The sequence below is a fragment of the Hibiscus syriacus genome, unplaced genomic scaffold, assembly GCF_006381635.1.
Source record: "Hibiscus syriacus cultivar Baekdansim isolate YM2019G1 unplaced genomic scaffold, ASM638163v2 tig00112407_pilon, whole genome shotgun sequence".
NCBI lineage: Eukaryota > Viridiplantae > Streptophyta > Magnoliopsida > Malvales > Malvaceae > Hibiscus > Hibiscus syriacus.
The window spans coordinates 591,303-663,391 of record NW_024063324.1 but is presented as its reverse complement, the minus strand read 5'-3'; the positions used below and the strand labels follow the sequence as shown (position 1 = coordinate 663,391).

Sequence of the window (72,089 nt, the reverse complement as noted above, 5' to 3'; positions counted from 1 at the left end):
AATTCTAAAGCTTATCGAGTATTTAATAAAAGAACTTTGGTTGTAGAAGAGTATATACATGTTGTTTTCGATGATAATCTCATTCCAAGGAAGGATTCTTGTTTGAATGATGATGTAGGTATTATAAATACAAATGACGTTAGACATGACGTTGGAGAATCATCATCAAAGGAAGAAACGAAAGATGAGGAAACTCATGATCCTCTCGAGAATCAAACCATTGAAGAAAGGGAAGTATCTTATCCAAGAGAGTACAACTATGTTAAGGATGGTGAGATTATAGGTGATCCATCCAAAGGGGTAACAACTCGATCTTCTCTTAGAAATATTTGTAATTATGTTGCATTTATCTTATGCATAGTGCCTAAGAATATTAAAGAAGCATTAAATGATGAACATTTGATTATGGCTATGCAAGAAGAGTTAAATCAATTTGAGAGAGGTAAAGTATGGACATTAATTGAAAGGCCTAGTAATAAATCTACTGTAGGTACTAGATGGGTATTTAGGAATAAGCTTGATGAGAGTGATAATATAGTGAGAAACAAGGCTAGACTTGTTGCTCAAGGGTATACTCAAGAATAGGGCATATACTATGATGAAACATATGCTCCCGTAGCTAGGATGGAAGCAATTAGAATGTTATTAGCATTTGCATGTTTTCATGAATTTAAATTATATCAAATGGATGTTAAAAGTGCATTTTTAAATGGTTTTATAAAAGAATAAGTGTATGTGGAACAACCTCCAGGTTTTGGAGATTCAAAATTTCTGGATCATGATCTTAAATTGACAAAAGTACTTTATGGTTTAAAACAAGCTCCTAGAGCTTGGTATGAAAGATTGTCAAACTTTTTAATTGAAAATGGTTTTTCAAAAGGGAAGGTTGACACTACATTGTTTTTAAAGCATAAAGGTAAAGATTTATTAGTAGTTCAAATTTATGTTGATGATATAATATTTGGTTCTACTAATGATGTTCTTTGCCAAGAATTTTCTAAGCTAATGCAAAACGAATTCAAAATGAGCATGATGGGGGAGCTCTAATTTTTCTTGGGACTCCAAATCAAGCAAAGAAAAGATGGAATCTTCATCAATCAAGCTAAGTACGTCAAAGATATGCTCAAGAAATTTGGACTGGAAAATGGCAAGCCTCATGACACTCCAATGAGCTCTTCAACAAAGCTTGACTTAGATAAAGGAGGTAAATGTGTAGATGTTAAATTATATAGGTCAATGATTGGATCTTTACTTTATCTAACTACAAGTAGACCGGACATTATGTTTAGTGTTTGCTTATGTGCTAGATTTCAATCATGCCATAAGGAATCACATTTACTAGCTGTTAAGAGAATCTTTAGATACCTTAAAGACACTCCTAGTTTAGGACTTTGGTATCCTAGAGACTCTAGCTTTAGCTTGCATGCCTTTTCTGATGCGGATTATGGAGGATGCAAATTAAATAGGAAAAGCACCTCTGGTACTTGCCAATTCCTTGGAAATATGTTAATTTCTTGCTTTTCAAAGAAACCAAATTGTGTTGCATTATCTACCACTGAAGCTGAATACATTTCAGCTGGTAGTTGTCGTGCACAAGTTTTATGGATGAAACAACAACTTTTTGATTATGGAATTGATGTAAGTACTATTCCTATCAAGTGTGACAATACTAGTGCTATTTGTCTCACTAAAAATCCCATCCAACACTCTAGAACTAAGCACATTGAAATTAGACATCACTTCATTAGAGACAATGTAACTAAGGAAGATGTAGTTCTAGAATTTGTTGATACTTTGAACCAATTAGCGGATATCTTTACAAAACCTTTAGACAAAGAAAGATTTTGGACACTTAGGAGAGAATTAGTTTTAACTGACCTATCTTCTCTTAGTGTTTAAATCAATTGTAGCACTTTTAGAATAAATGGAAAATGCTTATAATAATAATAATTTTTTATTGCATTCTTTGCTATTAGTTAGGGGGAGTTTATGATTCTTAGTTAAAATTAATTTTATGTTCAAATGTAGTTTAAGGATAAATTGTTTGATTGAACATAATTAATTTTTCTATATATGAGATGCCAATACCACTAGAGCAAATTAATTTAGCATTTGTGAAGGTTTAAAATACAGATTTTTGAATTATAGGGCAGAGGGAATCGATACCCCCATGAAGGGGAACCGATTCCCCCTTTGAATGGGAACTGATTCCCCTTAGGGAATCGATACCCCCAAGGGTTCTGGATATACTCGGCCAGAAATCCTTTTTCCTCTTTTATCTCTCTTTCTCTTCTTTACCGCCTCTCACTCTCTCCTTCACTCAAAATCTCCACTTTGCTTCAAACATCGATTTTTATTCGGAATCTCTTCATCTTTCACTTCCTAAACCTGTTGGAATCATCAAACTAGTGCAAAAATCATCATATTCTCACAAAATCCGAAAATCTTCAAGGTGTTTTTCTAAAACTTCTATTTTTGTCAATATTTGAACATAGGACTATATTTACTTAGTTCTAGATTGAAATAATGATTGGGCATTGATTGTTTAGTGTTTAGAAACTATATTTTACAACCAATTTCATCAAAATGTCACAACTTTTCAAATAATTTTTGAATTTTCGAAATATTTAAAAAAATTTGTGTTTTGATTTAATTGTGTTATTTACATGTTAACTATACATACTATAGTTTTTCAAACATTATTTTCAATATTTTTCGAAACTTTGCCCATTAGATTTGTTTTAGAGAACCTTGAAATATTGAGGACTCAATTGAGTTTTGGGATTGATTGAATTCCATGCATGTGTTTTTTTAAATTGCAGGTTATCCATTCTATTCTGATTTCTTAAACCATGTTAAAACGAGCTAGGTCTAGTCGTTCAAATCGTCAATCAAACCCTCCTCCAAATCCTCCTCCTATCCCACTAAATCCTATTCCTAATCCCATTGATCCTAATTTAACTATCCAAAACTCGTGCTTCAATAACCTGGTCCTAGAAATCATCATTTTTGGTATTATCAGTATTTTGACTCGTATAAAATTAGAGAAGAACGTATCCCATCTCTTCAAGCTATGATTGATATCAATTTTAAATATCTCCCTATCTTACGAGAATGGAAATTTGATAAACTCTGTGATCTTGAACCTAAGGTTTACCATCAGCTTGTTCGTATCTTTTATTCTAATGTTGTTTGTATTAAAAACCGAAATCAATCCAAAACCATAGGAGTATGTTCCTACCTTCTAGGACAATACTTCTATCTTGACCCGGCTTACATAGCCAATGCATTAGGATTAGATAATGATGGTTTATCTAATGAAAAATAGTTATTAGGTTCTCGATATAAAAGAAGGGATAGTGCAAGTGTCTTAGATCTTCATGAGCGTTTTCTTCATCTAATGATCACTTGGTGGTTTCGACCATCCGGAGGTCGTTACTCTACTCTTAGAGCTTTGGATCTTTGGTGGTTACATTGTTTTGAAAACAATATTAAAATAAATCTTCCTAAGATTATTTTTGCTAAAATTGTTGAAACCGTAAACTTAGTTCCAAATAAGAAACTTTGTTCTTCTCTAGTTTATGGTTGCATTCTGAGTAATCTTTTTTCTAAATCCGAGCTTAGAGTTGGTCTAGATGCCTCCTTTCCTCTTAAAAAACAAATCAATATTCTTTCCTTAACGAGATCGGGATGAACCAAGGATAAAGAAATCGGTGTATGGGTTCGATCTGCTGAACTTACTCTGGGAGCTAGTTCACAAGCACCATCCAAAGGGGTAACAAATCGATCTTCTCTTAGAAATATTTGTAATTATGTTGCATTTATCTTATGCATAGTGCCTAAGAATATTAAAGAAGCATTAAATGATGAACATTTGATTATGGCTATGCAAGAAGAGTTAAATCAATTTGAGAGAGGTAAAGTATGGACATTAATTGAAAGGCCTAGTAATAAATCTACTGTATGTACTAGATGGGTATTTAGGAATAAGCTTGATGAGAGTGATAATATAGTGAGAAACAAGGCTAGACTTGTTGCTCAAGGGTATACTCAAGAATAGGGCATATACTATGATGAAACATATGCTCCCGTAGCTAGGATGGAAGCAATTAGAATGTTATTAGCATTTGCATATTTTCATGAATTTAAATTATATCAAATGGATGTTAAAAGTGCATTTTTAAATGGTTTTATAAAAGAATAAGTGTATGTGGAACAACCTCCAGGTTTTGGAGATTCAAAATTTCTGGATCATGATCTTAAATTGACAAAAGTACTTTATGGTTTAAAACAAGCTCCTAGAGCTTGGTATGAAAGATTGTCAAACTTTTTAATTGAAAATGGTTTTTCAAAAGGGAAGGTTGACACTACATTGTTTTTAAAGCATAAAGGTAAAGATTTATTAGTAGTTCAAATTTATGTTGATGATATAATATTTGGTTCTACTAATGATGTTCTTTGCCAAGAATTTTCTAAGCTAATGCAAAATGAATTCAAAATGAGCATGATGGGGGAGCTCTCATTTTTCTTGGGACTCCAAATCAAGCAAAGAAAAGATGGAATCTTCATCAATCAAGCTAAGTACGTCAAAGATATGCTCAAGAAATTTGGACTGGAAAATGGCAAGCCTCATGACACTCCAATGAGCTCTTCAACAAAGCTTGACTTAGATAAAGGAGGTAAATGTGTAGATGTTAAATTATATAGGTCAATGATTGGATCTTTACTTTATCTAACTACAAGTAGACCGGACATTATGTTTAGTGTTTGCTTATGTGCTAGATTTCAATCATGCCATAAGGAATCACATTTACTAGCTGTTAAGAGAATCTTTAGATACCTTAAAGACACTCCTAGTTTAGGACTTTGGTATCCTAGAGACTCTAGCTTTAGCTTGCATGCCTTTTCTGATGCGGATTATGGAGGATGCAAATTAAATAGGAAAAGCACCTCTGGTACTTGCCAATTCCTTGGAAATATGTTAATTTCTTGCTTTTCAAAGAAACCAAATTGTGTTGCATTATCTACCACTGAAGCTGAATACATTTCAGCTGGTAGTTGTCGTGCACAAGTTTTATGGATGAAACAACAACTTTTTGATTATGGAATTGATGTAAGTACTATTCCTATCAAGTGTGACAATACTAGTGCTATTTGTCTCACTAAAATCCCATCCAACACTCTAGAACTAAGCACATTGAAATTAGACATCACTTCATTAGAGACAATGTCACTAAGGAAGATGTAGTTCTAGAATTTGTTAATACTTTGAACCAATTAGCGGATATCTTTACAAAACCTTTAGACAAAGAAAGATTTTGGACACTTAGGAGAGAATTAGTTTTAACTGACCTATCTTCTCTTAGTGTTTAAATCAATTGTAGCACTTTTAGAATAAATGGAAAATGCTTATAATAATAATAATTTTTTATTGCATTCTTTGCTATTAGTTAGGGGGAGTTTATGATTCTTAGTTAAAATTAATTTTATGTTCAAATGTAGTTTAAGGATAAATTGTTTGATTGAACATAATTAATTTTTCTATATATGAGATGCCAATACCACTAGAGCAAATTAATTTAGCATTTGTGAAGGTTTAAAATACAGATTTTTGAATTATAGGGCAGAGGGAATCGATACCCCCATGAAGGGGAACCGATTCCCCCTTTGAATGGGAACTGATTCCCCTTAGGGAATCGATACCCCCAAGGGTTCTGGATATACTCGGCCAGAAATCCTTTTTCCTCTTTTATCTCTCTTTCTCTTCTTTACCGCCTCTCACTCTCTCCTTCACTCAAAATCTCCACTTTGCTTCAAACATCGATTTTTATTCGGAATCTCTTCATCTTTCACTTCCTAAACCTGTTGGAATCATCAAACTAGTGCAAAAATCATCATATTCTCACAAAATCCGAAAATCTTCAAGGTGTTTTTCTAAAACTTCTATTTTTGTCAATATTTGAACATAGGACTATATTTACTTAGTTCTAGATTGAAATAATGATTGGGCATTGATTGTTTAGTGTTTAGAAACTATATTTTACAACCAATTTCATCAAAATGTCACAACTTTTCAAATAATTTTTGAATTTTCGAAATATTTAAAAAAATTTGTGTTTTGATTTAATTGTGTTATTTACATGTTAACTATACATACTATAGTTTTTCAAACATTATTTTCAATATTTTTCGAAACTTTGCCCATTAGATTTGTTTTAGAGAACCTTGAAATATTGAGGACTCAATTGAGTTTTGGGATTGATTGAATTCCATGCATGTGTTTTTTTAAATTGCAGGTTATCCATTCTATTCTGATTTCTTAAACCATGTTAAAACGAGCTAGGTCTAGTCGTTCAAATCGTCAATCAAACCCTCCTCCAAATCCTCCTCCTATCCCACTAAATCCTATTCCTAATCCCATTGATCCTAATTTAACTATCCAAAACTCGTGCTTCAATAACCTGGTCCTAGAAATCATCATTTTTGGTATTATCAGTATTTTGACTCGTATAAAATTAGAGAAGAACGTATCCCATCTCTTCAAGCTATGATTGATATCAATTTTAAATATCTCCCTATCTTACGAGAATGGAAATTTGATAAACTCTGTGATCTTGAACCTAAGGTTTACCATCAGCTTGTTCGTATCTTTTATTCTAATGTTGTTTGTATTAAAAACCGAAATCAATCCAAAACCATAGGAGTATGTTCCTACCTTCTAGGACAATACTTCTATCTTGACCCGGCTTACATAGCCAATGCATTAGGATTAGATAATGATGGTTTATCTAATGAAAAACAGTTATTAGGTTCTCGATATAAAAGAAGGGATAGTGCAAGTGTCTTAGATCTTCATGAGCGTTTTCTTCATCTAATGATCACTTGGTGGTTTCGACCATCCGGAGGTCGTTACTCTACTCTTAGAGCTTTGGATCTTTGGTGGTTACATTGTTTTGAAAACAATATTAAAATAAATCTTCCTAAGATTATTTTTGCTAAAATTGTTGAAACCGTAAACTTAGTTCCAAATAAGAAACTTTGTTCTTCTCTAGTTTATGGTTGCATTCTGAGTAATCTTTTTTCTAAATCCGAGCTTAGAGTTGGTCTAGATGCCTCCTTTCCTCTTAAAAAACAAATCAATATTCTTTCCTTAACGAGATCGGGATGAACCAAGGATAAAGAAATCGGTGTATGGGTTCGATCTGCTGAACTTACTCTGGGAGCTAGTTCTTCACAAGCACCACCAGTAGTTGATGACGATTCTGACGAACCAGATCAGCCCGCGGAGCTAGCACAACAAGCGGATAAAATGCCTCCCTATTTTCAATCTTTTATGGAGACATTTAACTTACATTATGCATCTATAGAATCATGCTTTTCTTTCATTGAGTCCCAGCTCACTTCCTTGGGGGCTCAACAATGGGAGATGAACGATCGTTTGGATGGACTCTCTCTTGAGATGAGAGCTCGATATCCTTCTATGTTTTTTTCCTCCTCCCGATCCTTCTATGGATGAATAGATCTTGCTTTGTTTTAGTTTGTTTTGTTTGAATTTAAAACTTAACATTGTTAAAACATTTTTGATTGCTTTTGGATTGTTTATTTTTGGTTATTCAAACTTATGTTTAATACGTTTGAGTTGGATTTCGTGTTTATTTTGCATCTTTAGACATATATGACCAATTATCCATTAGATGTTTATGAATATTGATTTTGAAACTAATGGCTAACGTTTCTCTTGATTGTGATCTTCGTAGCTTAAGCTATTTATCTATATATAATCAGTTGGCTGAATGATTTCAAAACCTTGTTTAAAATATTTTAAAAGTCTTTTTGATTTGACAAAAAGGGGGAGAAATGTTAAAAGTTTTTTAAAGGGGAGAAGTGTTAGAGTAAGGGGGAGTAATTTCAAACTTGATTTCAAAATAAAATCTTAAAATTACTAAAATGTTTTGTTTTATCAAAAGGGGGGAGATTGTTGAAAATATTTTGATATTTCGATATAACAAATTAAGTTAAATGAATTTTAAGATTTTCCAAAAAGATTTTCTAAGTATATTCGATATAATTATTCGAATATCAAAATATTACTCCAAATCTTTCAAATGTCATTTTTAATCCTTACTCAAGTGTAAAATTAAGTTTTAATCTTAAAATAATTTCAAAATAATTTTACAAAATATTTCGAACCATTTCAAAGCCAAAAATTCCAGATTGCTCAGAGGGAACCGATTCCCCCCAAAAGGGTACCGATTCCCCCCCAAGGGGGTACCGATTCCCCCCTGAATGGTTTGGCTCCGAGAAAAACAGAATGCTCGGAGGGAACCGATTCCCCCTGTTTATCAGTCAAAATATTTAAATTTTACACTTAGGGAACCGATTCCACATGAGGGAGTACTGATTCCCCCCACGCTCCATGCAGAAATATTAATTGTTTTCACACTTAAACGGCTCCAATAACTTCATTAATGATCCCCAACGTTCAGAAGTGATTCAAGGTGTATTTAAACAAGCTTAGAAGCCATTGATCAATAATAAGAAACATCAAGCAACTAGAATCAGGAGAGAATCAAAGAGAAAGCATCAAGCCTCAAGTTTGAGCATTTCAAGCCTATTTTTCATTCAATATTCATTTTGCTTTCAAGAACACTTATTGTGCTCAATTATATTTATTCTTGAGTGTTCTTTCTTTGTTCTAGAATTGTGCAAACATCTTACCTTGTGAAGTTTTATTGTAAGTTTGCGAAATTTGTAATCTTCTCTTTGAGAAAGAGTGTTCTAAAGAATTAGGGTATAATTCTTGAGGGAGTTGTAAGGTTATCTCTTTGGTCTCAAAAGAAAGAACAAATTAGTGAATTTGTTGGAAAATCCTTAGTGTGGATAGCTAAGGTAGTGGACGTAGACTTTGTTGAGAAAGTCGAACCACTATAAATCGCTGTGCAATTACTTTCAATTTTCTGCAAAAGCTTCCACCAAATTTTTAATTGCCAATTCACCCCCCTCTTGGTCGATTCCATCGATCGATTAACTCAACAAAAATTGACTGGGCTCAATTGGAAAAAAAGGTTTCCTCAACTATGGAAACCTTTGAGTGTGTAGTCATGTTTTGCCCCATAGCTAATCATTACACCTGTAAGGGTTAAAAACCACCAAGCAAGCTTGTCTACCCCTAAGACTCAAGTAGCCATAATAAATCCTCAGTATAACCCCATTAATTATAGTATATATAATTCTGATCAAATGAAGAATGATGGGAATGTGATCCTTGAGAATTAAAAGATTGGTGTAATGAATACTTCAAAGGAATAAAATGATAGACCTCTCAAGATAAAGTGGATGTATGTGAGTTAGCCTTGGTTCCCAACTTGGTGCTCCTGCCTAAATTCAAAATACCTTATTTTGAAAAATACAATGGAACCATTTACCCTATTGTCCATTTGACGATGATTGCATACACCAAAAATAATCAAATGTTAATCCACTATTTTCAAGACAGTTTGATCAGACCCCTTCTAAGTGGTACAATCAACTAAGTCGTACTCAAATCCGCTCATGGAAGGATTTAACTCATGCCTTGTTGGGTCAGTAGAAGAACATGACAAATATGGCCCCTAATCGAACAAATTTGCAAAACATGAAGATGAAGTGTAATGAGAGCTTCTGACAATATGTACAATGATGGAGGGACGTTTCATCCTAAGTGCATCCATCAATGACCGAAAGGGAGTTCATCACCATGTTCGTTGATACACTGAAATCTCCCTATATTAATTATATGATAGGGGTTGCCAAAAAGAAATTCTTCTATATTGTCATGTATGGAGAGATGATTGAAAGAGCTATCAAGAATGCTAAGCTAATGAGCACAAGTAGTACATACACAGATAAAAGAGTTGAAATCAATATGGTACGTTTCTATCCAACTGAACACAAGACCAAGCCTCTTAAGGTGACTCGAGAAAAGACCCATGTTAACCCAATTTCAGTCACATATAAGGAATTACTTCCAAAGTTGATTAAGAGAAACCTTGTGACTCCAATTTAATCCAAGCCAAAGAAGCCACTGTTCTTTGAAGGCTATGATGTTAACGCCATATGTAGATACCACATAGGAAGCTCAGGGCATTCTACTGAGAAATATGGGGCACTGAAATGTAAGGTCATAAAATATGATTGATTCAGGGGCATAGAAATTCGAAACATTATGGGGAATTCTGATGCAAGTCAAGAAGAAGTCATCGCATCCACCGTGAAGATTTACTGCAATTGGATGAAAAAACAAATCATCTTGTTTGAACTTGTTTTTCTTTCTCCCCTTGTCTAAAAAGTTTGTAAGTCATTTGAACTTCGAAAACATTAAATAAAATGCTACCTTATAAGGTTATGAGCAATTAAACAAGTTTTAATCTTGAAGTTCTTTAAATATAAGTTGAATTAAATTCTCTATTGATAATCAAATGTATAACCTCTTTGGCAAGTGACAAGATTGAACCCTTGTAAAACAAGGACCCGTGATCCTACTCTAGAATATACACCTAAATATCACACCCTTTTCTATAGGGATCAAGATATCATTCTCCTTCCACGAATAGATGATCAAAGGGTTTGGCATTCAGGTATGTATAAGAGTGGATAAAATGGGATGCCTTTTGTGCATGATTTTACAAAGATGATTGTGTTATGTTTCTATTGAAGATGTTCGATAATGATCATTATCTTCACAGATGGAATATTGGAGTAAAGATTTTAGTTTAGGTTAGTTGTTTGGGAATTAAACTCTGATGATAGAATTTTTTGACTCTTAGCGACACCCAAACTATAACAGGTTCTTCTTAATGAGATTAAGAAATCGAATCCATATACCTAAGAAATTAATAAATTATTATTATAATCTATGTGTAATAAAATTGAGTTATTTCACTAAAGTAATTGGTTATGTAGGTAACTCAAAAGTCTTAGTTTTATGAATAGTTTTCTCCACTATGGTTGTCAAGTCAAAGACTTTATGATGAGATGAATCCTTCAGCTAAGCCAAAATAAGGTCAAATAGTATCAAAATTAATTAAATACAAACTGTAAAATCCGAGGTTTAAATGAATAAGGAGTTTCAGTGGACATGAACCAAGGGAGTTGAGAAACACTTGTTAAAGTTAACTTCACACAAGCACTTATAAATTCTATCTTTAGGTTGATATTTTTACACTATCTTTGCTAAAGGAGTCTACGAAGCTTAAATAAAAGTAAGATTCTGGAGAATATAGATAAAAATGTTCTAAAAGGTGTAGCAGTTGATTATGTTAGTTGTACCATTTTGATCGCATCCGATTTAAAATGTCAAATTGAGAAGGAGGGACATGTCACAATATTCACATGGATAGAGAATGGAATAATAACTTGATGACGAAAACCATAGAAAATTTAGGAATCCAACCTAAAATCAACCCTCTTAATCTTGACATTTTTCAAAGAGCTATAATTTTGAAGGATTAAAAGAGCAATTGATTCTTTGATATCCAACGAACTCTTGTTTTATAATTTGTCTTAATAGTGAACCCAAAATAAGGGGCATCATTTTTCAAAAAAAATCCATCAAACTTCTTCACCTTTTGAAAAGGAGAAAAACATATTCAAACAAGATGATCTCTTGGAGTAGATCTCGAAAACTGGAATATATCTCTTTGACATAGAAGCTCATTATTAGAAATGGGGCAAGAAAAGATGACAATTTTTGGTCAAAATTTACTAGAGCAAGAAGAACAAGTTGACATAAGTCAAGAATTACAAAGGTACACTCTAGTGTGAAAAAGAATGAAAACGAACAAATCAAGAAGAGAAAGAAGATTACTCGTGCAACCATTCTTAGCTGCTTATGAAGAAACATGCATTCACATATACACACATGTTACATGAATTTGCATCTTTGCATAAAAAATTCATCATCATATGCAACATAACAAACTTAGACTTCCTTTTCACATCGATACCTTTAAAATTTCTCTTCAAATTTTCACCTTTCATGAGGAAAATTTTGAAAGCTCATTTCCAAAGAGATAAAAAAACATCAAATGAATTTCATCTTGGCATTCATGAAAACATTGAAAACATTTACATTCATACAAGCACAACTTTTTACAAGCCTTTCAAGAAAGAAATAATTGGTGAAAACCAGAACTCCTCAACCAGAAAGGGGTAATATCGTATTCGACAAGCAAGTTATCTAAAGGTATTTAGATCCCCTTAACAAGAAGGAGAAACATTGTCTTCAAATCTGACTTCTACAAGTGAATAAACAAATTACCCAAATATGACTAGACGTTCATATCACAAAGGAACAATGTCTTCCACTAGTTAGACCTTCTCAATTCGAATGAAGCTCACTTGAACAACCGAATAAGTTTTCCAAGAGGGGTTGAATTGGTTTTTGAGATTAGGGAGTAAAGAGTATAAAAAGATAGACAAATTGCAAAATGATTTATAGCGATTTGACTTCTCAATTAAGTCTACATCCACTACCTTAGCTCCTCACTAAGGATTTTCCAACAAATTCACTAATTGTTCTTTTTTTTACAGAATCAAAAGATAACATTTACAACTCCCTAGTTTTTCACTTGACTAAACTAGAACCAATCCCTTTTACAAAGGTAAAGAAGTAAACAAGAAAAATCTCTCAAAAGGAAGGGTGTTTACAAGATTTAAGCTCACAAAAACAAAATCTAAGGATATACAATTAAGCTCAAACACAAATATTTACAAGACAAAGGAGTTTGTCAACCTTCTTCAAGTGTCTTGAACTTGTTTTTATATATTGGAATGAGTTTGTGGTCATTTTTAGTCGTTGGGGATGATTTGGAGCCATTGGAAATTTTTTTCTATAAAATAAAACTGCCTAAGACAGGGATTATTGGTACTCCTTTAATGAGTATCGGTACTACCTTTATAATTTTTAAATCAACTAGCAGTTACTAGCTGTTAGGCTTGATCAGTATCGATACTATGCTCATGGTATCGATACTACTGTCTAAAGTATTATCGATACTCCTTTGAAATCATTTTTGTGTTTTTAAATTTAAGACATAATCAAAATCAACACATTCGATCCATCATTAACACATCTTATCTCAAATTCACACGCTGAGACTATTTTATAAATTTCTAGAAGTCTAAAGACCTATATGTAAATATAAGAAGTCATATGTTTATGAACTTACCACCTCAAACTTAACTGGATAACTTAAAAGTATGATTAGCATTATAAAGAATTAGATCATTACCCTTGTTAAATATTAGAAATTCATAACTTAACTTCACATTGTAGAAGTCATCTTGAATTTATCTAAAATTCAGGAATATATATATAATTATCATTAATTACAAGGATAATTACTTGAACATACACTATATATATTCAACTCATAATTAGATTACCTTAATCATTAATCATTATTAAAGTAACATCCTACTTAAGGATCAAACTGAAACGTTTCAAAAGTTTAAGGATCTTACTATAAATAATCATAAATAAAAAAATTACAATTTTAAGCACATAAAATATATTTCAAGATTATAATTAGCCAAATATAACTTAAAACATGCAAATTACTACTCGTATAACACGTGATATCCAATATTAAATCATTAGGGAATTCCTCAAAAATTAACTTAAAATTGGAACTTATAACCAAAATCATACTACAAAATATATAATAAAGTTATTCTTATACATAATTAATCTTATTAATCCATTAATATCTCTAAAAAAAGTATAGGGACTAATGTGTAATATTTTAAAAGTTAAGGGATTAAATTGGTAATTATTTAAAAATTGAGTCTTTATCTTACAAATCAATTTACACTTCTTATTCTCTTCACTAAACGGATAATTCATACATTAAACATATTATTTCTATTGTATAAGACCTTAAAATTTATTTGTATTACTTAATAGTCATGAATAAGGACCAATTAACAAATTATCATCAATCTAGGGGATATAAAGCAATTTTTAAGCTTTTAATCATGGAATTTCGAAACTAGGGTGAAAGTTTCGAAATTCACCCCTATATTTTCAAAACATCCATATAAGTTCCTAAACTCCAAAAGTTTCTATAATTTAAAGTTTGGAAACTTTTTGAGAATTTTCCCTGAAAGATTGGAGACTTTCCTAGAAGTTTCAAAACTTTTGATATGGAGACTCAAAATTTCATATTTTTACACCCTAATCACCATCATTTAATTACCTAATCAATAAGAAACCTTACCTATCAATTCAAAGTACATAATAATTGAATTAACTTGTTTTAATCAACCAACCTATAATCAAGAACATGCCTCTATATGTTCATATCAAATTGATCACCAACATATAAATAAGAACATGATTTCATACCAAAAAACCTATTTTACACAATAAATTTATATTCCTCACTTGACTTTAATCATATTCAACACTCAAATCACATGAAAACATTTCACCTATATCTTATTAGACCTTGTAATTCAAACATCCATAAAAATAATCTTACTCATACACATAACATGCTATTAATCTTTCATACAACTTAATTTATCAAAAAGACATAAATCATACAATATAAAATAATTGCACATACCCGAGGGCTTCATGTCATGCTTGAAATAACTTATCCTTCAATAACAAGTACTTGAAGGACTCCATCATAACCAATACTAAGACATACAACTAAAACAACACTCTCAAAATTAAACTAATTAACATACAATCTTAGATAATTATTAATTACACAACATGACATATGCCACCATCTAGAAGTTTAGGTAAACATGAAATTACACTTAATTACTTTAGAGGTGACTTGCAACATGCTAAATACAATCTCGTTCGATCTATAAATACCAAAATCTGCAGTCATTTAATGCACGAAATATGTATAGAACTTAGTGAGGTAGTTAAACATTATACATATTAAGAATGATATGTCATCAACATGAAATATGCAAGAACCTGATACTATAATGGACAAAGGCCTCTAACCACATATTTTTCTTACTTACAAAACTAAATATACCAAACAATCATATCGAAATATGTATAAACTTTGCTTTACACATTACGTTTATCATAATTATTTCTTTCTTAGCCCATTGGAGTAAGTAAATATGGATACGTAAATCCCTGACCAAACTGTTGCCAATTAACTTTCCTCCATACTGTCACCAATGACCAACAATAACATCCCTTCTAATGTCGACAAATAAGGATCGTAATCCAAACAATAACATGAACTTAATGGACTCTATGTCATGTCAATTGTATCCAAACTAACTTAACATCCAAGGGCGTATTCATTTTAACTTGTCACATATGAAACTTATCTTGGCTTACCAAGTAACATAGTTGAGCCATAACTCCTTATAAAGTCATAACATACTTTCATATTGCAATATGACTTACAAATATTATTATTTGGACTTTAGCATATTAGATAACGTAAATGATTCACAGTTCAAAGGAACTCACTGTAATACCCCAAACATCAGGTCAGTGACTAAAATGTAAGAATTTAAAATTTAGTGGTTTAATTGGAATAAGTTGAAAAGTTTAAGGACTAATTTTAGAAATTTATGTTTAGGACATATTAGAAAAGATGGAAGAATGGAAGGACAAAGAGGTCTTTTAGAAGGAAATGAATTTAAAATTCATTTTTAAGAGATATTTAGCTTATGAGGATAAGAGAAAGGGAGAAAAATCTAGAATCTTGGTTTTCTTCACTTCATCCATCTTGAACTCCATTGTTAAGGTAAGTTGATTTCAATCTGGTTGTTTCTTCAAATTGTTGGTTTGGTTTTGAAGCCTTGAGTGGTATAGAAGCTCAAGGAAAGCTTAAACTAAATAAAACCAAGAGTGTGGTGCATTAATGATAAATTGGTAAAATGGGTTTTTAAGGGATTTGATGAGATGGATTAGTATTTGGATTTCTAATGATATATTTGACTTGTCAATGATTTAATTAAGAAGTTAGAAGTATTATAAAGAAGTAGGAGTATGTTTGAAGATTTGGTATGATTATTAGTCTTAAGTGTTCCATAGAGGAATTTGGATGTTCAAAGGTAATTAATGGATATAAATTGGTTGTGATACATGTTAGCAAGTTTAAGTTTTTGATTGGAACTAATAGTTTAATATTTTGGTGAGGTGTGTATAAAATTCGAAGGGAACGAGGAAATATCTGGGTAAGGGTATCGGTACTATATAGTATCGATACTATAAGGTTAGAATTGAAAGAAATAGTATGAATCGGATGAACATATCGGTACGGATTGAAGTAATATCGATACTGATATGGAGGTATCGATACTAAGAGGAAGGTATCGATACTGTTATCGAAAATGGAATTCCATAATGCTAAAATGGTATCGATACTGAAGTGGGTATCGGTACCATAAAAGAGAAGTATCAGTACAGTACGAGGGGTACCGATACTATTCAGACTGAAATTTAAAATAGGAGTTGTTGTTCCATTTATGTAACTTCTAATTGGTTACCCATTAATGGAAATTATTTATTGATATTGGACATCTATGTGTAGATTTGGATCGGAAGCGTACCGAGCAAAGCGATATAGAAAGAGATTTATCGAAAGTTAAAAAAGGATTCGTTTAGAACTTACGTGAGGCAAAGGTGAGTGCAAATTATATTTTTATATTAGATGTGAGGACGGCTTTTGATAAGCAAAGTTTTTGATCGAAAACGATTTATTTATTTTATGCAATTATTTTTATTATATTTTAGATAAAGTGTATTTTCAAATTGTTTTTATTTTATGTGTATATGATTTCATTTTATATGAAATGTTCTATGTTAAAATGTGCTAAGCGAAAACGATCTACGTGAAAGTGCCCTATGTGAATGTACTATATGAGAATAAGACAAACTTTAAATAATAAAATGAGAAATGATTATGTGGTTAAAGCCCAAGGTATATGTACAAGAATTAGGGGTATAGTTGGCATGCCAAGAGTCGAGGGTTCTATGTGGTCCTTCGAGACAAACCTATGTGGTCATTCGGAACAAACCTATGTGGTCCTTCGGGACATATTCTATGTGGGACTTCGGTGAAAATTATGTGAGCAGTGGTGACTGCATTAGTGAACAACCTTAATGTACTCAAATACATAAAGTACTCAGTACTATGCATTGGGCTATTAAAACAAAAAAGATATAAAGAGAACAATGTGTAAGAATATATATTCTTTTCATAAAATGTAAAATGAGTTTAGTATGAAATGTTTTCTATGAGATGATTCATTAATTATTTTAAAATATTTTGTTATACCAGTATTTGCCTCACTAAGTCAGCGACTTAGCGTGTGATGGTTTCACACGTAGGTTCAAAGAAAACAGAGGGTTAAAGTTAGGAGAGGACAATATACTCCCGAAAAGGAACATATCAGAACAATTAAATGTAGGTTTCTTATTTTGTATTTTTGTTGGCATGTATTATAGTATTAAATTGTAATGCTCTAATCTGTTTTGTAATCATACTATTTTATATTTATGTAAATTATTATGTATTTACTTTCAATGTGAGTTTGAATTTTCAATAGTAAATTTGATTTAAAGGTTTCACCACTTGAATATAAACAAAAGTTTAAAATTTTCAACAAGTTTTCATCAAGTTAAAGTTTTAAAAAGTCAATGTGACACATTGGATTCGTATCCGGGTCGGGTACAGGTTGGGGGTGTCACATTTATTGGTATCAAAGCTAAGGTTTATTTGATTTTAAGTTCGAAATAAAGCAATTTTTGTTTTAAAAAGTGTACATGCCAACTAAAAAGTGTGCATGCCAACTAAAAGTTAAAAATCTCTGATCTGATCAAGTAATTTGTATGATTCTTTACCAATAGAATAGTGATCTTATCTTAATAGATGTCGGACTAAGAGGGCTCCTGAAGTGAAGTGGGAGATGGTCAAGAGTGATGTAGCAATTCACCTGCCCCAGTTAGGGAAGGTGAGGAACATGCGACTCAATGAGAGCCTGTACAAGATCAATGGATGTTTTCTAAGACTTTGGACGCGATTCTGACGGGTTTCCAACCGTCTACTCCCTCATCTCCTAAGTTGAATGTGGAAAATGAGCTTAATAGCCTAGGAGCACTAGAATTTAGAGGAGAAGCGAAGGAAGGTCTTGTTTCTGCGGACCTTTGTTAAACGATGTGAAGATAATGCTAGAGGGTCTCCATTGTTCTAAAATGGAGAAAATGGATGGAGTAATCTCATTACTACGAGGACAAACACAAATATTATGGATCAATGTGATAATGAGAGCATCTAGAGATCAAGTGACATAGTTGTTCCTTTTGGAAGAGTTCAAGAATAAGCATATCAGTGATCAGTTCATCTGCCAAATTAAATAAGAGTTCATAACTTTGAAGCAAGGGAATCATATTGTTTATGAGTATGAGTGCGAATTTAATAAGTTAAGCAGATTTGCAGTGGAGTTGGTTACTACAGAGAAAGATTCATATGACTAGTTCGTAGAGGGTTTACGCCCCATATTAAAGGAGCTATTATTAGCATTGAATCTGTCCATATTTCAAGAGGTGATGAATCGAGCTAAAGCCTTAGAGCGAGCTCAAAATGAAAGATATTGGGAGCAGAAGACCCAGTTGAACAAGAGAGTGGGTGCATCGCAATCGAAGAAAAGTTGAGGTTCCAATTTTTGACCACATACTAGATTGGAGTCAGCTACATGATCCAATCCTGTGATAGTTAAGCACACTCAATTAGTTAAATCAGGAGCAAAAAGGTTAACTCAATGTCAGTATTGTGGCAAACAACATAGTGGCATATGTTGAAGAGTCTTAGAAGCATGCTTTAAATGTAGGGAGACATAATATTTTATCTGAGATTGCCCATTGATGACCGGAGAACCTGCAAAAATAGAGAGATCTGCTATTATACCTTAGAGAGGTAGAGGATGAAGCTGAAGAAGGAATTAGTCTGAGTCAATTACTCAACCTGAAATGCACCCAACTGCTCAAGTGTACAACCTTAAGACTAATGAAGATCGCGATGATCCTGAGATCATTACAGGTACCTTCCAATTGTTTGATAAATCTATTTTTGTTTTAATTGACTCAGGATCAACTTATTCTTATGTTAGTAATAAACTGGTGAAAGATTTGAGAATTCAGTTAGAATCTATTAGTAGTGAGGTGATTGTGACTAACCAATTAGGGCATAGTACTCGGGTGAAATAAATTTATCGAGGGTATCCCATAAGGATTCAAGGAATTAAATTCCCTGCTAATATAATGGAATTACCCTTTTACGAGTCCAAAATCATTCTAGGAATAGATTGGTTATATTGTTATAATGACAATGTTGATTGTCGATTGAAGCGAGTTTTTTGAGAAGTTCTGATGGATTAGAAGTAATTATGGATAGTGAAAGATTTAATCCATTAGTTAATGTGATTTTAGTAATGTTAGCCATGAAGCTAATGTTACAAGGATGTCCAGCTTTCATCACCAATGTGATCAATACTCATGTTAAGTAGAAAGGACTATAAGAGATTCAGACAGTTAGAGAATTTCAAGATGTATTTCCAGCTGAGTTGTCTGGATTACCTCCAGATAGGGAGGTCAAGTTTCAAATTGAGGTTATGCTGGGAACATCACCAATTTCTATGGCTCCTTACCGAATGGCCCCGAAGAAACTGAGTGAGTTAAAGACTCAGTTACAAGAGCTATTGGATAAAGGATTTATCAGACCCATTATATCACCTTAGGGTATTTGTAAAGAAGATAGATAGCTTGATTCGTCTCTGTATTGATTATCGACAGCTTAACAAGGTGACAATAAAAAAAAGTATACTCTCCCAAGAATTGATGATTTATTTGATCAACTCAAGGGAGCTTCAGTATTATCCAAGATTGACTTGTGCTCTGGTTATCATCGGTTGAAGATTCAAGAAAATGACATTTCAAAAAAACTTTTTAGGAATCGGTATGACCATTATGAATTCGTAGTTATGTCATTTGGATTGACCAATGCACCAGTTGTGTTTATGGACCTTATGAATAGAGTGTTTCAACCCTATCTCATTAGTTTTTGGTCATCTTCATTAATGATATTTTATTTTATTCAAAGACAAATGAGGAGCATAATGTACATCTAAGGGTGATTCTTTAAACATTGCGAGACAAGAATCTTTATGTTAAGCTGTCTAAGTGCGAGTTTTGGTTATCTAAAGTGACATTTCAAGGACACATGGTTTTTGCAGAGGGGATTCAGGTAGATTCTCAGAAGATAAAAGCTATATTAGATTGGGAAGTCCCAAGAAATATTTCTTAAGTACATAGTTTCTTAGGTTTAGCTGGATATTATTTAAGGTTCGTAAATGACTTTTCAATGATTTTGTCCCCTTTGACCAGGTTGTTAAAGAAAGATATGCCTTTTTATATGGATGGATAAATGTCAAGAGAGTTTTGAATCATTAAAGAAGGTACTAACAGAAGCTCCAGTGGTAGTACAACCAGAATCGGGCAATGACTACATGATTTATAGTGACGCTTCCCATAATGGTTTGGGATGTGTTTTAATGCAAGATGGAAAGGTAGTGGCTTATTCTTCAAGATAACTTAAGCCACATGAAAAGAATTATACGACACATGATCTTGAGTTAGCAACGATGGTGTTTGCACTAATGATTTGATGCCACTATTTATATGGTGAGCGTTGTTATATCTATACGAATCACAAAAGTTTAAAGTATTTATTGACTCAAAAAGAGATAAACCTGAGACAAACAAGATGGATCGAGCTACTTAAAGACTATGATACAATCATAGATTATTACCTCGGGAAAACCAACGTAGTAGCGGATGCACTTAGCCGAAAGACTTTTGTAACTCTATGTATGTTAGAAGCCCAACTTGCATTAAAGGACAATGGTGCTCTAATGGCTGAATTGAAGCTAAAACCTTTACTATTGGATTGAATAAAGAAATTGAAAAGGAAATATGATAAGTGTTTAATAAAACTAGAACAAGTGGAAAAAGGTGAAATTAAAGACTTTGAAGTAAAGTCAAATGGATACTTATATTACAAAGACAGAGTTTGTATTCTAAATGATGAAGAGTTGAAGAGAGATACTCATTTAGAAGGGCATTGTAGTCCATTAACCATGCATCCATGAGGTAACAAGATGTATCAAGATCTGAAAGGGCGTTTCTGGTGGCCAAGCATAAAAAGAGAAATATCAGAGTTTGTTGCAAAGTGTCTTACTTGTCAACAAATGAAAGTTGTACATCAAGTGCCTTCAAGACTTTTACAACCAATCTTCATTCCTTGGTGTAAGTGGGATAGAATTATGATGGATTTCATAACGGGATTACCTTTGACAACGAATAAAAAGGATTTAGTCTGGGTTATAGTGGATCGATTGACAAAGACCGTATTTCATTCATGTTCGAATGGATTATTCAATGGATAAATATGTTGAATTATACCTCAATGAGATAGTTCGACTGCATGGAGTACTAGTTTCCATAGTTTCTGACAGAGATCCAAATTTCACTTCCAGATTTTGGAAATCTTTACATGGAGCATTGGGTACTCGATTGAACTTTAGCACAACTTTTCACCCACAGACAGATCGTCAATCGGAACGGATGATTCAGGTTCTGGAAGATATGTTAAGAGCATATGTGATTGAATTTCATGGATCATGGGAAAAGTATCTGCCGCTTGCATAGTTTGCTGATAACAATAGTTATCAATCGAGTATTAAGATGGCACCTATGAAGCTTTGTATAGAAGAAAACGTCAAACACCATTAAATTGGTTTAAATTGAAAGATAAAGACTTAGTGGGGCCAGAGCTGATCAAAGAAGTCGAAGACAAAGTGAATATTATTCAAGATAATCTTAATATAGTTGTTGATCAACAAAAGTCCTACGCGGATTTGAAGAGAAAAGAAATTGAATTCCAAGAAGGCGACAAAGTATTTCTCAAAGTATCGCCTTGGAAGAAGATTCTTTGTTTTAGACGCAGAGGAAAACTCAGTCCTAGATTGATTGGACCCTAAGAGATCTTAAAAAGAGTTAGACCAGTGGCATATCAGTTAGTATTGCCACCGGAAATGGAAAAAATCCACAATGTCTTTAACGTATCTATGCTCAAGAGATATCGATCATATCCTTCGCAGATCATAGCACCAGAAGAAATAGAAGTTCAGCCTGACCTGAGCTACTAGGAAGAACCAGTGCATATTTTGGCTATAAAGTCAAACAATTAACGAACAAGACGATTCCATTAGTTAAAGTTCTCTGGAGAAATCACAAAGTAGAAGAGGAGACATGGGAACGTGAAGAGGACATGAGACGACAGTTTCTTCATCTCTTTATACCGTGAAAATTTGAGGACGAGTTCTCTTTAGGGGAGAATTGTAATATCCCAAACATCGGGTCAGTGACTAAAATGTAATAATTTAAAATTTAGTGGTTTAATTAGATTAAGTTGAAAAGTTCAAGGACTAATTTTAGAAATTTATGTTTAGGACTTATTAGAAAAGATGGAAGAATGGAAGGGTAAAGAGGTCTTTTAGCAGGAAATGAATTTAAAATTCATTTTTAAGAGATATTTAACATATGAGGATAAGAGAAAGGGAAAAATTTTGGAAGCTTGGTTTTCTTCACTTCCTCCACCGTGAACTCCATTGTTAAGGTAAGTTAATTTCAAGCTGGTTGTTTATTCAAATTTTTGTTTGGTTTTGAAGCCTTGAGTGGTATAGAAGCTCAAAGAAAGCTTAAGGATAAATAAAACTAAGAGTGTGTTGAATTAATGATAAATTGGTAAAATGGGTTTTTAAGGGATTTGATGAGATGGATTAGTATTTGGATTTCTAATGATATATTTGACTTGTCAATGATTTAATTAAGAAGTTAGAAGTATTAGAAATGAGTAAGAGCATGTTTGAAGATTTGGTATGATTATTAGTCTTAAGTGTTCTAAAGAGGAATTTGGATGTTCAAAAGTAATTAATGGATATAAATTGGTTGTGATATATGTTAGCAAGTTTAAGGTTTTGAATGGAACTAATAGTTTAAGATTTTGGTGAGGTGTGCGTAAAATTCGAATGGAAATAGGTAAAATCTGGGTAAGGGTATCGGTACTGGAAGAACATTATCGATACTATAAGTTTAAAATTAAAAGAAATGATATGAATCAGATGAGAAGTATCGATAACGATTGAAGTAGTATCGATACTGATATGGAGGTATAGATACCAAGAGGAAGGTATCGATACTGTAATCGAAAATGGAATTCCAGAATGCTATCAATACTGAAGTGGGTATCGGTACCATAGAATGAAGTATTGGTACTATATGAGTGGTACGATACTATTCAGTCTGAAATTTAAAATAGGAGTTGTTGTTCCATTTATGTAAGTTCTAATTGGTTACCCATTAATGGAAATTATTATTGATATTGGAAACATCTATGTGTAGATTTGGATCGGAAGCGTATCGAGCAAAGCAATATAGCAAAGAGATTTATCGAAAGTTAAAAATGATTCATTTAGAACTTACGTGAGGCAAAGGTGAGTGTAAATTATATTTTTATATTAGATATGAGGATAGTTTGCTATAAGACAACCACAAAGTTTTTGATCAAAAACGGTTTATTTATTTTATGCAATTATTTTTATTATGTTTTAGAAAAAGTGTATTTTTAAAATATTGTTTTGATTTTATATGTATATGATTTCATTTTATATGAAATGTTCTATGTTAAAATGTGCTAAGCGAAAACGATCTACATAAAAATGTCCTATGTGAATGTACTATATGAGAATAATTCACACTTTAAATAATAAAATGAGAAATGATTATGTGGTTAAAGCCCAAGGTATATGTACGATAATTAGAGGTATAGTTGGCATGCCAAGAGTCGAGGGTTCTATGTAGTCCTTTGAGACAAACCTATGTAGTCCTTTGAGACAAACCTATGTGGTCCTTCGGGACAAATTCTATGTGGGACTTCGGTGCAAATTATGTGAGCAGTGGTGATTGCATTAGTTCACAACCTATACCTAGAGTTCTCAGTACTATGCATTGGGCTATTAAAACAAAATGATATAAAGTGAACAATGTGTAAAAGTATATATTATTTTCATAAAATGTAAAATGAGTTTAGTATGAAATGTTTTCTATGAGATCATTCATCAATTATTTTAAAATATTTTGTTATACTAGTATTTTCCTCACTAAGTCAACGACTTAGCGTGTGATTGTTTCACACGTAGGTTCAAAGAAAGCAGAGGGTTAAAGCTAGGAGAGGACAATATACTCCCGAAAAGGATCAGATCAGAACAATTGAATGTAGGTTTCTTATTTAGTGATTTTTGTTGGCGTGTATTATAAAGTTTTAAATTGTAATGATCTGATCCGTTTTGTAATCATACTATTTTATATTTATGTAAATTATTAAGTATTTACTTTCAATGTGAGTTTAAATTTTCAATAGTAAATTTGATTTAAGGGTTTCACCACTTGAATATAAACAAAAGTTTAAAATTTTCAACAAGTTTTTATCTAGTCAAAGTTTTAAAAAAGTCAATGTGACACCTCATATTTGTATCTGAGTCGGATACGGGTTGGCGGTGTTACACTTACCTTAACGTTGGTCCTTTTCTTCCATTTTTCTAATTGAGTTCAATAAAAAAACATGAATGCACATGTAATCATAGAAATTTATCAAGATTTCATATCAATATTAATCATACACTAAACTCACCAAACCTTTGAATCACTATACAAATCTTACAAGCTTGATTCTCCTCTTCTATTAGGAGTTCCACAATCGAATACATATCTAACATAGAATCAAATGTAAAATAATAAATCAGACATTGGTAACACGATATATCAATTTACAAATAAACATGAAAATATTAATCTTTAAGGTATTAGGCTTTAATGTTTCAATACCATAAAAATCATAGAAAAAACTCCATGAAACTTATAATCAATTTTATAACAACTTAGGATCTCTAATTACATAAACCTTTTAAGTTAGGGTTTATGGACCAATAATACATGTGTTCAAAACTTAAAGAAATTAGTACCAAAAGAAAACTAAGATTAAAATATTAATCTTTAAGATACTAGGCTTTAATGTTTCAAAGCCTAAAATCATATAAAAAACTCTATGAAACTTAAAATCAATTTTATAACAACTTAGGATCTCTAATTACATAAGCCTTTTAAGTTAGGGTTTATGGACCAAGAATACATGTGTTCAAAACTTAAAGAAGTTAGTACCAAAAGAAATTTAAGATTATGGTCTTACCAAATAAGTACTTGGATTTGAAAATCAATTGATAGATTATAAGAAATTTAATTTGAAATATAAGAATGCTAGAAGATGGTTTGGAAATGGTGAAAAGGAAATACGTTAAGATGGGTTTCATATTTCTCTCGCCCATTTTGCAGTGAACTATACATTGATTTGGCTCAAAATTTTTATTTTTAATTAAAAAAATAACTCAAAATCATAATTAGAGGACACATGAATAGTGATTCGCCATTAAAGGAAATTTGGGTAAATTAATATCTTAGTCCTTAATCTTTTACATGCAAAAGAAAGGGCTTCCAAACTTTACTTACATATAAAACTACTAATTTCACATCTTTTTCATTTGGTGAAAAAATATTTTTTCAATCATTGAAAGTCAAAAAATTAATAGACCGATTTTAGGGGTGTTACATTCATGTCCTTTTTCAATGTATCAAGGTGGTTGCTCGATATAAACTTTTTCTTCTAAGTAGTCATTAAGAAATGCTTACTTCACATTCATCTGATAATTCTTTCATTTATTTTAAGTTGCTACTGTTGTGAGAAGTCTGATGGTATAGATCTTTGCTACTGGAGCAAATACTTCATTTTAATCTACCCCTTGTCTTTGTTTGTATCCTTTGGTAAGTAATCTTGCTTTGTATTTCTTTACTTTTCCTTCTTTGTTAGTTTTTGTCTTATACACCCATTTGACTTCAATTGGGTTGTGACCTTATGGTTAATTTGTTAGCTCCTATGTATCATTTCTTTTTATCAATGTAATTTCTTCATCCATAGCATTCTTCCACTCGTCATCTTCAACTGCTTTTCCATGCTCTATTGGATCACTATTTACTAAGAAGAAAAGTGAATTTATGTGGGAGGTACTTCAGGGTTTTTTGTTATGTTGCTACTACTTTTATTGTTGCTTGATGATGGTGATACAACAAAATTTTGTTAAGGATCTTGATAATCATCTTATTCATCTTGATTAATAAGAATGCCATTATCTTTATCTTCATTAAAACATAGCCCTTCAACTTTGTTTTCTTCTTTGCTCCATCTTCAGTATTCTACCTCATCGAACTCTCCATCTCTTGAAATTATTACCTTCTTGGTAAAAAGATCATAAAGCATGTATGACTTGCTTCTTTCATCATAACCAATAAAGATATATTTATCTCCTCTGTCATCAAGCTTTTTTTTTTTGTTTACTTAGGAGCACGAGCATATGCGGTGCACCCAAAATCTTGAGTTATCCAACTCCTAATTTTTTATCATTCCATGCTTTAGTTGGTGCCATATACTTCATACTCTTTGTTGGACATCATTTCAGTAGGTAAACTGCACATTGAACTGCTTCAGCCCAAAAATTTCTTAGTATATGCTTACCTTTTATCATGCTCCTTGCCATGTCAAGGATTGTACGATTCTTCCTTTCTGCAACTCCATTTTGTTAAGGTGTGTATATAACTGTCAGTTGATGGATGATTCCAATTTCTCTACAGAAGTCTTCAAATAAGTTTGATGTATATTTGTCTCCTCTGTTAGATCTAAGTATCTTTAATATTGGTCGCTTTGCTTTTTCGCCATTTCTTTGAATTCTTTCAATTTCTCAAGTGCTTTTGATTTTTATTTCAAAATATAAACCCTACTTTTCTAGTAAAATCATCAATAAGAATTAAATAGTAAGTATGAGTTTGAAAAATTTAATTTCAAGAATGAAAAAAATGGGAGCTTTAATATTTTCCAAACATTTCTCTTTTTCATTAAATATTTTATTAAGGGGGAGTTTTGCCAAAACAATTTTTCAAATGTTTTGTTATATCAAAAAGGGGAGATTGTTTAACCATGTTTTATAATATTTTAATATAACAAACTAAGGAAAAATGTTTTTGGACTTGATTGAATTTGTTCAAAGTTTTCAAAAATAATTTAAAGTCCATTAAACTAGAATTTGAGCACAAAACAGTTTTATGGGTACGTAGTACCAATATTATTCTTACAGTATCGATAGTACATGAACAGTACTGATAGTGTTCATGTGGTACCAATACCAAAGGTAAGAGAAGTATCGATACTCTCTAGGTAGTATCGATACTACCCGTTGTTTTCCTAATTGCTCAAATTCCATAATGCATAATAGGTATTGATACTCAAGGAGTATCGATACTACTTTACATAGTGGTATCAATAGCATGAAGCATAGTATCAATATTGGTTAAGCCCAACGGTCTTTAACGGCTAGTTTATTTAAATATTACAAAGGTAGTACGATACTCATTAAGAGAGTACCAATACTCCATGCTCTGGGCAACTTTATTTAACGGCTCCAAATCACCCCCAATGGCTAGAAATGTCCATAAACTCATTCCAACATATAAAAATAAGTTGAGAACACATGAACAAAGAAATAACACAAATCCAAGCAATCAAACACAAGAGAAGAGCTTTTCATTCTTTATTTTCTTTCTCTTGTAAATATTAGTTTTTTGTGAGCTTAATTTTGTAAACACCTACCTTGTGAGGTTTTCTTCTTTACATCTTTTATTCCTTTTATAAAAGGGGAATGGTTCTATCTTAGCCATTGAAAAGATATGGATGTTTAAAGGTTATCTCTTTGTCCTGCAAAAAGAAAGAACAAATTAGTGAATTTGTTAGAAAATCCTTGGTGACGAGCTAAGGTGGTGGATGTAGACTTGGTTTAGAAGTCGAATCACTATAAATCTTTGTACATCAATCTTCTCATTCTTAAATCTCCTTAATCCCTAAATTTTTCTCAAATACACTTCAACCCGTCTTGGCAAATATTTTTCGGTTGATCATTTGAGCTTCATCGAATCCCAACATAGTACATATTACCTCCAAGTGATGGTATGCCGAAAAGACCAGCTATGTCAGTGTGTACTATCTTTAATGTCTTTCGGGCTCTCCATGATCTTCTAATTTCATAGCTTTGTTTGTCTTGCTTTCCTTTGATGCAAGCCTCACATAATTGATTTGAAGGGTTGATCTCTGGCAATTCATTCACCATATGTGCCTATGATAACAGCTTTAAACGTAAAAATCCAAGATGTTCATATCTTAAATTTCATAACCATGAATCATATTTAATTGTCGCCTTCATGTACTTGACTTCTCCTAACTCGATGTCAATGGTAAAAAGATAATTTTTTAGTCATGTCGACTTTGACAATTAATTCTCCTTCTTTATTTTTTATGGTGAAAGAATGGTTCCTCGCCTGAACTTTATATCATTTTTCCAATAGTTAACCAAGGCTGGTGATATTGTTTTTCAAAGTCGATACGTATTAAAAATCTGAGATGCACTTCTTTTCATAATTCTTTTATGTTATCATAACTTGGCCTTTGCCTTTGACTTCTACGCTCGAGTCGTCTCCAAATGTTACTCGACCATGAACAATTTTATCTAACTTCTCAAACAGCTCCTTTCAGCCACACATATGGTTGGCAACACAATTATCGAGATACCAAATATTTTTCTTGAATTCTCCATTTTCTTAGTAAGTTAGGAAATATGGGATTTTCAACATTTTCTTCTTCTTCAACTACTACATTATTTTTTCTTCTTGTCTAGGAGTTGACTACACTCGTAACTATAGTAACCGTATTTATTGCAGTTATAACATTGTATTTGAGATTTATTCCCTTGTTGATATATGCCTTGACCTTGGCCTCTAAATCCTCATCCAATTTCTGATGTTTGGTTTCTTTCACTGGTTTGAGTGGTGTCATGTGAATGACCACCACGTCCTTGTATTCCTCGTCCACCTCTTTATCTTCTATGATAACCATCTCGATTTCCTTGATCTAGTGTGTAGTTGTTGTTGGCTTCACCTTCGTTGACGTTCAACTTGCTTTGTTGAGCTTGCTCAAAATTTTTAGAATTTTCAATTTGTTTCATCTTCTACTCATGGGCTTGAAGTGAACCTACAAGCTCATCAATCGATAATAAATCTTTCAATTCTTTTATTGCGACAACCATGTATTCAAATTTTCGCGTCAACAACTATAAAATCTTTTTCATCACCCTGACTTCATCGAGTGGTTCATAATTTCTTTTATTTCATTTACCATTGCTTTAACACGACTAACATAATCATCGATACTTTTGTATTTTTCATTTTCGACATTTCAAACTCAACCCTTAGATATTGTAATCGTACCTTTTTTTTTACTTTTTTGGCACATTAATTTTTTTTTTTTGTAAAATTTCTCTCGCTTGTTTTGCGGCCTTTGCATCAGATATTTTTTCAAAGTTGACTCATCTACTCTTTGAAAAATAAAAAACAATGCCCTCTTGTCTTTCTTGCGAGATTCTTTTAGTGTCATTTTCTCCATTTGACAAAGCTGCTTCTGCTGTTGCATATTCGAGCTCGACATAGCCTTCCTCGATGATAACGCAACAATCTTGGGAACCAAGTAATGCCTTCATTTGGATACTCCAGTTGCCATAATTCACTTTGTCAACCTTGAGATTTGTAGTTGAATCAAGTTGGTCATTTTCACCGTTGCCTATACTCGAATCAAACTCAAACAAACTCTAGATACCACTTGTTGGGAGTGTAAATGGACAACTAATAAATTTGATAACTCATACAATATTATTGATACAAACTAAACTACGATACAAACACATTAACTTCGGCTAATTTACAAACTCACAAACAAACAAAGCTTTGCTAAGCTATATCTCCATCTCTCGTTTTTTCTTTTCTTTTTTAAGCTCACTCACATTCATTCGTCTTTCACTCACACACACATAATTAAAGCTAATGGCACATATATATAGATGTAATGAACTGCCTCTTTTGTTGTTATTAATTATTGTTTTTTCTTCAATTTTGACATGTTTGCTGCTTCCAACACATACGGTTTACCGCCTTTCTTTGTGGTTTAAGCTGCTGCCTTCCCTTATGTTACCTTATTATACACTAAGGATTTTAAAGTCTGCTGCCTTGTCATTAATTTGCTGTTGCTGCCTCAACTTAGGTTTTAAATTGCTCCACTTCATTCCATAACCTTACCACCTTAATTAAATGTTTGATGATTACAAGTGATATATATATTTTAGAAACTCCTAATCGTTTGACAATGAACGTTTAAATACCCTACCATCGTTGGTACTATTTTAACTAATATAAATACAATTTCTAATTTTTATAAAAATCAATATTTAAATGCTTGACCTTTGTTTTGAAGCCTAATACTAAGATGAGACGATTGATGTCTGTGGTCCCTTTTTGTTTATTGAATTAAACCTATAAAGGAAAGAGAACCCTAGACACCCTTTAAGGCCTCGACGCAGTTTGCAGCTCATATTAACAAAACATTTGTATCTGTACACTTGCTTTCATTTCAAATGTTCATGCTTAAATAATTTCAAAATCATGATATTTCATGTATATTCATATATGAATCAACAAATATTGTATATACAAATGTCACTTAAAGATTTAAATAATATTGAATTTCTTTTTCGGGAGGATCTAATCTTGATCTAAAATTTAAACAACATTTATGTTAATATAAAATGATTTTACCTTAATCTTGATAGAAGAACAAAAATAGAGGTGTGTTCACAAAAATCATGATACATCTTACTACTTCCTAAGTGTATGACAAATGGGCTACTATGTATATCACTCAATATAGCATGCCTTATGTCCAAATCACTATACACACAATCTCTCATGAAAACTTAAAATACCTTTCGAATTAAATCAAAAATAACCAAAAATATCCTAATTAACTTGTTGATTTTTCTTCTCCAAAAATTCATCACCCAATTGTTTATCCTTAATTTGTTGTGATAAGGTCAACTTAAAATATAATTATGTTATGAAACCATCACTGGACACGTTCAATCTAACAAACATTGCTTGCAACTTAATAGGACTTTTATTTCTTCAAATTCTCTTGAGATATTACTTTGTTTAAATTTTTTATATAATTGTTTTAGAGTGCGAAGATCCAATTGTATTACGATGTATTGAGGCGTTCTTGTACATTATCTAAGTTGTTAAGGACTAGCTATCCTTAGAGGATTAGACATTTAGGAACTATCGTGGCCATCAGATTCATGGGGCTATGACGATACTTAGATCAATCCCAACTATAAACTGAAGTGCCTTATAAAGTGTAACCACATAGTTTGAAATCGATGTGATCCACACAAGTGAAGATCGAGAAAATGAAATTTGAAGAATCTTATATCAGATTAATGGATTTCGAGACATTTTCGATGAAACAATCATTAAATTCACATTCAGGAAGTCATAAAAAGTTAAATTAAAAACTAAATTGATATTTTATTTAAAGTTCAAAAAGTTAAAATAAAAATTAATTAAATTTTTACATTTCATATAATTAAAGTTATGATAATTCATAATTCGGTGATTAACTTAACAAAAATAGTATAAATAATCTAAGCATAACCTTTTAAATTTTAATGGTTAAATTGAACAAAATAAAAAGGTTTAAGGGTAACTTTTGCCCCTGCAGTAAAACCAATTTATGAATTTCACTCTTATCATATTTTCGCATTAATTTAAGAAATTGTTTAATTACATCAAATTTTATTGTTAACCGTTTTAATTAACATAACTATTAGTTTTTGTTTATATAGACGCCAACTATTTCCATGTCAAAGGATTGAAGTTTTTATTTCTTCTCTTTTTTTTATTCTTATTCCACCCCAAAACTACGTAGTTTGGAAGTAGATATATATCACCATTTTAAGTTTCCTTCTCTAACCATTGCACCTGTGCTCTCCACTCTTAGGTATGGTTACTCCATCAGTCACCTTTGATCATCAGTGACCACCGCGTCAGCTACTATTGTCGACCACCGTTTGGGATCCAAAATACATCATTAAAACCATCTCGTGCTCCTCATCATCAATTCGACCTTCGATCACTCGAATACATCGTCGATCATCGTAGATTTAGCGAAAATCAATCGATTTACTCATTGCATTCCAAAAAACCAATCGATTTACTCATTGCATTCCAAAAAACCAATCGATTTACTCATTGCATTCCAACCTTTTCACCGCACGGATCTTCCGACCGACCTCTAGATCGTCGGAAAATAATAAACTCATCTCGTCGACCTTTTTATTTCTCTTCTTCTTACTTCAACTGGTGTTGATTTTGGGATTGTTACTTTTGCATGTCACGACGTGAAAGATAAGGGCGGCTATGGTTGCCATTGTCGTCGAGGGCGTGACTTGTTGAGGAGGCCTTCAATCGCCTGCTAAAGTTGTTGGTTTGGTGGTGATTTATCGAGAGTTTAGGTGGATGGGCATTCGATTGTATGTCGTTGAATCATTGTTTGGGTGGGATTGACTGATCGATTCGGTTCGATTTATTGTTCCGGTGCCAAAAATATTTAAAATATTTTTTATTTATTTTTAAGAAATGTCACGCCATCCATAAGTGATATTGGCTGACGACATAAGTAAAAACTAACAATTATGTTAGTCAAAACGATCAATGGTATAATTTGATACAATTAAACAACTTCGAATGCTAAATTGAAACGAAAATAAAATAAATGTAAAATTGATAAATTGTTTTTACTACTAGGGTAAAAGTTACCCTTAAGTCAAATAAAAAAATTTATCAATTTAATAGTTTTTTTTTTGTTGCTTTTTTTAAATAAAATGAATGGAAGGTAATAAAAATAACGTGAAGTGTGGTCACAAAGTGTAAAGCTCGTGCATCCTTTATTGTTTATAGTTAATGTGACAGAGACATGCAATTCTCTAACATCATTCAACCATTCAAACAAACAAATAGATCTTTTGTTACTGAAATTGCAAGTTTTCAGTAACATACCATCATCAATCTCGAGCACCATAAATGGAGTCTAAGGGATTCATTACTCATCACATGTTTCCAACCTACATTAATCATTTCAATTATTATAAGATCTGGGACAATCTCCTTTCACTTGGATATTTACCAAATATTATTACTGGCTAAAATTATATGCCAGGTTTGAATGGAGAGGATTTTAAAATAGATTGTAATTACATTGATTATTTCTTCATCACATGAATTTGTATTTTGTGCTTAATTTGGGTGTCCGGGGCCAAGTGACTGAGTCCCCAAGGGTTTGTTTTGTCCCCAACTAATTCAAGTCATTTCAAAAGCAAACAGAAAAGTTGATTTAATTTTAATGCTAGACCTCTACTTCTACTAGTGGCAGTCCAGGCAGGTCCCTCTCATTTTTCGATCTCCCCACCTCTGCTATAGCTAGGGTTGCACATAATTCGGATTTCAATCCGATCCAGATCGGTTTTTATCTGATCCGGTTTTTTTCCATAGAAAAAAAAACCGGTTTATAAAATAACTGGTTCGGTTTCTAACCGGTTTGGAGGGCCGGATATCCTAACCGGTGTAACCGGTTTCGGTTTTAAAAAAACCGGTTTTTTTAAAAAACCGATTATAAAAAAACCGGTTTTTTTAAAAAACCGATTATAAAAAAACCGATTTTAATATTTCAGATTGCTCATAGGGAACCGATTCCCCCCAAGGGGGTACCGATTCCTCACTGAATGGTTTGGCTCCGAGATTTCCAGAATGCTCGGAGGGAACCGATTCCCCCATAGGGGTACCGATTCCCCCCTATTCAACGGTCGAAATATTTGAATTTTACACTTAGGGAACCGATTCCCTATGAGAGGGTACCGATTCCCCCACGCTCTAAGCATTTTTATTAAATGTTTTCACACTTAAACGGCTATATTATCTTCATTAATTATCACTAACGTTCAGAAGTGATTCAAGGTGTATTTAAGCAAGCTTAGAAGTCATTGATCAAAGACAAGAAACATCAAGCAACTAGAATCAAGAGAGAATCAAAGAGAAAGCATCAAACCTCAAGTTCGATAAATTCAAATACTTAATTGAAATACTTAATTAACTCAACATAATTGAAATACTTAAATACTTCCAAGTTTGATAAATTCAAATACTTAAAAACTTCCAAGTTCGATAAATTCAAATACTTAAAAACTTCAAGTTCGATAATTGAAACAAGTTTACGATAATTGAAATAAAGTTATAAAATAAACTACATTGCCATCTCTTCTTCATCATCTTCGCCTTCTTCGTTTGGAGGGGATATTCCAAGTTCGACTTCTTCAATGTGTAAGTTTGCTTCCAAATCGGCATCAATTGCATCTTCTAGGGTGGTGATATGTTGCTTACGAGCCGCTCCATCCAAATAATCCTTTAAACAAATGCATACTTCCACCGACTCGGGACTTAGTCTTGATCTCCGTTGCGATATAACCCTGCCACTAACAGAAAAAGCAGATTCCGAAGCTACCGTAGAAGCTTGGACAGTTAGTAAATCACGGGCCATGGCGGCTAGAATCGGAAATTGTGCTTCCTTTTCTTTCCACCAAGCCAAAATATCCAAACTTTCAAACTCTTCAAATGTCATTTTTGATAGAAAATCGCATGACATATAATTTCCCAACTCGCTACTTGGGGTGGTAGTACGTGATCGTTTGGATTGGGAATTTACAAGAGTGTTAAAAAGATTCAAATTTATGTTACTTGGACGTCTACTAGATGATTCCGCATTCATTCTCATTTGATCGTGTATTACACTACTTGATCCGTATTTATTTAAATAAATTGCAAACATGTCTCGAAAACATTTGTTAAAATAATTTATTTGGTTTTGGACAAAGTTGGGTTCATCATCGGTTAGATTAAAAGCAAACGCAATTTGTTCAATTAGTGTTTCAACCCCACCAACATTTAACGTTGGGTTTAAAGCGGCGGCACAAGTAAAAATGGGGGGAATCTCCTTAAAATATTTTAAAAGTTTTTCCTTCATTGCAAAGCCAATTTCTTGAAAACTTCGGTTTCAAATTCAAAGTCATTTAGTCGGGTAGCCAACAAAAATATTTGATTAAGAACCAACGGGCTAGTAGGGTAATAAACACCGGATAAAAAAGTTGTTGCATTTTTAAAAACCTCAAGCAAATCGGTTATTTTGGCTATAGTTTCCCAACTCGAATCCGGATAAATGTCTGGGACATGACCCCTCTCGAAAAGCCGATCGTGAAATGTTTGCAATGTTTCCCTTTGCCTTAAGGCAGTATGCATCATCATCCAAGTTGAGTTCCAACGAGTTGGACAATCCAAATTAGGACCCAAAGCTTTTTTATTAACAGACTTACAAAATCGTTTATAATCATTTAGTCTTTTGTTGTTGTTACAAAGAATCGATTTTATCATTGTTTTAAATTCTAATCTAATTGGCTCAATAACCTCCAAACCGGCTTGCACGGATAAATTAATTATGTGTGCAACGCAACGGGTATGAAAAAACGCACTGTCTAAAATCGGTGAAAGTAATATTTTCAATCTTGGAACCGCGTTTGCATTATTCGATGCATTATCAAAAGATATAGAAAAAACTTTATTTTCTAATTTATAAAGACAAATTACCCGTTTTAAAAGTGTAAATAAATTAGCACCGGTATGCGGCTCACCGAATAATTCAAACGCGATTGTTCTTTTCATCATTTGCCAATTATCTTGATCTAACCAATGTGACGTAACGGCTAAAAAAGAATTTCCGGTATTATGAGGGGAACTCCAAACGTCACATGTAAGCGACACACCATAACGGTGTTCTTGGAATCCTAAAATCATTTTTTCCCTCGCCGTACACCACATTTTTATAGCATCTCTTCTAAGGGTAATACGACTTACTTGAGTATAACGTGGTTGCATTAGTTGTTGAATTGTTGTCGTGAAATCTTCATCATCAAAGTGGTCGAACGGCAATGCTTTTGTAATCACGAACTTTGTAAACGCTTCTCGTAATTTTTCGTTGTCGTAAACAAAAACACCACCTTGCGGTGTAAGATTCGATTGACTAGGATCCGATCTTGAGCGAAGTGCCTTGCATGATTTTGTCAAATGGTTCTTCAACGTTGTGTTTCCTTCCGATGCAAGAAACTTTAGACAAAGTTTACAACGCGCCCTCCTCGAGCCATTTGACATCTCACATTGTCGGAACCGTCTTTCGGTTGGGCCTGGAATCGGGCTTCGACTGGAATTGATTGGGTTAGAGTCGCCACCGACCACTTTAAAATGAATTTAGGTGGGTCGGATACCATCTTACCTGATCTGCGTTGTACCAGAAACATGTCGAGTTCGGGAGTCGGTTACGGTTAAGGAAGGATTAGCACCCTTGAACCGCCCTTTCGGTACCAATTAATTTGTTGGTTGCCTTTAATTGCGAATATTAAAAATTTAAATTAAAATTTATAAATCTGATTCGAATTACTTACCCTTTGATCAGTTGGAATTACGACTGAAAGAATATGTTAGATAAAAATGTTAGATGATAAATAAAAATATCGAGTAAAAATTAACTAAATAATAAGGGGAAAAATAAAATAAATAAAATATAAAAGAAATGAAAAAAAAGGCTAAGGTTTGAAATTAAAAAATGTTAAGAAGATAAAATAAAAATTAAAAAAGTAAATAAATAAATAAAAGGGCCAAAATGAATTAAATTGGACTTTGTGGACTGAAATTGATACTAAAAAATGAACTGCAAAAAAACAAAATTAGAGGGTTAATTCACAAAGTATAAACAGAGACCAAATTGAAAGAAATAAAAACATAACTCCAAAACTACAAATTAGGAACTCTTAAATGACTTGTGTTCTAATTAACCCAAAAATTATATTAAACTAAATAAAACCCTTGATTCTCACGTGAATTCATTTGGCCTTTTGTTCTTTCTTTTCATTTTCAGACACCAAATTCTTATCATGAACTTTTGATGGAAATGACGTAAAGCAAAGCAAAAAAAAAAAACTTAGATCACAGTCATACATTCTCACTAAAAAGCTGAAATATTTTATGAATTGAAACAACAGCATTGAAGCAGTAAATATAAAAGAACAATCCTCCTCAATTCAAGCACTCGGTATCAAAGGGCATCACAGGCATTTGTCTATGAGGGGAGATTAGAGAATTACCCAATTATGAAGCAAATAGACAAAGTAATCAATCATCTCCGCTGAGGACTCGAACTTTTTTCGACCAAGCCGTATAGGACCCGACTCGGGTAAGTCCGACTTGTTCTCAAGAATTTCGTCATCTACGGACTTTTCCAGCTTCTATATTTTGGATGCATTGTCGGTTTCTTCGCCATCTTCTTCTCTCGCGCGCTTGAATTTGGAGTCCCCGTTGGCGTCGGCCTTGGCATTGGGGTTTTGGTCGGATGAATTGATGGTTTCAAGATCCATGTCTTCAATTGGTGGGTGGGCTCCGACGATGGCTCTTTCTCTGCCATTGAAGAATGCTAAAATCTTCAACCCTAAAAGGTTTAGAGACAGTGAAGCATTTTTCTGGTTTTCCATGGGATTTTGAAGCACTTTTCTTCCGCCAGCCCCCAAGAGAGTTGAGCCCACCCTCCCCTTTTATAATGTGTGCAAGGACTATAAATGGAGAATAATTGATGGAATCCAGAGTGAAGCGGGAAAAATGGCAGCAGTTTTAGTTAGTGGGGTAGTGGTATAGTTGTGATACGTGGGGTTAAACATGGTTGTTGGGTATTGATTGAGTGAGTGAGGTAACAGTGGGGTAGTATATGGGACCTATAAAAGAAATAATAATAATAATAAAATAAATAATACAATAAAATATTTTAATAGACCCGGACAAAAATGAGTGTCTACAGCTGCCCCTCTTTGCACATTTTTGTGTTAACAAGAATAGGGCAAAGAAAAAAAACAATCAGTTTTTGTCCGGTTCTCTCAAATGTGATTGGGCTTCCTGGAATTGGGCCTTTGTCTTCTTCTCGGTTTAAAGATTTCGGCTTGAAATTCTTCCAGAAAGTAGTTCCTCTCTATCATCGAGCTTAATGAAATCAAACTCGTCAGTTAACATATAGCCCTTATCGCCTTGAGCTATGTTGTATGTTTGATTTGCCTCTGAGTTGAATATAATCGAACTCGAAGGTCTTTGGTTGGCAGATAACCTTTTTTGCCTTGAGCTATGTTGCAAATGATGTGCCTTGGAGCTAAGCGTAGTCAAACTCGAAGGTCTTTGTTGACAGATAATCCTTCTCTAAGTTGGATATCCTTCGTCGTGAAGTTGAAATCCAATCTAAAGATAGATGATGCTTGTGTGCACGATTCCCTTCATCGTGAAGTTGAAACCGCGGGTGGCCCCTTCGTCCTGAAGTTGAGCCTGAAATTGGATATCCTTCGTCGTGAAGTTGAAATCCAAGTAAGTAGCATTGTTCCGAGTCCAATATCCTCCGTCGTGAAGTTGAAATTGGCTCTGGAATCGGGAAATCATTTGTTGACAACCAGCGGTCCCTTCGTCGTGAAGTTGAACTTGTGTTGTCTGGAGTCCAATATCCTTCGTTGTGAAGTTGAAATTGGCTCTGAAATTGAGAAATGTTTGTTGACAACCAGCGGTCCCTTCGTTGTGAAGTTGAACATACGTTGTCTGGAGTCCAATATCCTTCGTTGTGAAGTTGAAATTGGCTCTGATATTGGGAAATTGTTTGTTGACAACCAGCGGTCCCTTCGTCGTGAAGTTGAACATACGTTGTCTGGAGTCCAATATCCTTCGCTGTGAAGTTGAAATTGGCTCTGAAATTGAGAAGTTGTTTGTTGACAACCAGCGGTCCCTTCGTCGTGAAGTTGAACATGCGTTGTCTGGAGTCCAATATCCTTCGTTGTGAAGTTGAAATTGGCTCTGATATTGAGAAGTTGTTCGTTGACAACCAGCGGTCCCTTCGTCGTGAAGTTGAACATACGTTGTCTGGAGTCCAATATCCTTCGTTGTGAAGTTGAAATTGGCTCTGATATTGAGAAGTTGTTTGTTGACAACCAGCGGTCCCTTCGTCGTGAAGTTGAACATACGTTGTCTGGAGTCCAATATCCTTCGCTGTGAAGTTGAAATTGGCTCTGAAATTGAGAAGTTGTTTGTTGACAACCAGCGGTCCCTTCGTCGTGAAGTTGAACTTGCGTTGTCTTGAGTCCAATATCCTTCGCTGTGAAGTTGAAATTGGCTCTGAAATTGGGAAATTGTTTATTGACAACCAGCGGTCCCTTCGTCGTGAAGTTGAACTTGCGTTGTCTGGAGTCCCATATCCTTCGCTGTGAAGTTGAAATTGGCTCTGAAATTGGGAAGTTGTTTGTTGAAAGACAACTTTTCTTGACTTAAGCTGTGCTGTAAATTTCCTTTAAATGAATGATGGCCCCTTTCGCCAAATTTTGTGAGCCGGATATCTTCCATCGTGGAATTGAAATCTGGCTTGAAAGTGTTAACTGGAAACATGCTGCTCATGGTTGAGTTGAGTCGAACTTGATTTGTTTTGAACTGGTTTTCGAATCTATCTGAAATTGGTTCTGAGATGTCAAGTCGGTTGAGGTGTAGCTTCTTACTGCCGAGTTAAGCAACCACCCTTCCTTCTTTGAAGGCGCTTGAGAATCGAGTATCCTTCATCCTGAAGTCAAAACTTGACTCTAAAAGCTGCAAAAACATGTATGCTAACATGATGAATGTGATGCACCTAAGTATGTCTAAGATACATGCAATATATATGAATTATGTGTTATCTCCTGGATGGAGTCTCGTGCTTTATCTGTCAATGAGGTCCTTAGAATCGATCGTGCCCCACTATCTTCTCGAGCTTTGGCTTTACAGATCTTTCAAATCTGAGACTACTCTGTTTGAAAATGTTTTTCTCATTTTCTTGTTTTAGGAGAAAAATGTTGAAAAATATTGTTGACAATTGACTCAAATTGTAAACGTGAGTTCAAAAATATCAAAGGAATCAAGAGCTCTTTTAATGCTTTTAGAGTCACAGCTCTTTGACAAATGTTCAAATGGATGAGTTGGCCTTAGGTTGGCCTCCTTTCTAAGGTTTTGGTAACCCAAAATGTCATGTTTTTAAATATCGCAACATGTTTTGGTATTTCAATTGGGTGCGGACAAAATGACGCAACTAGCATGATTACTTACTAGACCTTTTATTTCGGTCCTCTGAAATCTTCCATTTGTTCAAGCTTTGTAGGCTCCTCTAACGAAGGCAGTGTAAAAAATATCGGTCTAAAAATGAAATTCTTGAGTGCTCGTGTGTAGTTGACTATAACAGGTGTTCCTTAACTCCCTTAGTCCATTTTACCGAAAATTTCTTGCTTAGATAAATTCGATTTAATTTGCCGTTATCTGGCTAGCTGAATCCATAAAGCCGGGGCGTTTAACCAATTGCTTTAGAGGGACAACTTAATATTATAATCACAGTTATCAAGTTAACTGAAGGGTTCATCTCATCACAGAGTCTTCAGCCTGACAAGAGCAGTGGAGCAAACACCGAATTGCCAAGTGTCCGAGCAATGTCATGGTTTGAACGTAATCTACTCATAAGGCCAGGGCTTTCAAGTTTCCTCTATAACCAATTTCCTTAGCGGAATAGCTCAGTTTTTACGGATTTAATTTCCTAAGATTGTCAAGAAGAACCTGTTATAGCCTAGGTGTTTTTTTGAAAGTCAAGGAATCTCATCTTTAGAGTTCAATTTTCAAGCAATGACCTAAACTGGATTCACCTACTCGACTCTTTCATTTGTAAAGATCATCATCGTCATTGAACGTCTTAAATAAAAAACATAGTAATTGTCATATGCAAATGATGCCCCATGGTGTCCGCACCTTATGAAAGGAAAAGGGTATATTGGTTAATTACAAGAGCAGGGTATGGTGTTTGAGGGTTTATTCTGGATAAGGTCAAAGTCCTTGTTTTAAATCATGTTACTTTGTCAAAGATCCGTAACTTTGAACCATTAACAGAGTTTCTTAATTCAAATGATATTCAAAGAATTGCAAGTTTGTAAATGTGATTTATTGCTCGCCATCATTAAAGCAACATAAATTTATTTAAAAGTCCTTGCAAAAACTTGAGAAAAGAATGAAAAAAACAAATCCAAACAGAATGGCTCAAATGATGAAATGATATGCCTCACTTGGATGCCCCCAAGTTATTGAAGTCGATCCGATTCTTGTTACGTATTTTCTGTATGATTCTCTTGATGGTGGAGTAATTCTCGATAGTGCACCCTGGGACTCCGCTATGATTTTCGCAATGAGCGTTCTCATCATACCACCTGGTGTACGGGGCTTCATGGACACCACGTGTGCATCAAACAACTGTTGGTAAAGCTTTATATGTCATAGGATCGGAATGTTCTCATTTTTATGAGAAATGTGAATGTAATGAAAAAAAAGGAATCATAATGCGAATGTAAAGAAAAATAACAAAATGCACAATATGTCTGAATGTATGATGCATGAAATGTTCGAGGCATTGATCCGAAAATGTGCCTATTATTCTGAATAATCCTTATTGGGGACAAAAATGTTACGTCTAAAGAGACAAAAAACTTTTTTGATGGTATAGATCCTGCACAGCCTCTGGAAAGTGATTCGTCTTCCGCTTTTTCACCGGTTGAATATCTTGTCGAACCATTCCAGTTTCTTTGGCTAAACTTGTGCGGGTAACGAGTTGCTTGCCCCAAAAAAGGTCTCGAATGACTGCATCTCCGGCCTTCGCTCTATGCCGAGCTCGTTCCAAACGAAAGTTCCATTGGAGCCCTCAATCCGATGTTTATCGACCTGATCTTGGAATTCATCAATAATGGTCTCCGACTTAGCTAGGGTTCACCATCTTGTTCTCGTAATTTTCGAAAGGACTCTCGGGTCAGTAATCATTCCTCGTCTTGCCCCTGCAACTTTTGCCTCCGAGTATTCTTTGACCACGGCTGGGCTTCTGAGCTTTTATCTCTTTGTATTATAATCCCTTTGTCCATTAATGCAGATTATTCATGTTTAACAAACACATTTTTGGTGGATCAACACCTCGTTTTAAATGATGCGAATGATGAAAACAAAATGAGATAGAACAAAAATAAAGGGGTTAGTGAGGTAAATCAAATAAAAAATAAAAATCCTACCCCACATGATAATCTACCAGAACATGCTTAATTCCTACACAGACATGATTTCTATCCCGCATGCTAAATCCTAGCCGCATATTTGTCTAGTTCGCATGCTTTGAACAGAAAATAAAGCAGGAAACAAAGCATCCTAGGGTTTGGAATGAGGTCTTGGGGTGAGCTCTAATTCCCTGCACTCTCCCGGTTTAGGTTCTAAAAAGGTACTCGAGTTCTCCTTGCCGGTGCCCCCTTGGGCTTGCCAGACCCTTAGTCCTAAGCCTATTACAAGCTTGTGTGGACTAAGTTAAACTCGAGAGGACACATTCCCTTATGCCCGCACGGTGAATAAATTCACACGAAGACATAAGGTATATGAATCCCGAAGGCTACTTGCTAGGCATATGCGGTGAATAAATTCACACGAATGCGTCGCTTTCACCCCCACTTAAAACGGGTTTGGAGCTCGGGTTTAGAGCTTAGAGATGACAATTTTGAAAAAAATCTGAAATCATTAAAAAACGTTAGTACAACTATTTTTGAAAATAATCAAAGGTAAATAATTAGAATCAAATAACAAATTAAAATTTAGACTTGTAATTTTCGCTAAAAAAGTCAACCGGAAATTAATTTCGGCCTGACTCACTTACCTGTCCCCAGCAGAGTCGCCAAGCTGTCGGAACCGTCTTTCGGTTGGGCCTGGAATCGGGCTTCGACTGGAATTGATTGGGTTAGAGTCGCCACCGACCACTTTAAAATGAATTTAGGTGGGTCGGATACCATCTTACCTGATCTGCGTTGTACCAGAAACATGTCGAGTTCGGGAGTCGGTTACGGTTAAGGAAGGATTAGCACCCTTGAACCGCCCTTTCGGTACCAATTAATTTGTTGGTTGCCTTTAATTGCGAATATTAAAAATTTAAATTAAAATTTATAAATCTGATTCGAATTACTTACCCTTTGATCAGTTGGAATTACGACTGAAAGAATATGTTAGATAAAAATGTTAGATGATAAATAAAAATATCGAGTAAAAATTAACTAAATAATAAGGGGAAAATAAAATAAATAAAATATAAAAGAAATGAAAAAAAAAGGCTAAGGTTTGAAATTAAAAATGTTAAGAAGATAAAATAAAAATTAAAAAAAGTAAATAAATAAATAAAAGGGCCAAAATGAATTAAATTGGACTTTGTGGACTGAAATGATACTAAAAAATGAACTGCAAAAAAACAAAATTAGAGGGTTAATTCACAAAGTATAAACAGAGACCAAATTGAAAGAAATAAAAACATAACTCCAAAACTACAAATTAGGAACTCTTAAATGACTTGTGTTCTAATTAACCCAAAATTATTAAACTAAATAAAACCCTTGATTCTCACGTGAATTCATTTGGCCTTTTGTTCTTTCTTTTCATTTCAGACACCAAATTCTTATCATGAACTTTTGATGGAAATGACGTAAAGCAAAGCAAAAAAAAAAACTTAGATCACAGTCATACATTCTCACTAAAAAGCTGAAATATTTTATGAATTGAAACAACAGCATTGAAGCAGTAAATATAAAAGAACAATCCTCCTCAATTCAAGCACTCGGTATCAAAGGGCATCACAGGCATTTGTCTATGAGGGGAGATTAGAGAATTACCCAATTATGAAGCAAATAGACAAAGTAATCAATCATCTCCGCTGAGGACTCGAACTTTTTTCGACCAAGCCGTATAGGACCCGACTCGGGTAAGTCCGACTTGTTCTCAAGAATTTCGTCATCTACGGACTTTTCCAGCTTCTATATTTTGGATGCATTGTCGGTTTCTTCGCCATCTTCTTCTCTCGCGCGCTTGAATTGGAGTCCCGTTGGCGTCGGCCTTGGCATTGGGGTTTTGGTCGGATGAATTGATGGTTTCAAGATCCATGTCTTCAATTGGTGGGTGGGCTCCGACGATGGCTCTTTCTCTGCCATTGAAGAATGCTAAAATCTTCAACCCTAAAAGGTTTAGAGACAGTGAAGCATTTTTCTGGTTTTCCATGGGATTTTGAAGCACTTTTCTTCCGCCAGCCCCCAAGAGAGTTGAGCCCACCCTCCCCTTTTATAATGTGTGCAAGGACTATAAATGGAGAATAATTGATGGAATCCAGAGTGAAGCGGGAAAAATGGCAGCAGTTTTAGTTAGTGGGGTAGTGGTATAGTTGTGATACGTGGGGTTAAACATGGTTGTTGGGTATTGATTGAGTGAGTGAGGTAACAGTGGGGTAGTATATGGGACCTATAAAAGAAATAATAATAATAATAAATTAAATAATACAATAAAATATTTTAATAGACCCGGACAAAAATGAGTGTCTACACACATAAATCGTAGTGATCCCAAATATCTTTGTTTCGAGTGTGTTCGATCACTCTCACGACTTCAAGGTTTCCCCCGACAGAAGATTCAGCAGTGTTACTCATGATGAATAAAAAATTACAAAACTAAGATTTGAGAGATGTTTAAGTGTTGTGTAATAAGATTTGAGAAAGTTGTAATCAACCAAATACATCCACAACCTATTTATACATGTTTAGGGTGGTAAAATGGTAATTTTTTAAAGAAAAAAACGGTCAAAAACGGTCACAAACGGCTATATTAACAGCTAGTTTTTTAAACCCAGACCGGTTTTTTTTCGGATAAAAACCGGTTTTTTAACCGGTTTTTTCAAACCGGTTTTTTATCCGGTAAAAAAACCGGTCTAGGTTTTTTTTCTCCAAACCGGTTAAAATAACCGGTTTAAAAAAATCCGATCCGATTAAAAAAAACCGGTTTTTCCCAAAACCAGTTTCGGATATTTTTTTCGAATATTCGGATTTTTTGTGCACCCCTAGCTATAGTTATGCGGTTTCTGTTTCACTCATGTCTTGTGAAATTTTGGATTTAGGGTCCATCCACTCATTTTGTTCCAGACATCATCCAGTTTGTCGGCTTTTTTTATTATTATTCTGAAAAAGGGATGGATTTATGATCTTCCAGCTATTTCTTTCATCTTTCGACAAATTCAACCCTTACCTTCATCTCCTTGTTACTGATAAAACGTGCAACTGTGAAACTTACACTAATTCTGTTTAAAACATCAACTGTTCTGCATTGACGATTGTTAGATTATTTGGGTCATCAATCTGCCTGCTCAATTCAAAAGGCACTTTTAACTTTACACAAAAGTAACTACCAACGCCCCCATAGTCAGAGAAGAAAAACATCAACGACAAAGCTACGGTTTTCAAATCAACTTTTTGCTTTGACATGATAGTGAACAACATACTATTCTAAGCTCCCAACACTGCCCCTCATTCAAGGCCAATATTCCCTTTGAATGTGACTAAACAACAAAATATATAGAATAATATTGAACGTAATCAGTGCAGTTTATGTATCTTTTGAAAGCAACCAGCAGTTTCTTGGGGTAAAAGTGTAATAAAGAAAGCAAAAAGGATGATGAATTAATGATATTGCAACTGTAGTTAACATAAAGGCGGGATCTAGTATAAGAAAGCTGAATAAAAAATTTACTCCTTCCATCAGGAGCAATATCTACCTTTATCTTTCTTTTTTGTAGCTTTCCAGACATACAGAATCATCACATTTGACCCCGCCGATATTATCTAACATAAAACGTTTGAAATTCAAAACCAATATTGAATTACATTGAACCGGATTTCTCAAAAAGGATCCAAGGGCTGATTTTTACCTTTAACGTGCTGCTCCCCCTAGGAACAACCAACAGTATCAGAAGGCGTCTTGGATTGGATTATAACCCGAGCTCCTGAAGCAAGCCTGTTGAGGGAAATCACGAGTTTGTCAATCAATATGAAACAAGAAACATCACACGTAAAAATAATTTTTGATCTTCCACATTGAAAGTTCTAGTGGAGGAATTCATACTTAACTTTCTTCGATTTTTATCACCTGCTCCTCTTCTCTGAATGAATCCAACCTTTTTGATTGCTTTTGATTAACAACTGGCTCAGTTATTATTCTACTGCTACCAGCAGATGTGCTACTTGATACAGAGCGCGGGTTGTGAATCCCGTCAGAGGAGTTTCTTGGTTTATCAGAAATAGGAGATCTCATCGACTCACTCCTTGGCTGCTTGCTTATTGAAGCTTTGATAGAGCGGGGGATGCATTTTGTGTGACCTAAATTTGTCTCTTCTTTGTCTTCAGCTGATTCCAGCTCCTTACAAGACCTATAATTCAACTTAGTTTCATGGGTTTAGCATGAGCTACAAAAGAAATGTAGCTGAAGCTACATTATACATACAAAGCTCGATTCATTCTTAAAGAAGCCTAAACCAATCAGTCTATGATCCCAGTTCTAATCATAGTTATTACCTCAACTAAGAAATGCCTTTTGACATCAAAGATGCAAATATTACCTAGAGTATTCATTAAGCTTTCAAATTCTACATTGATGATTACAAACATACATGGAGGAGGATCTTTATATGTGAGGCATCCTAAATAGAATTAAAGAAGAATCTAGTTGCCATGAAAAAATATCTCCACATGATTGAAGCACAAAAGAATTAGTTTAATGCATGGGCTTTGCTACATTCATAGGCATTCAGACTCTACAATATAAAAGGTCTAAAGATCTGATCTGAAGCACTTGGATTGAATCTTATTGTGCTAAGCTCATAGTTGTTTTGAACTATGTTAGCATTGCCATACTCTATTACTGAGTGGTTTCAAGTGTCAACAATTATGAGCACATTTGACCTTTAAAATGCTTTGTATTTAGTATCAAAGTAATTCATTCATTTAATGTCCTAATAACTAACGAAATAGAATGAAACACAAGCTTACCTTTCATCATTATATGAAGAAGACCGTTTCAGAGTAGTATGTCCTTCTGCTTCTTGTTTGAGCATTTTTGTCTCAATCAAGCTACCACTGAAATATTCTTTGTCTTCCATTTCAGGCCCATCAGCCTCGGATTCTGTGATAAGCAGTCAAGCTCCCCCAACATGATTGAATTAGAGAACAATGGTGATGAAAATTTCGAATGAGAAAACCTAGGCCTGTAGATTGGAACAAGGCCAAAACTATGGTCTTTCACAGATATCGACCCACATGAGATCAACTGCATCAACATGCTTGTTGCCTTGAGCCTAGCATTGGTTGGCATTCGGATATCTTCCTCTTCAAGAATCCTAAAACTATTGATTTTACTTGCATCTGCTCGGATTAGAGATTCCAAAGTTTCAGTTTTCCCTCCAGTAGATGATGAACTAGAAGTGGACGGTGGAGAAACTGGATTCCTGCATATCTCTGAATTATCTTTCAAACAAGGATTAGGGATCTGGTTCTGGAAATTCACATTGCCTACGGGTTCTATTGACCCATCATCAGTTGAAACACCCCTTGTACAAGTTTCCCGTGTCTTAGGTCTGTCTGTGTTTTCCTCAGTCTGTGTTGAAGCATCTGCTAATCCATCACTCTTACAAACCTTATACTCCGTCAAACTAAGGGAACAACCCAAGAAAAATTCTTTCCATATCTAGAGTCTGGTGACGCACCAGAAGAGCCAGGAGTTGGACGGTTAACTGGAGAAGAGAGTTCATCATCCTGAGAATTTTTTGTTCTCTTCTCATTCATACTGGAAGATGACGAAGAATCATCTTGACTTCTAGAAGAAGATGGTGGTTCAGGTAATTGCTTCAGATTCTGCAATCTACTGCTATTCCCGACCGGACTAAAGTGATCTGAACACAAAATTCACTAGCATTAACCCTTTAGGCTTACATTTCCTCTTCCCCCCCCCCCCACAATTAAATCTAATAAAAGTAAATCATAAAATGATATTAACCTGAGTTAGATTCTTCAAATAGTTCGGAGCCCTTGAGAACGTATTCATTTCCATGTGCAGGAAGTATTAAATCATCTTCAGAAAGATCATGCCATACAAATCCATTCCTATAGCTTCTGCAACAATTAATACCCAAAAACTATGTCTTTAAAGGATTGTCTCCCTATTAATTTCCCACGGTTTCTCAGCAACCAACCAGCATTTAATTTTTTGTTACCTCTTGCAAGACCAAGAATACATTGATGACATTCCTCTACCTCTAAGATTATTAAGCCTCTCAATCACATCTACACAGCACAAAATACGAAAAAAAATCAATCAAGATTTTTTTTAAATGAATGAACAAATTTGGAAGTTTAATTCAAATTACCTCTGAGATAGAGTCCATCAGGAGAAGAGAGAGCAACTTCGATGAAATGAGGATGCTCGAGCTGGCGATTTCTACAGAGATAATAAACAACCGGAACCTTCCGGTTATGCTGATAGTACTTGGGCGATTTCTCAGTCCAAACTTTAGCTCTCTCCGGACTCACTTGCCTATATTCTTCATTCTCGTCTCCATTAAAAGCCCTAAACCAAGCTGCATTAAATCTCTAAATCACTTTTTAAAAAAAAAATTCGAGTTTTGCTTCTTTTTAGAAAATCAGATCTGTGACGTGAATGAACCAAACAAAAGAGAGAGAAAACAAAGGGTTTGTAAGGCTGAAAAAGGGGAGTTAAAAAAATAGAAAATCCGTAACGGAGAAGGAGCCTTCTTGTAAAAAGAAGAGGGAAAGAGGGAACCATTTTTCGTTTCTTTCTTCTACGGAGGGAAAGCCACAGAAGGGAAAGGTGCGAACTAATGCCAAAAATTGTTGATTGGATGGATGGTAGTTGAAATGAAGGAGAAAGGGAAATGGGAAGAAAATTGTAGGGGGAAAACTACAGGGGGTGAAAGCCTGAGGAAGAGGACTCGGCTTCTTTGGCTGCTTTCGACTGTTTTTGGCCGATTCTTGGCAGTTTGACTGCGTGACCCTTACTTTTCTTTTTTTTATCGGAGCTTTTTTGACTTTCTTCGGTCAGGCACGCAGTCGAGCAATCGGGCTCTTTTATACTATTGGTTTTAAAGTAGGTTTAACAGCGAAGAGAAGAATAAAGAAGAAGATGCGAGTAAACATCAGATCATTTTAGATTAGAAAAAAAACATGGTACCTTTTGAATTAGTTTCTACGCTTTAAAGTCTAAAGCAAGGATTTAAATAGAGATTCCTTATTGAAATAGTGGTTGATATAAAATGATAGTACTGTAGTTAAAATTATTATTATATGATTGTAATTAGGCATGATAATTTCACTTACATGCAACGACGATTCAATTCTATCGGATTGGAATTTAAAAAAAAAAAATTCAGGTTAGATTTTTTAAGGAGTGAAGTTAAGTTAGGTTCGGGTAGAGGGTGAAAAAATTCCGACCCAACCCGAGGATAATAATATAATTTTTTAAATTTTTATTATTTTTTAATTAAATTATTAATTTATATCGAGTCGAGTCAAGTCGGATCGGATCGGATTTATACTCTAAAAATCAAATTGAATTAGAGTCGATGAAAGATATATATTTTTCGGGTCGAATCGGATTAGATGTACGATATAAAATTTTCAAACTGTGTCGGGTTTGGATGGAGGATGCATATTTTTAAATCGAGTTAGGTTAACCAAAAATCTGATCCTAACCAGACCTATTGTCATTCCTAATTGCAATATACAAAAAATACTATCACATAAATTTAAATCACTAGTTCAAATGATAATATCACTATAAAATATCTATTGTTATCAAAATTGTAATAAACGTAAAGTAACAAAAACATGATCGGTATCGTAACTGTAATTTAGTTCAAATGATAATATCACATAAATTTAACCATTTTATATGTTCAATCGTTTATTCAGTAATATGTATCATTTTTAATTTTTTTAATTAGATACAAAGTAATATGTATTCAAAATCTTTTTAAATTATCAATTTTTTTCTTAACTACACGGACAACCCATTATTTCGTCAACATAATTAACCCCCTAAATCTACCTAATTAACCCATAATTTCCCCATGTCATGTTGAACCCTAGATTAGGGGTGTTTATTTTTCGGTTTTAATCGAATTAATCGACCGAATCGAATTAGTTCGGTTAATTCGGTCGGCCACTGAATTAGTTCGATTGGTTAACGGTTAAGAAATTTTTTAGAATTCGATTAATGGTTAATTCGGATCGAAATCGGTTAATTAACCGAATTAACCGAAATTAAATTTTAAATTTTAAATATATTATATATAACATATGAGCTTAGTCCAAACCATTTAAAATTCAATTAATAATTTAAGATCCAATAACTTTTAAACCAAAATCAATATTAATTAATTAAAAAATCCATATAAATTTTTTATTTTATAATTATATATTATTTAAATTAATTGTAAATTGTTTTTTTAATTAAAAAATATTCAATTTTTATATAAATTAGAAAATTTTTAAAAAAATTTGGTTAGTTTTCAAATTAATCGAAATTTATTCGGTTCGGTTAATATTTTCAAAAAAAAAATTTGGTTCGATTAACGGTTAAAGAAAAAAAAAGTTCGATTAATTCGGTTAATGATAATTTGGTTCGATCGGCTACCGTTTTAACCGAATGAACACCCCTACCCTAGATCCAAGGACATTATATAGAAACAATAGAGAACCTTCTCAGTTTAACGACATATAACAGTATTTCAAATAACTAATACCTAATAAGATTCTATTTTGAGATGACTATCTAGTTCAGTTGGGAGAGCACAAGGTTTTTAACCTTGAGGTCGTGGGATCGTGTCTCACGGAGCGTATTTCATAATTCAGAGGTCTTCTACGGAAGCTGCTCTCAACCTGGTGTTGGGGGCAGTCTACTATCTAACATTCCCCTTACCCTATTACATAGGGGAACAAGGGACAACCATTTTAATAAGATTCCTTTTTAAAAACACATGTTTTTCAAATAAATCTTTGACTCATACACTCTTTCAGAGAAATATATGCACACATTACTGATAGAGTTGTTAACGGATAGGATTGGATTGAGTTTATTGCATTGAATTAATTGAAAACGTACACATTTTATAAATACAAATGTTCGAAATTATTAATTTTAAATAAACTTTTCTTTAACCTCAAAAATTATTTGATTGAATTTGGTAAGCTAACTTAGATCTAAACATGAGTCTCAAACAATATCTAAATTCTACGTGGACCACTTAGTCTACATTTTGTCATCCCATGTTTTTATCTTTTAAAATATTTATTCTATTTTTATTGTAATACTTGATAATTTATTACATTTTATTAGAGTAAACTGTTAAATTGATTATTTTATTTCATTTTAATTATGACGTAGTCACTTATTTCAGAATAATTAATATGTGATCACTTTTGTTTCATTTTAATTAAGACATAATCCCTTAACATAAAAAGTCATTAAACCATTAACCGGTTCATGACTTGACACATTAATAAAAGGATTAAATTTTATTGTAATCCTTGAACTTTAAGTAAAATATTAATTTGGGTCTTTTTGTAAATCAAAAGCATTTTAGGGACAGTTTTTCAATTACTCATTTTTTTTTCTTTTCTTCATCCTGCCAATTGCTGGACATTTCCTTCGGTCAACTACCTAAAAGAAAACGATCCGACTGAGGCAAGTAGAAAAGGATCGTTGCAAGTAACCTCTGATGATGGTATTGTAGATAAAAGCATCCGGCTGAGGCAATGTATCAAACAGGTGGAGGGCATAGTCAAAATCTCCATTTTTTCAATGGCACAGAACTTAATGAGTCGACCCATGGCATCATTATCGGAGGAAAGACCGAGTTTGGTGAGTTGGAAATGGTGTTACTAGAATTTAGCAATGGAGGAGCATGTTTCGAGACGTGGAGGAGATTGTCTCCGATATGCTTGAGTTTAACCATGGAAGAAAGACCTCTGTGACGGTCAAGTCGCCATGAAATGACGCCGCTCACTCTGCTTCTTCTTCAAACCATCTTTTTCTCTTTCGTTTCATTAAAACTAATCACCTAAAACTTAATTTTTTTTTTACAATTTTTCTCTTTGATTTGGAAGGAAAAGCTGAATTCCGTTCGTTGTTTTAACAACTAAGTCGATGCTCCTTACCGCTTCTCCTCCTCTTTGGATCTGAATCTCGGCTCTTTCACTGGCAGAAAGCTCAGCATTCAGCTTTTGAATTCTTGGGTCCTTGTTATTTTTCTTTTTTACATGCAGCTTCTCGTCTGGGTCTTCTTTTTTATGTGTGATGATCCGAAGGGAGTCGTAGAGTCCGCGAAGAAGATGGAACACAAGAACAAAGGCCGAGAATCGAATAAGGTCGAAAGAGAAGAGACGGCATCGAACGGTGCCATGGAAGAACTCCATTGCACATCTTCCTGTCAATCGGTGGAGGTTTCGAGAGGAGCTCACAAGCTGAACAAGGTACTCATCTTTTAGGTAGTTAAGGTCTTTCCCCATATCGACCTAATCCTTTGGTTCAATGGCCACTGCTGTTCACCGAAAGAAATGTCAGCAATTGGCAGGAAGAAGAAAAGAAAAAAAAAGGAGTAATTGATCCCTGAAACGTTTTAATTTACAAAACTACCCACAATTAATATTTTACTTAATTTTAGGGTTAAATAAATTTAACACTTTTATTAACGTGTCAAGTCATTAATCCGTTAATAGTTTAACGAGCATTTAAGTTTGAATGACTAAATTTTTAAAGATTGATACATTCGTCTTAATTAAAATTAAATAAAAGTGATCACACATTAAATTTTTTGAAAAGAGTAACCATACATTTATAAAATTGAAACAAAAGTGATTAATTCTACAATTTACTTATTATAAATTTATTTTTTATGCATTATAAATTATATATAATATATAAACTTAAAAAATGAGTTAATACAAGTGTGAATCTTCCATATCTAACCCATATTTCAAAAGGAACTTGTTTTTTTTATTCTTTCTAAAACCATTTTTATTTTAAAGTCGAAATTTCGAAGGGACATTCATACGTACCCTCGATGCTGACATGACATTAACAATTCCTTGAGGCGAAGGGTACTGCACCGCTACCCTTTCTTTTCCTTATTCAAAGCTTGTGTCGAACGGTACAATTATTAGCGGTCCGATCACTTTATTATGCATCTGTTTCAATGATTTGTATATATATTTTAAATTACGTTTTAAATCTATTATTTTATAATTTATCATACGTTCAAGTAATTAATTACTCCATTCAGACGAAAACAACCGACACATCGAAAGTGAGAGGTATCTGTCTGGCATCGGCGATAATGGTGGGAGTAACTGGTAAGGTGTTTGTTAGGATGGAAAATAAATACGAAGATGAGAATGTAATAATAATAATAAATTAATTTATGAAGTACATACACATTATTCGCCGCCCTATTTATTCTTCTTCCATTATATTATGTTGTTTCGACCGGATGCTAAGTAGTAATATGAAGGGTAAATTATAAATTTATTAATTTACTCACTGAATTTTATTCTTTCTTATTTTATTTATTATATTTATAATTTATAATTTTTAATTTAATAATTAAATTTTATATATTGAATTTTTTATAACTCAACTATCAAATTTTTAATTGTGTTATGACTTGACACTATTAAACTAGTTACTAACTGTTATATTCTAGAGGAGGACTCTGTGGGACATGACACCAAACTCTGCTATTAGGACGCCCTTGGGGGTGGTGCCTGTATCCGAAAAAATGAGGGAGGGAAGACTACGGTGGTTTGGGCATGTCCTTAGGCGACAACCGTCAGATACGGTCAGGAGGGTAGAGTTGATTACAGTCGACGATGCCAGAAGGAGAGGATGACCAAGGCGGAAGTGGGAAGACTGCTTGAGATTTGATTTGAAGGATTTAGCCCTTACCGAGGACATGACCTCTGATAGGAAAGTATGGAGACTTAAGACCAGGGTAGTCGAGTAGTGCGGGTCACAGTCATAGGTTTTAACATCTATGTTCTCTTTTTAATGCATTTGTAGTAATTTCCCTGACTTCTACTTTCTTCACGTTTATGTCATTGGTATTTCTGAAGGCTTAGATCTAGGGTAGCGGAGTAGTGTTGCATTAGTTTAGGTTTTAACACATTTGACTTTACTCATTCTCGTAGCTTACTATCGTTGACTTCTATGTATCATTCTCTTCATGTTTCCTCTTTTTAAATTTAGTCGGATCTTACGTTTCTGTCTATATTGCCGAGATTTTTATGCAGGGATTTATTCACAGGGATTACTTCCCATTAGAGACACGCATAAGAAGACTGCTTATAAGAATAAAAAAACGGTCAACTATGTATTTATTTATTTATACATGCATTGTATTTTATCTTTATTTGTATTTTTTTATAACTGCTGGAGGTCTTCCACGAAAGCTACCCTCAACCAGGCGTTGGGGGCAGCCTACTACCCTACCTCTCCCTTACCCCATTGCATATGGGAATAGGGTTTCATTGTTATTGTTGTTGTATTAGATTCAAACACAACAACAAGATCTTCATCTACTCCAACCATAACTTTTAATTCAGCCACAACAAGGCCAACCAAAATAACAAAATCAACAACCCCATGTTATATATGCTTTCATAATCTGGGAATTGAATGCACCGCTGTCAACTACGTCAGACCATCGTGAACCACCACGAATCACTTCCGAGCATTTTGAACTTGACTGAACAAAAGCTAGAACCGCCAAGGATCTTCTAAGCACTCGGAAACCTCACTAGATGGAATAAATTTCCAACTCTCTAAATGTGGAAATGTTTTGAATGTTTTTTTGGTGCTTGGGGATCTTGGCTCCTTCTCATATTTATAGTGTGGTTTGGCCATCAAAAACCACCCAAATTTAATGTCATATCCCATGTCCATAAAAAATGATGGTCTATGAACCACTTTAGGCAACAGTTTCATTAACTGCTTATAGTAGTTTTATTAAATTGTCTACATTCTCCCACTTGGTTCATATTGCCTATAAGTACTTAAAATTGAAATGTAATACATAAATCATAATGATATTTCCTCTTATAGTTGAGTAATATCTTCCATGTACCACAATGTATTATGTCTCCACAATTTAACCAAATTTCTTAATGAATAAACCCAATGTTTATTCTAGATAAAAAATTTAGTGGTATTTCTCAAAAAAATTAAAACTAATGTGTACACAACAAAATGAGAAAAATTAAACTTTATAGAGTTTCACTAAAATCGTTCTTACAACGAAAATCTACAAAGTGGAAAGAAGTCCCATAGTGATAACATGATCCTTAAACTTATGTGGTGGCATGCCTTTAGTTAAAGGATCAGCTAACATCTGCTCAGTGTTAATGTGCTCAATGACGACTTTATTTTCTTTAACACATTCCCTTATGGCTAAATATTTAATGTCAATATGTTTACTGTGACTTCCACTTTTGTTATTCTTAGCCATAAAGGCAACAACAAAATTGTCATAGTATATCAGTAATGGCCTACAAATCGAGTCCACAAGTCTAAGCTGAGAAATGGAACTCTTCAACCATACTCCATGTGAGGTAGCCTCAAAACACAAAAGGAACTCAACCTCTATAGTAGAAGTAGCAGTTAAGGTCTGCTTGACACTCCTCCAAGATATAGCTTCACTAGTAAACATAAATATGTAACCCGATATTGATTTGCGTTAATCAACGCAACCAGCAAAGTTTGAATTTGAGTAGCCAATCACCTCCAAACTATTTGATTGTTTGTACGTAAGCATGTAGTCTTTTGTTTCTTTTAGGTACATCAAAACTTTTTTTTGCAGCTTTCCAATGGTTAATACTTGGATTACTCTGGTATCTTCCCAACATTCAAACTACAAATTCAATATCAAGCCTTGTATAGACTTGAGCATACATCAAGCTTCCAACAACTAAAGCATATGAAATATTTTTCATTTGCACCCTCTCAAAATCGTTATTCGAGAAATGGTTCAAATGGAACTTAATGTCCTTCACGATAGGAGCAACACTAGGTGAACAATATTTTATCTGAAATCTTTCTAAATCTTTATTGATATAGGTTTCTTGAGATAGACCTAAGATACATCGATGTCTACCACAATGAATCTTAATGCCAATGACATAAGATGCATCACCCATATCTTTCATATCAAAATTTTTAGAAAGAAATTATTTCACCTCATGTAGCATACCCCTGTCATTTGTTGCAAGTAAAATGCTATCCACATATAAGATAAGGAAATAAATTTTACTCCCACTAACCTTCTGATATCTACATTGATTCATGATGTTCTCAACAAAACCAAATTAAGAAATAACCTCGTGAAATTTTAAATACCACTTTCGGGAGGCTTGTTTCAATCCATATAAGACTTTTTTGAACTTGTATACCAAGTGTTCACTATCACTAGAGGATAATCCTTCAAGTTATTTCATATATACCTCTTCCTCTAGGTCACCATTAAGAAAAAATAGTTTTTACATCCATTTTTTGTGAATCAAGGTCAAAATGAGCTACTAATGCTAACACAATGTGTAAAGAATATTTCTTAGATAATTGACTAAAAGTCTCAGTGTAATCGAATCCTTTACGTTGAGTGAATCCTTTCGCAATGAGTCTTGCTTTATATATTTCAATGTTACCCATTGAGTCTTCTTTTTGTTTTAAAGACCCATTTACATCTAATGACTTTTACACCATCAGGTAACGATACAAGATCCCAAACATCGTTAGTTTTCATGAAATTCAACTAATCTTCCATAGCATTGTACCATAATTTCAATTCATCGCATCTCATAGTTTGTGAAAATAACTCAGGATCATTTTTAGCTCTAACATTAAAGTCAGATTCTTGTAGATACATAATGTAGTCACTAGAAATTGTTGATTTTCTTTCTCTAATAGATCTCCTTAATGTTGAATCAACATTTTCTTGCGGATCATTTTGTTCAACTAGTTTTTCAATAATTTATGGAGTTTCTTGAACAACTTGATTTACTAGAACATTTTTAACAACTTATGGAATTTCATTGATTGGTTATTCAACACTCGGTTGTACTTGAGGGGTGTTATTGTATGATAACCAATCTCTCACTTGAAGTGGAAGGTTGATCTACATAAATTGAATCTTGAGGTAGATCACTCCCACTGATTGAGTCATACTCAATAAATTTTTCATTTTTTGATCCCACAATTCTAGTGTTATGTGATGGGTAATAAAATAATGTATCCTTTAGACCTTTCGGCATATCCAATGAAATACCCACTAATGGTCTTTGGATCTAATTTCTTTTCTTATGGGTTATAAATTATCACTTTAGACGGGCATCCCCATATTCATATATATTGCAAACTCGATTTCCAACCTTTAAACAACTTAAAAGGTGTCTTTGGGACAACCTCGGTTGGAACTTAGTACTCAGTTTAATATATACAGAGTCGTTTTGAGAGTTCAACACATAAAGAATTAGGTAGCTTATAGTTACTTACCATACTTCACACCATATCCACTAATGTTCAGTTTCTTTTTTCCACAACACCATTTTAATTAGGTGATCTTGGCATTGAGTATTGGGAAACTATACCATTATCTTGAAGAAACTTCGCAAATGGACTAGGTGCTTGTCCATCTTTGGTATATCTACCATAATACTCACCACCTCTATATGTTTTCACGAACTTAATTTGATTATTGCATTGTTTTTATAATTCAATCTTGAAAACTTTAAAAGCTTCTAATGCTTCTCTCTTATAATGAAGCATGTAGAGATACATGTACCGTGAGTAATCATCTATGAAAGTGATGAAGTATTTTTGACCTTGTACATCCATATCTAGGTAACAAATATAAGAATGGATGATTTCCAATATGGTCAAATTCCTCTTGGCACATTTCGTTGTCTTGTTAGTCTGCTTACCCTTAATGTAGTCTATACAAATGTTAAAATAAAATAAAATGTAAGGTACTATGTACCCCATGATTTACTAATCTCTATCTTTTCAATAGAGATGTGTCCAAATCTCCGGTGCCACAAGATAGAGGAATCTTCATTTATAACACAATATTTAGAACTCGTTTGAATGTGCATAACATTATAAGTGACATCATTTTGTAAATTTAATGAGTAAAGACCATCAATAGAATTCCATTTCCAACAATTTTTTATTTATAAAACAAACTAAATCCATTGTTTGAAAAATTAAAACAATAACCCAATGGTGCAAGTCTTGAAACAAAAATTAAATTTCTAGAAAAATTTAGAATATAAAAAGTCTTTTCTAAAATTAAAATAAAACCACTACTAAGCACTAATTCACAAGTCATGACAGCTTCCACATGCGATTGCATCTTATTTCCTGAATAGATGTATCGCTCAGCTTCTACTGGTTCCCTCAAGTTTATTAATCCCTATAAGGAATTTGAGACATAGATTGTAGAACCATAATCAATCCACCATGTGTTAATTGACATAAACAATATTTAACTCAAATTAAATGAGTGAGATTGATTTTCCTTTCTTCTCAAGCCAGTTTTTGAACTTGACACAATCCTTTTTTAGGTGTCCCTTTTTTTTACAAAATAAAAACTTGGAGTTTTTCTTAATGTTAGCTTGAGGTTGAATTTTAACCTTCCTCTTTGGCTTGTCTTAGACTGATCTCTTTCCTTGAGTAACTATTAGTGTACTTTCTCCCATCTCTAGTATGAGTCTACACTACTCTTAATCACACATGGTCAAAAGTTCATCAATATACCACTTATCCTTATGTGTGTTATTGCAGATCTTAAATGGCTCATACTGAAGTGGAAGATTGTTCAATATAAAATGTACTAGGAAAGAGTCAGACATTTCAACCTCCAGTGCTTTAAGTCGAGCTACTAAATCTTGCATCTTATTGATTTAATCACGTACACCTTTAATAGTAGTGAGCCTCATAGACGTGAACCTCATAATTAGGGTGCTAGCCAAGAATTTTGAGAAGTTTTGAACTACTTTTCAGTAGCCATTAATAGTTCTTGTACATTCTCATAATGCTCAATTGAGCCACGAACATTAGCAGAAACCTTGCTCTTAATGAACATAATGCTGAGGCGATTAGATCACTCCAGCTTTTCATATAGAACAAGATCAACTTAAGTTCTTGTTTCAGTGATTTGTGGCTTAGATTTCCTTATGGTATAGTAAATATCCAAGCATCCCAATTGAAGAAGAATACCCTCCTTCTAGATCTTAAATACATGCTTAATAAAAAAATTTTGAGGCAAACATAAATCATAATTTACCAATGCAAATTATATTAATAATGAATCTAGTGACATAAAAATTGTCTATGATCTAAATTTTTAATTGCTTAGATCCATCTTATGATAGAATTATTTTCTATCCCTTTTGAAAAATTATTAAATTCACTTTCATAATTCCAGTGAGTAACTATGTAAGGCATCTAATAATTTTACTTTAGTAAATTATTTAATAGGATTCAATATCAAAGCTTCATGTATGTGATTTTTAACTTTAGTAATTTTATTTAATTAAAGACGTTGGTCTTTAACTAAATAAAATTATGTAAATCTCTTAGCTAGATATTAACCCTAGATTTCATCAAAAATTGTTGCTAGTTCATCATGCAACATCTTATGTTTATAGATGTTTATGGTCTTAATAAGATCATTAGCAAAATAAATAAATTTATTTAATCAAAGTTGTTGTGGCTAATTCTCTAATTAAATAAAATTATTTAGATCTCTAGAGATATAACCTAAACTTTTATTGCTAAATACTTTATGTAATAATACTTAAGTTTCATGCACCTAAAATATTTGTTATTAATAACCATATATTTTACATTCATTTAATCATAATTTAATCATAAAACATAATTAATTTTAGAAATTATCATTTATAAAATTCAACGATTTTAACAAGTTTGCAACGAAAATTTTCTCAAAATTTAAAAAACATGGCATAAAAAATTCTAGAAACATAAACACAACGGAAAAATGATCGTTATAAATACCTCAAACTATTGCCTGCATCGTATGTCAAAATCCGGGAATTAAATGCACCATCGTCAATTCTGTCGGACCACCGTGAATCACCACGAACTTAACTGCACAAAAGCTAGAACTGCTAAGAATCTTCTAAGCACTCGAAAACCTCACTAGATGAAATAAATTTCTAACTCTCTAGATGTGGAAATGTTTTGAATGTTTTTTTTGGCTTAGGACATTGTCTCCCTCTCATAATTATAGTGCGGTTTAGCAAATTCAATGCCATATCCCACTTCCATAAAAAATGGCCAAATGTGGGAACGTGTAATGGCGTTGCCATGAACCACTTTAGGCAGCAGTTTCATTAACTTCTTATAGCAGTTTTATTAAACTGTCTATACCCCAAATATAGGAAAGTGAGGAGGTTAGGGTACGAGTTCCCTCCTTGTTGAATAAACAATAATCCTTTTCTTTTCCTTTGTGTTTGCAAATTAAATGCCACTAACGGTTTATGCATGGGGTGTTTCACTTTCTATCTACCCTATCTTTTCCCTTGATGAAAAATTTCGGGAAAATGATAATTATATCAGGAAAATGAATTGAATGAACAGCTATCTCTTTTCTTTTAGGTTTTGATTCACAGTACAACACTAGGTTCTGTGTAAAGTATGCATGAGACAAAAGGAGGGGGGTTAACTAATTTTTGTGGGAATTTGGTGTGAGCTTAAACCCCATGATCTTGACCTGTCCTCTATGATAATACTTCACACCTTTGAAATATAATAGTGCCCTCCTTAGATAGTTTCCTTTTACGTACCTACCTAATAAAGCACCCTAATTTTCAGTTTTCATCGTCAAAACAAAAATCTAGTAGCTAACAACTGAGTAATCTGTTGGGAAATAAACGAGTAATTTCCCTATAACCAGATTAGTGAGAATGCGAAATAAAAGCGAAAAAATAATACCCAAAATTGATAACGGAATTCGGCCAATTATGCCTATGTCTCCAGACTGCTACAGATCTTTTACTGAAGAGAGAAAAATTGGGATGATTTTGAGAGAAAGAAATGATTTGGGATTTTGAAGCTAAATGAGTTAGGGTATTTATAGTTGAAGTTTAAAGACTAATCTTATAAATACCCTAAAGTCCAGGTACTAATTGCAAAATTTACCCTCCCACTTTTCAACAATTGATGCACCGAATTTTGACAATTTTTGTGCACTTTCGGTGTAGCCCCGTACAACCCTTTTTTTTTACTTTAACAATCTCCCACTTGAAGACTGATTTTAATCTATCTTCACACCTTGATCAATGCATCAGCATTTCTGATCTTGTTACTCGAGCATGCCAACTGAAGCTGAACAAAACTTCAATGTGTCCATAGTCAACGTCTTTGTTAACATGTCTGCCGGATTTTGAGCTCCATTAATCTTTTCAAGTTTCAAAATCCCATTTTCCAGAAGAGGCCGGATAAAATGATATCGCAATTGTATGTGCTTCATCCTGGAATGAAAAGACGGATTCTTTGCTAGATAGATAGCACTTTGACTATCGCAATACAAGACATTGTTTTCTTATTTCTTGCCTAACTCTTCCAAGAAACTTTAGAGCCAAACCATCTCATTGCTGGCTTCCGTAACAACGACATATTCTGCTTCAGTTGTATAGAGAGCAACTATCTTCTATAGTTGAGAAACTCAACTCACTGCAGTACCTCCTAGAGTATAGACATACCCTGTAGTGCTTCTTCTGATGCCAACATTTCCAGCTAAGTCAACATCTACATAGCTTGTCAGTATCGTGTCTCCACCTTTGAAACAAAGTTCTTTGTTTGTGGTACCTTGCAGATATATGAGGATCCATTTGCCTGTTTCCCAGTGTACCTTGCCCGGATTATTCATGTACCTACTAACAACTCCCACTACATGAGCAATATATGGTATAGTACAAACCATGGCATACATCAGACTTCCAATTACTGAGTCATACGACACCTTTACCATGTGTGCACTTTCTTTCTCTGTCTTTGGTGACTGTTCTTTGGAGAGTCTAAAATGAACACCTAAAGGTGTACTTACTGGTTTAGCATCTTGCATGTTGAACCTGGAGAGTACTTTGTTGATGTACTCAGCCTATGATAACATCAAAGTCCCCGACTTTGTGTCTCTCCTAATCCTCATCCCAAGAATCTGCTTTGCAGCGCCCATATCTTTCATTGCAAACTGCTTCGACAATTTTTGCTTCAAGTTTATATTCTCTTGTATGTCTGAGCCTACAACGATCATGTCATCAACATACAACAATAAAATAATGAAGCTATTTTCGAACTTCTTGATGTAACAATAATGATCTGCTTGACATCTGGTAAAACCATTGCTACCCATGAAGTTATCAAACTTCTTGTACCACTGTCTAGGAGCTTGTTTTAAACCATATAAGCTCTTCTTCAACCTGCATACCAGGTTTTTCTTGTCTGCCTCTATGAAGCCTTCTGGCTGCCTCATATAGATTTCTTCATCCAAATCACCATGAAGGAAACCTATCTTTACATCTAACTGCTCAAGATGTAGATTCTCTACAGCTATAATTTTCAACACCAGTTTGATTATAGACAACTTCACGAATGGAGAGAAAATTTCATTGTAGTCAATACCTTCTTTTTGCTGAAAACCTTTGACAACCAATCTTGCTTTGTAGTGTTTGCTCCTATCGTGCTCTTCTTTGATCCTATTAATCCACTTGTTATGGAGTGCTTTCTTGCCTGGTGGTAATTCAACTAATTCTTAAGTCTGATTTGACATAAGCGAGTCCATCTCATCTTTCATGGAAGACTCCCACTTGACTGAATCCTCCACTTGCATTGCTTCATCATAGCACTCTGATTCACAATTGTCAGTCAGCAACAAGTAGTGCAAAAAAGGTGAATAACGCTGGGTTGGTTAAGGAATTCTGGAGGAGCGTCTTAGTTCTGGTGTGCCTGGTTCTTCTTGAACTTCTTCAGGACTAATCTGAACATCATTTCTAGAAATCTCCTAAAACTCAGTAAATATCTTTGTTTCAACTTCGGTTTTGGAGCTACTTGATTCTATGGTTGACCTGTCTTTGAACATCACATTCTCATTGAAAATGACATCTCTGCTTCTAATGATCTTTCAATTTTCGTAGCCCCAAAACCGATAACCGAACTCATCACCACCATAACCAACAAAGATGCATTTGTTGGACTTAACATCAAGTTTACTTCTTTCAGCAGAATTTATGTGTACATAAGAAATACAACCAAGCATTCTTAAGTGTGAAAGGTTTATTTCTTTTCTACTCCAAACTTCCTCTAGTATTCTACCATCCAAGGGAACTGTGGGCCCATGGTTGATCAGGTAAGATGCAGTGTTGATAGCTTCAGCCCATAGCAATTTGGGCAATCCGACATGTATCCTCATGCTTCTGGCACGTTCTTTTAGAGTTCAGTTCATGTGCTCTGCTACGCCATTCTGCTGTGGTGTCATGGGAACTGTTGTTTCCATCTTGATCCCATTGTTTGCACAAAATTCTCTGAATCTACTATTTATGTACTCTCCTTTGTTATCAGACCTCAATCGCTTGACTTTCAAACCAGTTTCATTTTCCACCATGGCCTTCCATTTTCTGAAGTTATCAAAGACTTATGATTTCTTCTTCAGAAAATAAACCCACACCTTCCTTGTAGAATCATCGATGAAGGTGACATAATATAGTGAGCCTGCAAGAGATGGAACTGGAGATGGTCCCCATACATCAGTATGAACCAACTCTAACTTTTAAGCCTTTAGTGTCTTGCCAATCTTTGCAAAACTAGCTTTCTTTTGTTTGCCAAAGATGCAATCCTCACATAGTCCGACATCTATATTCTTTAGATCCGACATCTTCCCTTTTGACAAAAGTGTCTTCATCCATTTCTCGCTCATATGGCCAAGCCTTTGATGCCATAGGTTTGATTTTCCATCAGCATATGCTACTGTAATGATATTTTCTAAATTTGAGGTTACATAGAGAGTACCGGTATTCTTACCACAAGCAATGATGAGTGCTTCTTTGGTGATCTTCTATTCACAGCCTGAAAAGGTTGTACAATATCCTTCTCCATCAAGCTGTCTAACAGAAATCAAATTTCTTTTGAGGCCAGGAATATGTCTCATTCCTTTCAGCTTCCAGATGGTCTGGTTTGACAACTTTAATCGGATGTCTCCTTTTCCGACGATCTTCAAGGTTTCATCATCAGCTAGATGAACCTTCCCAAAATCACCATTGACATAGTTCTCCATGATTTCTTGGCATGGGGTGGAGTGGAAAGATGCCCCTGAATTCAAGATCCATGATTCAATCATACTGTTGATGCTTAGAATCATGGCATCATCTATTTCCTCTGTTACGTTGGTAGATTCGTATGCCAATATCTTCATTCGGTGCTCGACAATCTCTTTTAAAGTGACCCTTCTTGCTACAATTATAACAGTTAAAATCTTTCTTTCCCGTTCTTGATTTTCCCCTTATAGATTTCGATCTGCCACGATTTGGATTCCTTTATGAAGTTCTCCCTCTAGACTCCGTGTGCAAGGCTGAGGAGCTTGATGCTTCACCCGGTTCTCTCCGTCAAATTTCTTCACTCAATACCAGGTCTCGAACATCGTTGAATTTCAATTTACTGTTTCCCGACGAGCTGCTAACTGTTGTAACAGTAGCATTCCAACTGTCTGGTAGAGATGATAAGAGAATTAAAGCTCGAACTTCATCATCGAATTCAATTTCCACGGAACTCAACTGAGTTGTGATTGTGTTGAGTTCATTTAGGTATTGAGCCACTGATGCCCCTTCCGCTATCCGTAAATTGAATAATCGCCTCATCAAGTGAACTTTGTTTGAGGCCGATGGCTTCTCATACATACTGGAGAGAGCTGCCATAAGACCCGTCCTGGTATTTTCCTTTGCTATGTTGAAAGCAACATTGCGGGATAACGTCAGTCGGATAACTCGGAGGGCTTGTCTGTCAAAAAGAGCTCAATCTTCATTCTTCATGCCTTTTGGTTGCTTTCCTGAGAGAGGTTGATATAGATTCTTCTGGTACAGAAAATCTTCAATCTGCATCTTCCAAAAGCCAAAGTCCGCACCATCGAACTTCTCAATTTTCACATTCCCTTCGTCTGTAGCCATCGCTCCACTCGAATCTGGCTTCTTTTGGATAATTTCTGACAATTCCTGCGAACCACCGTGTATTAAAACAAATCTGTCGACAAACTCGTATCGCCGACCAAATTTTACTATTCACGAAATTTACTATTCACGTGAATAGTAATCTCGCAGAAAAATTCACCACCAAAAGCTCTGATACCAGTTGTTGGGAAATTTACGAGTAATTTCCCTATAACCAGATTAGTGAGAATGCGAAATAAAAGCAGAAAAAATAATACTCAAAATTGATAACAGAGTTTAGCCAATTATGCCTACGTCTCCAGACTGCTGCAGATATTTTACTAAAGAGAGAAAATTTACAGGTGTTTACAAAGCACTCACAACTCACAAGGAAACTCTCTAAACTCTTTAGTATTAGGAGAAAGAAATGATTTGGGATGATTTTGAAGCTAAATGGGTTAGGGTATTTATAGTTGAAGCTTAAGGACTAATCTTATAAATACCCTAAAGTCCAGTGACTAATTACAAAATTTACCCTCCCAGTTTTCAACAATTGCTGCATCGAATTTTGACAATTTCTGTGCACTTTCGGTGCAGCCCCGTGCAGCTCCTTTTTGACTTTAACTTGATCAACAAATGCCAATATATAAAGTTAAATGATTAAATTGAAAAAAATTAAAGGTATAATCATTGAAATAGGAGACAAAATAAAGTTTCATTGTTAAATTTGTAATTTACCCTAAAAAAATCAGACCTGTAAGTGTAATACTTGATTCAGAATTTATAATGGTCTTATTTCGTTGGTGAGATTCATAAATAAAACTACTCCACTTGCGCTAACCATCACTTTCTCACAATTCTACCTAGAGAGTGACCTAATCATAAATAATAAATACATAATATTACATCCCATGTCACAAGTCTTTATGCACATAAACTCTCATTTCATTATAGACTAGTAGAGAGGTAACCATAAAAATAGATCAGGTCCTAAGATCTACTTAATCTTCTCTATACTATTTTCATAATTTATTAAAAAGACTCATCTTTATTTACATCGTATAAAATTTAAAATTATTCTTGTTTGGCAACCCGTAATACTAAATCATCTTTTATCTCACCATTATGTAGGCCATAAGATCCACCTAATCTACGCTATACTATTTTTTATAATTTATTGATAATATACATCTTTATTCCTATCATATGACTCGTTATAGGTATAAAACTCAAAAGTATTCTTTATTTAACAACTCGCAAAACTAAAATCATCATTATCTCACTATACATATAAGTCCTGAGGTTTATCTAATCTTGTTATGTTTTTTCTCGTACTTTATCAATAAGCGTTGGATATATGTGGTGGTATGATATATTGTATTTACAAGAGAAGAATATATGTCTAAATTTAAAGATATAATTATAAATTTTGAATCTTTATGTAGATCATATATAAAACGGACGTTTTTATTAAAAAAATTCTTAAAATTCATTTATTAGGAAATAATCCCCATTAGAAATTATTTTGAAAAATAGCCCCAAACTGTCCATGTAGGATTATTTCACATTATGCAAAACACGTATAAAGACCTCAAGTTCAATGGGACACGAGACCCATCCGACGTGTAAGCACTTTTCAGATAACCAAATTTAATATAGGATAAAGGACCTTGTGGTATCCATAACGCGAGATCCACGAAAAATTGAATTTATCGCGGATAGTATTTAACGAACCTCGCGTTCTGTAGAACTTGAGGTATATGCATTTCTAGCCCACATTGCAAGTATCGATAGGCATGTTCGAGGCATTTTTTCGTGTTGTAAATTGATTTTTTTCATAATTTATAATATTAGTGTCGTAGTATTGAAACTAATCTTTCAATTGAGGTCAATATCAAGACATATGAGATATTGTAAGCGTGGTAAAAATCATGTTGAAAATTGTTCCAAAGCTTGGTTTTACGCATGAAGAAAAAACTAAAATGGTTTGATAGACATATTCGAGGGATATTTTCAAGTACTTAATATGAACATTTTTGTAATTTATAAGATTAGAGGCATAGTACTATAACTTATATTTCAATTGAGTTTAATATCGACACATACAAGACATTGTAAGCGGGGTTGTTAGCTCTTACGAACAACTGAAATATACCATGAGGGGGTGAATTGACATTTTAAAAATTTCGTGGAAGCAACCAAAAAATAGAACTTTTTGCACAATGATTTAGAGTTGTTCGACTTCAAAACCAAGTCTACATTCACTATCTTAGCATCCTCAATAAGGATTTCTCAATTCACTAGATTTGCTTACCTTTAAGGACAAGGTGTGACCTTACAAACACTTCAAGGTTTATACCCCAAAAAATTGAATACACACTCTACCAAAGAGTAAATACAAATAAAGCAAACAAGAAAACATCACAAGGCAAATATGTTTGCACAATTTAAGCACTCACCCAATACACACTTGAGCAAAATAAACAATGTAGCTCACAAGTGTATTTATAACAAAGAATTTGAAAAATTAAAAACAAAACAATACTTTGATGTTGTAGGTTGGTTCAATATGGCTCTTGTTGATTTTGGGATGCTTTGACCTTCAAGTTATGCATTCTCCATTAGTTCTAGCCATTTAGAGCCATTGGGGATCATTATAGCAGTTATCTACAACAAAAAAACAACATTTAATGCACAAGGGATATATCCATTTCAAATATTTTGATTGTTGTAAGAAAGGGATCAGTCATTTTCATCGAGGGATAGATCCTTTCGGTGAAGGGATCTTTTCCTCAAGGGATCGATCCTTTTGGGAAGGGATCAATCCCAAATGTTCTGAAATCCAAGGGATTAATAATTTTTCAAGGGGATCAATCCTTTGGTTAAAGGGATAGATCCTTTTGCTAAGGGATCGATCCTTTGAACAAAAAATGCTTGGAAACTCGACTTTAAAGTGCGAAAACGATTGATTATATTTTTGAAAAGGTTCCACTAAGTTGTAAAACATTTAAAACATACTTTTCAAGTAAATTTGGACTTTGAATTTGTAACACCCATTTCCCGTATACGTTCCCGTACACAAGTCACAAGTGTCACATGACTTTTAAAATCATTTCCTTATTTATAAACCTGTAAAATTTTGTTTCAAAATTTAAAACAAAACATTTTTAATATAAGGTGAAACATTCGTTGTAAACTATTACAAAGTTATAACTTAAATACATTACATAGCATTTTTCTTAGATTTATATACATGCCATCTAATTATCAAAAGAAGACCTGATTATCCTATAGTTACTGATTAGTCAACCTTGGATTGATGTTCTCTGTTGTACTCCTTACTTTACTTAGTCTTTGTTTTTACCTACGCATGAAATCAACAAACGTTAAGTATTTACTTAGTGAGGCATAATAATGTAAATGAACTGAAAATTCATACATAATCATATTATAGCTATTAAAATACGAACTAAATCATATACTTCATAAAAATAAGTTAATCATCTCAATTAAACCCAGGTTTCTTTCATATAATCATCAAAACCATTCTTAGTATGCCCAACATACTTATTTTCCCAAATATACTTTATTTTGCCCAATATATGTTAAATAAGAATTTAAGGTACATACATTGCACTGAAGTGCCGAAATGATTATTCACTTTTTATGAATACCATGAGAGGCACATTTTATACCAATAATGCACCGTTATGCATTTTCTTTTATGGAACCTTTCTACCAATAATGCACTGTTATGCATTTTCATTTATGGCACATTTCTGCCAATAATGCACCGTTATGCATTTTCATTTATTTTAAAGTAGTTCATATTCTAAAACTTATTCATAATATCATTTCTATATACATTATGACAATATACCAAAATGTTGTACAATATACATTTAACAAAACATTCGAGATTGACTCATTGTGAGTCTTCCTCCTTGCATGCAAGTACAATAAATGCACTCACTTGATAAGCCTAATAAGCTGTGATGATGTCCGACTATTTGACAACTTTATCTTTGCCCTTTTTCTTGCTTGACTTAGGAGTTTGGTTATGATCTACATAAACATCCATTAAAGACACATAACATACCAATGTTAGTATATTCCCTAACATCTATACTTTAATAATACTCAAAAGTACTATTATTTTCAATTTGTATTATAATTTCAGCTTATCTTACTATTCCAGGCTCAATAGTATCGGGTACCCCTACCATGGTATTGATACTTCTATACTATGGTAACGATACCCCATTTCAGTATTGATATCATTTCTGCATTCTGGAATCCATGGTATCGATACCTTTCTCTTAGTATAGATACCCACAGCAGTATCGATACTAATTGCATCAATATCGATATTGTTCATCGTAATTCTTCAAATTTAAACATATAGTATCTGTACTGTTCTTCTAGTACCGATACCTCTACCCAGATTTTCTATTTTTCAGCTCAATTTTTACTAAATTTTTGTTTAAATCTCTTACTTTTACCTCAAACAATACCCTTAAACTTAACATCACTTAACCCAACTAACTTTCCTCCATTTAGCTTCTTATAACATCTAAATTATCCAAAAAATATCTCAAACTAAATCATACTACTTTTTTAACATGTTTTTAATCACATCCAAGGCTTCTAATCTCTTATTTACTTCTTTGACAAGTCAAATCTACTAATAAACCTCAATAAAAAAACTCATATTTCAACATACCATTCAAAAACCCATTTTCTTCAATCTTAAATAAATCATCCGCTTCTTAGTTTTAATCATCTTTAACCCTTCCTTAAGCTTCCACATCACTTAAGGTTTCAAGAAAAAATCAAAAATGAAAGGAAAAACTAGCTAGTTGAAGCCTTACCTTTGGCTATGGAAGAGAACACGGTCACAGGGGAAGAAGAAGAGTAGATGACTTAGCTTAGTTTTCAACTTTCCCTTTTACCCTTTTCTTAAATCCCTAATGAAATGAATTTTAAATTCATTTCACTCGAAAGGACCAACATGCCCTTTCATTCTTCCATTCTCACTAATTGGTCTTAATTAAAAATTTCTTATACTTTACCATTTATTCAAGTTAATCCTCCAAATTTTTAATTCCTTTCAAAATAGTCACTAACCTAATATTTGGGGTATTACATAATTATTTTTGATAAATTTTTGACAATTAAGATTAAGTCCAAAATCAATTTTATAAATTATTGTTATATCAAAAATCTTAATTCAACAATCTACCCCCTTTTTGATATAACAAAACTCTTTGAGAAATTATTTTTGAAAAATGCTCTTTTTTGAAAAACAATAAAATAATTTGAGAATTTATAAAAAAACTTTAATCTCTAATTTTAAATTTGAAAAATCATTTTTTTATACTTACTTCTCTCAAAAATAATTTAATAATGTTAGTATCATATAACAAAGGAGATAAAGCAATAAAAATAAAGCTAGATTTAATTAAACACATATCGAGAATTATATAAAGCATCAAGGTACTATAAAAGTAAATAACATAAATATAAGTTAAGTACAAAAACCATAATCATCAAAAATATCCAAATAAACATAAGTTCATAATGCCAAACATCCAAATTCAAATATCCAAATGTAGCAAAATCTAAAAACGCGATAATAAAAATGATATGATATGTATGCATGAACTAAGATAGTGATGAAGGAGGGAAGGAAAATCTGTCAAGTTGATGCTAGATCGCTCGAACCTCCTCGATCATACGTGCCTCAATAGCATCCTAACGACGCTCGATCGCATCAAAGAGGAAGTCAACACGGGCGCAGAGAGAACTGATAGACTGAAGCATCCTCTCCTTAGAACCTAAAAAGAAATTAGTGGAAGGTGCCAGGTCTACATGAGCCGCTCTCTTTGGTTCCTTGTCAACATCGTCATTATGAGCATCATCCATATGCCCATCTACATCATGGTTATTATCCATATGCTCTATATGGTAAATATAGATCCAATGTATGGATCCCTTCGGCTCCTTCATATAGTTGATTTTCACCATGATGTCGCGACCAATGTTCCTCTCTTTAAGAGCGAACTTGTTGGCCTCGTATATAGTGTTGATATCAAGAAGCTTAAACGTATGAGTAAGATACATCCCATTCACTAGATTTGGTCAAGCTTTAAAATTGATCACACTCATAATGTCGTTGAAGATCATGTTAGCAAGGTGAAGTTTACGACCATGATGAATGCAAAACATCCACCACTACTCACTCTCGCGAACTGTAGAGAATTTTGTGCCATGAGCACAAATGTAATGAGTGAGTATGAGAGGAGAAAATAGTTGTGAAGAGAAAAAAGAGGGTTTATTATTTCTAAGGCATATTTTAGAAGGAAAAGGTACTTTTTCATTGTCATCATCAGTAAGAGAAAGGTTAAAGGATTGGGCGATAAGATCAATAGTGATGGTAATAATATTAACCATGAAGTAAGAAACAATGGTCTGATAAATGGAGTCATTGTGAGAAGTAGATGACACGAGCATTCGAGTAAAAAGCTCGAACTAAAGATGGGAATATAGGGCCATGGAAGTTTAGGAAATCAAACAATTTTATATCCTCCAAGTTTTGTTTGTAAGGAAAACCCAATAAGTTTAACAATTCAAAGTTGATTTTTAGGGTATCCTTAATTTATCAATAAGTGAAAAAAATG

General features: G+C 33.6%; 1 pseudogene; it reads right to left on the bottom strand.

Moving 5' to 3' along the window:
- Positions 1 to 45,744: 45,744 nt before the first annotated feature.
- On the bottom strand, positions 45,745 to 48,782 carry LOC120179168 (annotated as a pseudogene).
- Positions 48,783 to 72,089: the final 23,307 nt, after the last annotated feature.